A 70,711-nucleotide genomic window follows, 5' to 3' on the forward strand; every position below is an offset into this window, starting at 1 on the left:
AACAAACAAAAATATACCTTTTCCCCATGTACACGTTCACCCGTGTAACTCTTCCACCAGTTCGATAGATGACTAGACTCGCACGTTATTATTTTTAAGATTTAAAGTATTTGCGGGCAAGTAGCACAAGGAATCTATAGAACCCCACCTTCTAGCGATCATACATCCGGAACCAGCATGTACGCCTTTCCTTGAATGCACCGCCCATCAGCTCGTGTTGCAAGAACCGGCAACCATCTTGCAGGTTATATGCTACAATAATCTTAATTTGTTCAAAATACCAGGCCTCAATTTTTGGGCTGATTGAGTTTCCCTTAGTACTCCGCCACTATTGTCCAAACTAGAGGATATATGTTATTCTTGTTCTTAAAAACTACCTGTCCTTGCATAATAATTCCTATTCCTCCTGCGTTTTGACTAAGACTCACTGGAGATGTTATAACTTTTATTGGTAATAACGACGTAGTCACTTGGTAGTTGAGACCAGCTAGTTCACATCACCATTGGGAGTAGTTTATGTTGAGTATAGGACTTGTGGAGTAAAGAGCTAGAGCCAGTCTTTTAAATTACTTAAACTTGGTGGCTGGGAGTAATTAATGTTGAGATTGGACTTGTGGAATTGTCTCAGAATAAACGTGCCAATACATTGAGCTAGCTCAATATGCCTTACTCGGATGAAACAAATTTATCCCAGCCAGAAACCGTACACATAAAAAACCAATAGTTCTTGAAAATAAACTAAAGGCAGTGTTAAATAATAAGGTATATTATATATTATTATTAATATTTATTAATAATAATTATTAATAATAATACATAGCCTATACTTTATAGTTTCATTTCTATACTGAAAGGTTAAAATTTTCAGTTTAGAGATTATACTACTTGTTCAGTTTTATCGTCGCTAATTCTGTCAGCTAACAGTAAACCAATATCAAGACAAGCAGTGGATAGGTAAGGAAGAGTACGAGCGATAGTCAACGCAAGCGATTTCAAGCGGGTTACTCTCATCCCTTGGTCATTTGGAAATAAAAGCTACTATGTTCAATCAGCATCGATGTCACCAGGAAGTTATGACGAACGACTGAATTTTTAATTTTAATGTCAATGTTGGTTTAACACCTGTTCAACGGCCGGGGTAATGTTAAGACACACTGCCCTACATATTTAAAATATTAAAGCACTCATAAAAGTGGGCCGAGAATTAAATATCAAAAGAATTACGGTCAAGTCAGTCGTCCAAACAGACAGCCGAACCATCAGCAGTTGGCACCCTTACAGACCCTACCCCTTGACCTTGATTTTTATTGCCTTACATTGTGTCCGGGGCTTACGCAATTGATCGCCTAATTAAGTTGAAAGAAGAAGAGACTCAGAAAGGATACACACATTCCTAGCGAATGGTCTGTGGCTCGACAATGTGGGTAAGTAATTTGGGATGTTACAAAGTCTTTTCACTGTAAATTGTTAAGCTCCTGCTCTTTTCGTTGCTTTGCTGGGGTATGCCTACCCTGGATTTTTAAGAACTGACCACACCTGCTAAGGACTTGGTGGCACTGACCCCATTATGGCAACGTTTCGTAATCTCGTGTACGCTTGTTTTGCTGCAATGTTAATCTTTGACATAACAAGCTGAGTGATAAACAGTTATTTTTCTTACCGGTTGCGATATTTTTTTAATTGTTTTCACATAGCTGCAATACGAACGAAAAAGTTTGCGAAAAATCAATAAATCAACAATAACTTCATTGTTTTTATTTAAATCGAATACTTTTTTTATGTAATAGCTGCGTGGTTAGACACGGATTGGTTAGGGGGGTAGCTCATATTCAAAAAGCCTTTTGGCCCACAGAGGTGCCAGTCTATCTCCTTGCAGAGTCCACAAAGTAAGCCAGATTTCGTAGAGAGACCATTGATACACAGCCCAAGTCCTGAAAGTAGTAGGCACCGAAAAATTGGAATCTGTTCCTTTGAAGTGCTAGGGATATTTATAAGTCGTTCAGCACAAATTAAGAATTTTGTGGGTTGATCCCAAGACCGTATGCTTGCGTCCTGTTTAGTGAGAGACCTAGGTAGGATTCTATTAGTTCACTGATTGTGGAAAGACAAAGTCGTCGGAGTCTTGGCATGAGGTCGTTCAAAACAAGATTCCACAAGAGGGGAGAGTTGACTCCTCCTTGAGTGTGGCTTGATCCTAGGACAGGACCCGTCGAAGTCTTGGGGCTTCTTAATTGCCGGTCAGTTCCTCGCAGAATTTCTTCCAGGATTCGCGTTTCGCTCTTGAAGGTGTGACTGGGACTGTATTCTTTCAAGTCTTTTTAAAAGTTGGCCTTCTTAGTCCTGTAAAAGGTCCTTCTTGTGTCTGTCTAAGAGACACGCATTGGCGCTGGTCTTTGCGGTCTGCTGCTACGAGACAGGTCGTGAGAAAAGTTGTTCCAGTTTGTCTTGCTTGGTGATTGGCCAATCGATGTTAAATAGTAGCCTTTGAGCCTTAATTGGTAATTGCTGGAAAGTGAAAAGAATCTTGCTTATCTGCTGCAAATTTTGGGGGAAAAAATAACACTAGGCGGTTTCGATAATCAAAATCCAACTGGTCCATTATGCGCAGCAGCGCAGTTTTGTGAGGGCCTTCACTGACTCGCCGAATCCGATCTAAGCATAGATCGTAACAAATATAAGCATAGAAAATCTGTGCCTAAAAGCTTTTAAGCTTTCTTAGGGTGTTACTTATATTTGTGCCATTAGTCTAAACTTCATTGATTGATACGCCACAAATATGAAATGTCCTTACGGATTTGGTTTATCAGAACAGGTTTATATCTAAAACAATGAATGCACTTTCGCACCACCCGAATTGATTCTCTACGAGCGTTTATTAACCCGATTTCCTTCCGAAACCGATCATTGTTTCTCGTCTGCGTAAAATTTTTTAACTGGAAATAGGTGCACGCAGAAACCTGCCTCCTACCCGAATAAGCGAAAATCATCCTTCTGCCGAAACCTATCATTGTTTCTCGTTTGCGTGAAAATTTCTCAACTGCAAATAGGTGCACGCAGAAGTCTGCCTCCTACACAAATAAACGAAAATCCTCTACTAGCTTCAGAAATCTTTTGTTTGAAGGGCGTCATTATCTGCAAACTTGGATGTGGAACATGACTTTTTTTTTTTATTTTCTTGTACCCTTATTTGTATACCCTTGAAGAGGGTATTACAATATCAGTCAGAAGTTTGCAACGCAGTGAAGAAGACATTTTTGAGCCCGTAATATATATATATTTTTGATGAGCATCACTAGGAGATCTAGCCATGTCTGACTGTCCGTCCATTTCAACGCAAACTAGTCTCTTAGTTTTAAAACTATCTGCATGAAACTTTCTATTGCAGGTAGAACATAAGTCGGACGAGCCGGATCGGACTGACTATAGCATATAGCTCCCATAGGAACAATCGGAAAAATGTTATAAATAAAAAAATATTATAACTTTGAAGTTTTTTAAGTTTTTTTTTAGTTTTTTCGTCACATAGTAATGGTTAAATATTTCAGAACTACGGTTTAAATTTCATCGACTATATCATCAAGCTCCCACAGAAACAATAAAAATATTATACAATTTTTTTTTTAAATGTAACTTTTCTGTTTTGTAATTTTTTAAAAATTCTTTTTGACTTATTAATAATTTGACAGTTCAGAATTACGCTTTTTATAGCTGTCATAGGAACTATCGAATAATTGAGCTGCAAATCATCATAGCTTCAAAACTTTTAAGCCTATACGTAAGTAAATCATAATTTTATTGTTTTCAAGAATATTTAATTATATAAAGAAAGTTCGGTCTTCGAACCAAATGGACTGAGTAAGTTCACAATACGCAACGACTGCTGAATAAAATGGCGTAAGGACTTGTCGCCAGGATATATTTTCTGATAGCTCTTGAATTGGGGCTACTCCATTTAAAACAAACACTGCAAGTGACGAATGAAGAGACTTTATCCAATGTAGCTTTGTTTCTGAGTCTGTCCAGAAATAAACGCTCTCGATTTTACATTTTTAAGAATTTGTTTGAAGTAGGACCAAAGTTCTGCCAAAAGAGCTTGAGCCTTTATATGGTTTTCGTTTTTAGTGGAGCCACACTCGATTTCGCTGCAAGCAATGTACGATAGACCTGACCGTTTTCGAGCGCTCAAATGTACAGGCAGCATCCGTAATCTTGGATGCATGCATCCGAAAACTGTGAACTTTAACGGCTGAGAACCCACTAGCTCACGTACCTAGCCTGCTGATTAAGATTTTCACCTGTACCAGCAGCTGAAACATACAATGCCTTGGTAATTACGCAATTTTCTTTTAATTCCGATCTAAACCTATCAATTTCCGACTGCAATGTAATGAGTCTTGCAGTATATGAATTTAAAATTTCCTTTCGACACTGAATTTGAAGAGGACTAAGCGAGATTTTAGTTTGCTCGAAAGCATGTCTCATTCTTGAAATATCTTCACCAGCCCATCCTAGCTTCGAAAATAATTTTGTTTATTGCACCGAGGAGCAACTATGTATCTTCCATCTCCTATTCTGTTTCCGACGCGCTTTTATTGTTTTTTGTTTTTGTAGGTGCCATTTTAATTAAAAAATTATTTAATTTATTGCAAATTAGCCAATTCTTATTATACGTATTTATGTAGTTATGGGTTCGAACAATTTTTTTTCTAAGTTTAAAGCGTTTGGCGTTACAAGAAATGAGAGACGAGCACGAAGTTAAGAGAGTGCAAACGAAAGAGAAAGCACAGGCAATTGCAGTTGTTGCACAGGATCTTAGCGATTTGCCTAAAATCTAAGTTTAAACGGTTTTGAAATAATCAAAATGGAAAGCGAGAACTAACTTTTATTTTTTGACCGGCACTGACAACGCCGTTTTGAGTGATGATCTCTTTCGGGAGGTTCCTTTACTTAGATTTTCTTTTTTGTTTTATTAATTTTTTATTGGTTTTTCTTTAAAGTTTTGGGTCTGTTTTTCTTTAATTTTATATTGTAAAATACTGGGAACAAATATATTTAGTGTTAGTGGGCACGAAGTTAGTTTTGCTTCAAAATAAATGCCAAGGCATTTGTTGCAAAACTTATTCTTTCCGGCGATCAACTATTGATTAGACACGGTTACCTGGTCAGCAGATGAATCCAATTTGGCGTCGGGTTGGCGTTGAGTTCTATCGATGCTAACGCCAGTTATTTCGAAAAGAAAATAAAAAAAAAACTTAGTCTTGGCACCGAAATTCAGAAGCAGCAACCTTTGAAAAGATTTTTTTTTTTTTTAATCCGAAGATAATTTTTTTGAAGTCACTGTTCGGGCGCCATGAAGAAAATCGAAAAGAAATGAATTGTTATAATATTGAGATTGCCGAGAAGTGAAAAGACTCTGGCTTATCTGCTGCAAAATTTGGGAAAAAAATAAGACAAGACTGGCGGCTTCGATAATCAAAATCCAACTGCTCTATTATGTGCAGCTGCGGAGTTTTGTGAGATCCCTGGCTGACCCGCTGAATCCGATAGCATAGATCGTAAAATAGATTAACATAGGTAAATCTGGGCAGGTAAGTGGTAAAGATTAAAGCTCTCTGAAGCTGTTACTTATATTTGTATTTGAAATCTAAGCTTTGTTCATTTGTGTTCTGCGCGTGTAGTGATCCGAAAAGGCATACTCGCTGGATACTCTCTAATCAGTGATTTTGAGGGTGTTGCTGTTCAAGTGTGTTATGTCAATAACATCTTTGCGGTTCTTGTTGCGGAACATTGGGTGGTTTTCCCCTGTATTCCAAAACAAGATATGCGTCGAGTATTAATTCGAATTGTGACGAATTGTGTAGCACGAACGCTCGTGCTTGAGCTAACGCTAGAAGCGGTGAGAGTGCGATCTCTTCTCGCTTGTCCTGATGTCTTACGCATGCTTCTGTTTCAGCTTTTATTCTGCTTTCACCAGAATCATTCATGGCCGTCCGCTTGTCAGCTTCTACTCAAACAAGTTTTAAAGCTGTGTGCTTTCCCAAAAATGGTATTTTTATTGCAGGTAGTATATAAGTCGGGATGAGCCGGATAGGACGATTATCGCATATAGGAACAAGCGGGGAAAAAGTAAGAAAACATAGCTTTGTTGTCTTTTAGTTTTTTATTAGTTCTTTAAAATTTAGTAATGGATTATAATTATTATTGCAGAATTTTTAGGGTGATTCATTTATCACTATGGATGGCAGTACATATAGTGACGATGCGTACCAAGAGCGTGTGCATAGTAGACTACTATAAATAGTCACACAATTGAAAATCTGCTGTGATGGTCCGATCGTTACGAGTATTAGATCAATTGAAAGATATGGCTAAAAGAAAAGGAATTGCATACCAAGACTTTAATTGGTTCAGGAAAGTAGTATACTAAAGTAGTATACTAAATATTTTTTAAGTGGATCTATTGGGCTGGGTTTGGTAAAATACTCAATTTTTGAATCTTAGTTTAAAATTTGTTTTATTTTGAATTTTAATAATATGGAAACATTAAAAAAGTTTTTATTATATGTAGTCGAATTCCTTTTAATTTTTCGTCACAAAATTTGATGACAGTTATTTTGTATGTTGATTTTTTTTAACCTCGTTAAAAGGTGGTTTTGTTTGATATCATTGAGCTCCAATGGGAACAATCGGAATATATATTGTTATTCTCTATATTTTAATTTTTTTGTTTCTTTTGGTTAATAATGGTTTATTATTTTATTCAGTTTGAGCAGCTGCTCCAAATTATTTCGGAATAACCAAGAACAAAGAAGTTTGAGCATCGGCAGGAGCAGAGCGACGGCAGAATTTTTTTGCCTTCAGTTGTTTTGAACTCCGCTAGACGAAGTCCATGAGATTTGTGTTGTAGGGAAGGGAATTTCAGAATTACAGGGCTGTTACAGTACCCCAATACCATCACCCGTCTCCATATGACTTTGGTATTAAAATACCAAATCGCACAGTTCTGACCCCTGATCTAAGCTGAGCGCCACCTGAAATCAGGCGCTGTATCGTCATAAAGGCCAACCAACAATTTTAAAAATTGTATGCATAACTGTAAATTAAAAGTACTAATATTATATTTACATTTCAAACCATGAAATAATAAATTAATTTTCCTCATAAAAATGTATGTATGTATGTATCTTTTCTGTTGCGGGGCAAGAACATTTTGATATCGTCGCATCATGCCGAGTCCATTTAAACAACAAGTTCATGTCTATATTCGAATATATTCCAAAGCTGTTATAGGATCTGGGCTAATTTTCTAATACATTTCTGACTGTGTTTTCTTATGTTAGACATGTTTATGTAATTGGTGTCTTCCTGAGTCCGATTTTCTTTCTGATTTTGGAAGGGGAAGGGGTAAAAGCGTTTCTTACTTAAGCTACTTTATAAAAAAGCAGAGTGCTGTTTTTAGTCTATAATAAATTTTTTTCTAAAGATGCTAAAGGTTTTTAATAAAAACTTTAAAATTCTTTTGATGGGAATAAATTAATTTAAGCCGTTTACCGTTCATGCACTTTAAAGATCGGACTTTTGTTGCCACACCAAATAGAACTAAAACTTCTTGGTTTTTCTGGTATAGTTAAGTATAGTTGACATAATACGAAATAATGTTTTAAATTGTGTTGTCGTGCCGCCAATCTCACATATACTGCTTTATTTGTGATGGCTTCAGAAATATCGATAGAGTGCTAATTAGTTGGTGATGAGGCATGGCAACAAGTTTAAGTCCTAAGGAACCAGCAACATCCCACCCACCGTAAAACGACTATGGGGTTTTACCTAGCACCTCCAACACTGCTAGCTTTGATACAGGACGCTTAAGAATCCCAAAAGATGTCTCGACTTAGCCGGAATCGTTTTTATTGTTATTCCTCTTTTCCAACTTCCTAGTCAAGGTCGGCAGATATTCTTTAATCCATCGACTCCAAAAGTGATCCTTTAATTGTTGCACAATTCGTTATTGCTTACAATGACAGAAGTTGTTAACATCTCCTGGCTATTTACTGTATATTTAGCTTCAAAAAGCAAACTCCTTAGGTTTTTGACGTAAGGGGCTTTCTCCTTGAGACTAACGCTCAAAACTCGTTCCCAGCACCCACCTGAACTGAGATTTGAAGGACAATTATACTGCCAATCGATTGCTTTATTTGACATTTTCGATTTAATGTAATCCCAGTCATTAAATTTTTTAGGCGCATTATCTGCTCCAACGAAATTTGTTCCCATGTCCGATCGTATAGTTATAGGAACACCTCTTCTGTTATCAAAGTTAAGTAAACAAAAAATGCAAGCGTCTGTTGATAGTTCGGCAGCCAGTTCCAAATGCTTGGCTCTGATTGTCAGACACGTAAAGAGTGAAACCCATTTTTTTTCTTGCCGCCTACCGATGGTAACCGTAACTGGACAAAGTAGTCAGGTCCTACAAATGAGAAGGGCCGTTAAAATGGTGTCACTCGCTCTTTGGTCAATTGACCCATAAAAGGAGTGATTGGCTTGCGATACGATTCTTACAATCCTGACTCGTAGGTTTGCGATAATAATGGTCTCATCATTTTGATGATGGTAAGTCTCATGATACCATTTCACAATTAGTTCAGTGAAGCTATGTCGAGAAGGCAATATTATTGACTGTCGGTGAGTTACTGCAATTTTAATGGCGTAGTCCAATCTTCCCGCAACTACAAAGTCGCCATAGGCATTCAGTGTAAATGGAACTACCCCTAGCCACAGATCCTGAATTTTGTAACTCTTCAACTTCTTCTGCGAATACTTGATTTTGCACAACTTAACTTCAGCAAGGAATAACTCATCTGCGGATAATAAGTTTCTCTTTACCTTGAATCTGATTCTGACAATTTTTTTACGAATCTCAAAGACCATCTCATTATGCGCTTTAATCGAAGACAGTTTGAGAATCGGCTGATATCAAAAACTGTGTGTTATGAACGTTCATGCTAGTTTTACGCCTTTCAATGCTGTCATCTGATGAAAAAGTGAAGTCTATATTGGCCAAGAACCTTCTTCAGCAAGCAAAAACTCCTGACCGCCTATCCATTTGCTATCATCAACGTAATTTGGACATTTGCTGGTCTTTGTCTGCTTTGCTTAAATGCGTTAAAACCCAGCGCCAGTCACTTTCTGATGTCGTTTCCAAGTCGTGCATCTTTTCATTAACGTGTCCCTCATATATCAGTTCGGGGACCTTATCTTTTAAATGCATGATTGTATTATCCTTGTCGGAATCCATTTCGTCTTCTGATTATGGCTGACTCATTTCGCTCAAATCGAATCCAAACTTTTTCTTACTGCGCAGATTCATGTTTATACAATTATGAATTTCACAACTTTGCAAAATATTTCTCCAGTAATTTCTGCGCACTTTGACGACCAGCTATTACAAATTTAATAAAGATGTTGCCATGTGGCAATAGACAACAACACCAATTAAAACTACTTTGCTTATATAATAAGCTTGACAAAAAGAAAACAAAATTTATTAAACTGTGTTGTCGTGCCGCCAATCTTAATTATACTGCTTTTCTTGTGATGGGCGACGCGATTTCGTGATTCATTGCTTAAGAAATATCGATAGTGGAGATGAGGCATGGCAACAAATTTTAGTCCTAACGACCCAGCAACAGACCATAAAATTTAATGCATTTTTAAAAAGAAATTGTTTTGTCATTTTAAAGTTTTGACAACTAAACTTATTTGAGAGCTTTCTTCGTCATTTCGGATCGCAAAGAAAAAGCAGAAGAAGAAATTTTGTTGTATAAACCGAGAAGGAGGAAGGGGTAAAAAACATTTAGACTTTATAAAAAAATAGAGTGTTGTTTTCATCCATCATAACTTTGTTTCTAAAGGCACTAAAGTTTTGAAATAATAATCAAACAGAGCTTAACAATTTAATGTAGTTTAATGAGAAAAAAGAAATTTTAAGACGTTTAACAGTAGCAAACGTTGTAAATTGAATTGATTTGTTTAGTAACGCCTTAACAAAATAGAAAAAGTAACAGTAGAGCTAAAAGAAAAAAAAATTACATTTTGTAAAAAATTGTGAAGATTGATTACATTTTAAATTTGTTTTCGAATTGAGCCGTTTAGCTAGTTTAATTACTAACCTTACCGATTTAGGCTACGCTTGATTATTCAATTGTTAATTGGCAATTTTATATATATATATATATGAAAAGATTTTTTCAGAGCTATATCTCGAAATATCCTTGCATAGATTTCTGCTCATTCAAATACGCATAAATCATAACAAAAAAGTGAAGCGAAGTGGGTTGAACTTTTGAACGCCTAATAACTCCCAAACGCGAATTTAAGAGAAAAATGTGTAATATATCTAAAGGTGCGAAATCTCAAGAGCTATAAGGACGCAAGACAGTAAAAAGACCCTAAATCTAAAAGTTCACGGTACAAACATACAAGAGGACAAACGTCGTAATTTCAAAAATGCTCTAAGAATCTTCTTTGTTGAATATCTTTTGAACAGATTATCGGTTTAAGATAACCGAGGTGTCATTGGACGCGTAATTAAAGCCAGAAAAGAACATTGCTACACAGAATATGGCCCCAACAGCTTCAATATAAGGACAACATTTTTTCCCCACTTTCACCCCCATTTATGCGAAACCAAATGACTTTCTAAAACTGTTAGTATGCACAAAATCTTATGAAACCAAATGAAGCGTTATTTCTGTATCATTTATTAAGATTGGACCATTCTTTCCTGATTTCGAATATTGCGAATATAAATAGTACCGGTGCTCATGGTCACTACGTGGACTGCCGTCCACAGTGATATTCTTAGATATATACGCATATAAATCAAAACTTTCATGTTTTAAAGAATATTACACTTTTGCAATAACTCTATTTCTTGTTTGTTTTTATTTATACTGTTCTAAATTCTAAGTTTTTAATTATTAATTTCAGCCCTATATTAAACGGCTACTGGTTGGACTTTTTTTACATCACTCAGCCGATGTCAACGCATACATTTGGTTTTGTAATTTCAAAGCTTCAAATGTGGGACCAATTACAAATGCTAAACTCTTCAAAAACTTTTACCATAAATATTTGGAACAATAATTTGCCATCAGGTATTTTACTGGTAAGCTTTTATTTAAAAATACACCAAACCTCAAAAAAAAACTACACGTGTTCACAAAAAAATATTAAAACACAAAATATTGTATGTAAACACTAGATTACACAATAATGGTCCTAAGCAGCACATTGAAACCAATTTAGGTTAACTTTACGTTTAAAAGATAAAAGTTATAGCTTGCAAATCAGATTAACTAAATTAGATACGTGGTTTTGTGTGTTAAAAATGGATCTGCTGAATGCTTGTAAAGATTTTTTTATTTGTTTGTATTTTAACGTAAATGGACTACAACCAATAAAAAGAAGTGGCCCAACGAAACCAAGCTCGAGATTGTTACGCGCGGGCCCTTTTAGCATTGTGTCTTAAAGGTCTAAAAGGCTCATTAAAAGTTAAGCGGCCAATTCTATGGAGTCTTGCGACGGCCCGCATTCACAAAAACAATAAAAAAAACATTTAAAACAAATATAAAATAACCAAACCGAACATTCCAAAACAATGGGCTTTTATTTGGAAGTCCACTCCACGCTCGCACATGTCACATTACTCGGCGCCCATATAAGAGTCGGCTCTGCGACCTGGTGAGGATCACCGACGGCCGGAGTGGCTTACAAATACGCATCCAGCTCGGTCATGATCATTGAGCCCGGTCAGGTTTACGAACTCAGGCCCATACCAGTGAGTTCCACCCAGAAGTCACGTTTCCGGCTCCCGACCCGGAAACGGCAGGTCAAAATCAAGATTAAACTTTAGTTATATCCAATCGTAGAAAATATAAATATACTTAATAGAATTCTTTCTCTGTGTCACTATGTGGGAAAGGGAGGAACCGATCTATAGAAAAAATAAATTTCTGACTCGAATTCTGGACACGGCGACCTATACCGCCTCCCGAAACAGGGTCGTTACAGTGGCGCCCGAACAAATGAAAGACAATTGACAGTAACCTTGTATAATCACACCAAAGATTGTTTACCCTCTTCCTCAACACAGCACAAAATAAACATAATGGCGGACAAGTTAACTTGAGGCTCGATAAGCAAACCAATAATGCCCAACTGGAAGCATGTCTGATAAAATTCAAAATCAAGCCAATCATACTGTGCGAGGACATGCGGAGGCATATGTCGGAGTTCATAAAGAACGGCAACCACAGCGAAGGATCTATGAACGCCTTCATGAGCTGTCACAACTGAAAACCTTTAGCGGGACAACGGACACAGAGCAACACATCAAGAAGGAAAACCAAAAATGCATGCAAGTACCGAACACAACTGATTTTTACGAAGTACAACTAGTACCCAAACCCACACGGACCTTGGGGAATAAAGTGGCCACAATGGGAGTAATACGAAGTTGGGGAGAATAACTGGCGCCCCGGCGCCAGCATAACGGATGAACTAGCCGAGGCTTACGGGATAGAACTAAGTTGAGCAGCGGGATCAGAGCGGGCACCCAGGGCCCACACCACACCCGCAACGGCAAAAACATTCAATGGTCGATGCTTGCTCGCACAAGTCAATACAGGCAACACAGGTGGAGCCACACGGAGTTTCATCTGCAGAGAACTAGCCAAAAAACTAGCCAGACACGGGAAAAGAAAGCGAGTTACATAAGCCATTAGACTAGCAGACGGAACAAACCGGACAGTCATAGAGGCACAGGAAGTACCAATATACAATACAGCTTGGGAACCAAACAAGCACAACGATGCTGCTCGTCCTCGGCGAGGTGATCGGAGACCTGATACTGAGTAGATTTCTTAGAACAGTGTAACGCCATATTAGAATGCGGAGGCATCATAGCAATAATCAAAGAGAACAAGAGAAACCAATAGCAAAAGGCGATTAAACAGAGACAGAGATCCAAGAAACCCTTAAAAGGGAATTGGAGATGATGAGCCAAATCAAGGGAGTCAGTAACATTGCCAACCACAAAATCTTTATGAAGCATGACCGCCCAATCAAACAGAGGTATTACCCTCGAAACTCGGCAATGCAATTAATTATTGATAAACAAGTGGACGAAGTCATCGGATCAGAGATGGAACAATTCGCATTAGCATACCTGGTTGACATAGTGGTCATCGGACGAACGAAACGGGAAAACTTTGAGAAACAGCAAGAAGTGATGAGACGACTTCGCAAGGCAAAGCTAAACATCAACACAGAGAAATGCCACTTCTTCAACGAAGAGCTAAAATATCTTGGCCATACAAGCAAGTACACAGGTTCGTCCCTAACTTCACAGAACTGGCGCCACTATACCATCTGGTCAAGAAGGGTACGACGCAAAACAGACGAACAAGGCGACGGACGACTTGTACGGTGGCTTACTACGGATACGATACGTTGTGCTGAAGGGACTACAAAAATCAACGCCACTGACATTGAATGGACGTAGAGCTCGAAGTCTACCTGCTGGCAAGTTCCCCATAATTTACGTTAAGATTGGCGGCTTGCAGTGAAAGCGGCGCATGCACGACCGAACTGTTCGTCGGCAGACTTCTTGAGCATTAGCTAGCCATATTTTCTCGCGCAGACGACTTACGAGAGCTCGTGGGCCAACGTGACAATTCGTAAGGTACAGGTATGAATCATAAGATCTGACGAACTGCGAGCTTTTAGACAGCAACAACGGGAATTTCGCTTCGTACGGGATAGGAGCATTCAATAACCGACCCCCAAATCGTAGCAATGTCGAGGAACACCAATTAAATTTATTTTCCTGAAAACGCTTTCGAATATTCGTTGCTACCGGTTTATATCTTCGAATTTTTTTTATGTCGTCCCTGAATTTTCCGTGGCGAAATACTTTTTCAAAAGGCTAAGACACCTTTCTGTACCTTTGAATAAAACGGAAAGCCCACACGAACACTCTCAGAAGCTTCAGGTGAGACAAAAAGGACTCTATTTTCTGAAGCATATAATTTGGCTTTGGGCTGACTACGAGAGCTAGTGCCGACTTGAGTAGCTCCATCGACACTACATCAGCCGGCAGTTCGAAATGTCTATTTGCAGGCCAATTATTTTCTGAGTCGAGCAAGAACGAAGGCCCACCGATCCATATGGACGTTGTAAGCTCCTCTACGTCACATCCTCGGGACGCAATGTCTGCTGGGTGAACTTTCTTGGGAACGTGTCTTGCTTTCTCCGACCCGGTTCGAAACAAAAACCGACAACGACGAGGTATGGAGTCTGTCAGACTCGGAGTCTGTCCACAGGAAAACATTCTCAATGGGAAAATTTGGCAATGGCCTGACACGATTATAGAGACCTGTTAAAAGGTGAGCACTCAGCTCAAGGCGAAGCAAAGTCTTAAGGGGAGCTACTTCCGATTTGGCGGTCAATAAATACACTTTCAAACCTTCAGCAGTTTAAGTACGAACGTAGATGCACGCTTCATACGCTCGCATGGAAGCGTCAGCGAAACCATGTATTTGAATCGAGACTTGTGGGTCTGTGTGGACGAATCGCGATACCTTAATTTGCGGCAGCTGCAGAAGCGTCGCTTTAAACGTCTCCCACGATGTAAGCAACTGCATCGGTAGCGACTCGTCATAATCTAATTTTTGTGACTAAAGGACACAAGAGGCCAAGTGGGTCGAAAAGTCGAGCAGTCACCGACAAATTATTTCGCTTTATCGCGCGAAGATCCAGGAAAGAGGCATCCAAGCAAAATTGAAAGTAATCTTTAACCGGTAACCAAACCACGCCAAGGGTCTTAGTTAGGTCTGAGTGTACCATAAGAGGCATTACAGCGCTATTAGATGCGGATTACTCTGGGCAGCTTGAAAACCACATTGCCAATTCAAAACCTGCCTCTTGCAAGGCCTGAGAAACTTCATGGCGCACCCGGCGTCGTCAACATAAAAAACATTCTAAATATCCTTTGCAGCTTTTGAATGAATTGCTTGTGCCTTCCCTTCTATCCGCATTAAGCACCGAATCGCCAAAAAGGGTGCTGTGTAATTGTGTTTAACCTAAAGAATTTCAGGGACTCGGAAGGATCTCGTCTCCATAATATGTATGAGCTGAAAGTTTCGGTCAGCTTCTTCCACCATCACTTGGCGATACATCCTTTTGACGTCAGCTACAAGTGCAAACTTATGCATTCTAAACCGAAGAAGAGTCGAGTACAGCTCCTCTTGAATAGTTGGGCCTACCATCAAGATGTCATTCAACGCTACCTGCGTGGAAGTACGGCACGAAAACTACCTTTAACTTTGTGGCCGAAGAACGAATTAGTGCGGAAAATTCATAATTTTGCTAGTGGTGGAGGACATGTGGCCCATTGAAACATATTCCCCCATGAATTCAAGATACATCTTCTTCAGCGAAGGGTCATTTGACAATTTCCTTCCTAGCGATAAAAATCTACGTTTCGCAACTTCGTATGGTGAACTAAGAGTATTTGGGTCAGAATTTAACGCAAACAAACCGAAAATCTACCAGACGACAATCCTTAAGTATTTTTGTTCTCAAAGTGTTGTTGACAGAGTTGTTGCTCAGGAGTATGGACTTTAGCCTCGGGCGGCAAGTCCTCCACAGACCAAAATTTCTGCAGGGTTGTGTCAATTGACTCCAACGCTTCCTTCTGGCAGCTGAGATGTACAATTTTTTCAGCGTTCTTTTATTTTCAGAGGCACATCTCCCTGACACTATCCAGCCGAGAACTGCCTTTTGTAAGATAGGGAATTCAGGGCTCTGCTTTATCTGGCCAATAGATAAAAGTTCAAAGAAAGTATCAGCGCCGATAATCATATCTATATTTTGGGGCTTGAAGAAGAACTGAATATTTTCAGGCACCCTCATCCCGCTGGTGTTCACCGCTTGAACCGGATGATAACCAGAAATATTTTTCATAATTATAATATTTTTCATAATCCTCTGAGCGAGCTCATTGGTCACAAAATTTATTTGTTAACCAGAGTCGAGCAACGCTCGAGAAAAAAAGCGAGCGGACGCCTATATATCCACTCCGTCGTTTTTATCTATATAAAGCGATGTATCATTTAAAGAAATAATCTTTTTGTAAAAACAATCACGGTCCCTACTTGAGGCATTATCTTGATCAAAGTTCAAAATACAAAAACCATTTAAATTTGCGTATATACTCCGATTATATTGTTTTTGCCTGTGATTGCAACTTCACAACTCATCCAACATTTTCACCAAACTTGCACACAACAAATACAACGACACCTAGTTGAAGCGGCATGCCGAAAATAAATAAACAGCACGAAAAATACACTGCTACAAAATTTATGATGACTTCCAATGCACCGCCGATGAAGCTCACCCGGGACAGCGCTGGATCAGCTGGCGATCGAGTATTTGATATCCACTCACCACAACTGCTGGAGCTGCTCAAGGTTCGCTTCCAAGAACAGACCGACCAAATAGCGAGCCACGTCAGGGAGGCCGAGCAGCGCATCGTCAGCAGCCTCCTGGTGCTGAGCTCGGGTGAGGTTAAGAAGTTTTTTACCCAGGGCACTAATTTTGAGCGCGACGTGGTGGATCTTCACTCTCAGAGGGATCGGCTGAGCGAGCGGGTTAAGCGGCTGGACCGGGAGGTGGCAAATACATTGAATGGGTTCGAGTGCCTAGGGCTGCATAGTGCCAACATTGCCTACAAATACCTGTGATACACTTCATGACTAATTTTTGTTAATGACCGTTGACAAATTTTATTTTATGACCAGGTATCTCTACCAACTTTATGACTTTACCTTCGACTAGTCAATTATAGTGACTATAAGAACATCGAACTAACAGGACTTCAGCTTGAATTTGCTACTTGCGATTGGTCATCCATATACCAAACTCCGCATGTTGATTGTCAATTGCATGTTTTAAATAGTAATGTCCAGTACTTGTTTAACAAATATGTGCCGTTAAGAACTAAAGTGCTTAAACTGACGCAAATACCTTGCTTCTACAAAACTGCGGGCTTTAGAAACAATTACAATGAGGCTCGAACAATCGGGAATAATAAAATTGTTTCTGCTAAATGAAGATTTTATAAATAAAAGTTTGGAAAATGCTCCTCTGTAAAGCTCCGTTGGGCCGAAATAACCAAGTTGGGAATAGGAAATGCACACAGAAAACTGAACTAAACTCCGAATTTTTAGAAATTGACGAACCAAAAGCGTTGTGCAATACGTACCTGGATACTGTACGTATCTGTGATAATAGTTTTAGTTTCATGTGTGCCAATTCGTGTGATGTCCTTGCTAGTATAAGGTTAAATACAACGCTGAAGAGCTCGATAACATAAGCCCTAAATTTATAAAAATGTTACTTTTAATGCTGTTGTCCTAATAACATTTTGGAAGTAGGGGCTCTCAGTAGCAGGCCCCGGCACTTCGTGTGCATTTGGTTTTTTTGCTCTCTCGTTCTTATTCTCATTTTTTTGCTCGCGCACTCATAGCACGAGTTCAGTCGTTCAGTCGCAAAAAGGCGCATTTTGAAGAAGTTTGCCCTGCGCTTGAATTGGTCTTTGTGTGTATGCGTGATCATGCATTCTCGTAGACGGGAGCATGTGTCCGTTTGCGAGTGGATGGTGCCTGCATACCCTAACGACGATTGCTTTTAAGGGGAGCGGGCTTTTAGGACACTTTTTTAAATGTTGTGTTTAGTGATCTTTGGTTGATTTATTTTTTAATGATTCGCAGTGTAATTTTAATTGTCTTTAAACAATTCGTATAATCGTTTGTTCCATTTACTTCTACAAAAATATAAAAAGTATTCTAGAAGTTGAAACGAACTGTTTTTCTTGGTTTATCCAAGATGTAAGTGTTCGTCCCACAAAATTTATATAACCGTGACCGCCATATTGATCAGTGAGACCGCACGGAAAGATTGGGAATATACAAGGATATTTTATTCGCCGACTTGACCGGCCGGGGTTTTGCATTGACAATGTGGCTCCCTCCTAGGTCGAACGTCTCGCGGGGTTGTGATTGCTGCGAAGTTGTGTGCTGTTGCTGTTGTTGCTGTTGTTGCTGCCGGTTTCGCTCGCGACTCCTTCTGTTGCCTTTGGCTCGGCGGGATTACAGGGCTTAGGGATGCGTCACCGTTCCCAGACTTGGGTGAACAGGCACTGTGCTCTCAAGGCGTACGCCTTTCGCAGCCACAGCATCCTGTCCCTTGCTCTGTCCCGGCCGGTCGCACCGGCATCAATATCAGGGTCCGAAGTCCGGTGCCGTCCCGTAACTTCCTTCTGCCTACGGCCCTTCGCTGCTCTGTTGTATTGCTGTCCCTCTCGGACTCTCCCTATCCTTGTGTGGTGCTCAGGGCACCACTCTCTCTCGCCGCACTACCGTTACTACGGGCGAATTCGCAGCGTAACTGCTAATTGAGTTCCACAGCGAGGATTCTCCTTCCAGATTTTGACGACGCTACGGATTGTTGTTATTCTACGTTGCGTATCAACGGCATATGCCCGACGCTATAGTCCGCACCGCTGCCCGTGTTGTCCTTGCTTGTCTGTACCGAGTTCTTGTGTTTGTTGTCTAAGCTCACTGATGTGGAAGGTTCGTTCCTTTTGTGTTTCCTTGTGGCGGATTCTACAAATGACTGGTGAGACGAAGTCTATCACCGTATACGGTCCATCATATCTCGGCGCAAGCTTAGCCGCAAAGCCCTCGGCTGCCTTCGACAAATGGTGTCCTTCGCCCAGACCGCGTCCCCTATTGTTGGATTCCACTGCCTCCTTCGTAAATTGTAATGCCTGGCTTGGTCCTGAGCAGCCTTCTCCATGTTCCGGCGCACAATTTCGAAGATCTCCGTCAGGCGTTGACGTCTGCTTTCCTGTGCCGATGGTTTCCCTGTCGTACAGGGCGCTGTGCAGTCGCGGAAACACTGGGAGTACCCTGTTGATTCCGTTGATTAATCTCCGGCCACTTCTCTTCCCTATTCCTCTGGTTCTGTCCTGCAAACTAAGCTATCATGGTTCTAACGGTTCGGTTTGCTCTTTCTGTCGGATTTTCCTGCGGTGTATATGGCGATGTGAAATGTTGCTTAATGCCCATTTCGCTGAGGAATTTCTTAAATGCTAGGCTGGCAAACTGCACTCCATTGTCCGTTATTACCACCTTTGGGGTTCCGAACCTAGCGATGATTCTTTCTCGGAACGCCTTTTAAAGTGTTTCTGCCGTTGCTGTTCGTAGTGGCACCAATTCTGTCCACTTTGAAAATCTATCTATCAGCACTAGCAGCATCTGGTTACTATGCTTCGATCTTGGCAATGGTCCGACAAAGTCTGCGCATACTGTTATTCATGGTTCTTCGGGTATCTGCGTCAGCATTTTCCCAGCTGCTTGCAACTGGTTCGGCTTGTATTTGAGGCATGTCTCGCATTTCCGTACGTGTGCTCGGGCGTCCCTATGCATTCCTGGCCAGTAATATCGAGCCGCCAGCCTTGCAATTGTTTTCCGACTTCCAACGTGTCCAGCTGCTGGTGAGTCGTGATTCTCCTTCAGTAAGGTTTCCCTCAGCCCCCGTGGGACACAGAGCTTCCATGCTGCCACGTCTTCGCTACCTGCTCTGTGCGGGATATGTGGCTGTGTGTTGATTTTCACACATTATCCTGTGTGTCCTCCGGAGTTTCCTTAGCTAGCCTAAAGGCTTCTGGTAACGGCTGTCTCGACAGTGCATCAGCGACCATGTTCAGCTGCCCCTTCCTGTACGATATTTCAAAATCATACTGCTGCAGCTCCAGGGACCACCTCGCTTCCTGAGGGACTTTCGATGCTGTTCATCCATTTAAGCGCCAAATGGTCAGTTACCACTTTGAAGTGGTATCCTTCCAAATATGGTTTGAGCTTCCGATTCGCCCACACGATTGCCAGGCATTCTTTTTAGCTGGTTGATTAGTTCTTTTCCGCGCCATTCAGGGTCCGGCTAAAATACGAAATGACCTTCTCGCCGATTCTTGTTTCTTGCGTCAGGACTGCCCCTATACCATTATCGCTTGCCTCCGTCTGCAGCACAAAAGTTTTATCGAAATATCGGCATGCCAGCACAGGATCGGCCACTAGCCTTGCCTTCACCTCCTCGAATGCTTGCTGGTGATCTGTAGTCCATGTCCATTTGTTGCCTTTCCGCAATAGATCATTTAATGGTTTCACTATTCGAGCAAAGTCGGGCACGAATTGCCTTTACCAAGATGCTACGCCCAAGTATTCGCGCAGTGCCCGGATGGTTGTGCTTCCAGCTCTGCTATGGCTGCTACTGTTTCGGGATCAGTGCCGATTCCTTGATTTGTAACGAGGTGTCCCAGGTAAAGCAGTTCGCTTGTGAAGAAATGACATTTTATCCTGATGTTTGCCTGCTTTAAGTGTCGGAAAACTTCTCTCAGGTTTCTTCTGTGTTCTTCCAGTGTGCGTCCGATGACGATGATGTCGTCTTGGTATGCCAAAGCGTGTGGTGACATCTCCGGTTCAATGACCTAATCCAGTGCTGTCTGGAAAGTCGCCGAGGCGGAGTGTAAGCCAAATGGCATTACTTTCCATTGAAAAAGTCCCTTTCCTGGCATTGTGAACGCCGTGAATAGCCTGCTGTTTTCTTCTAATCTTTCAAATCTAGACTGCTTATGTATCTCGCCTCCCTCAACTGGTCCAATATGTAAATTATGCTTGGCATCGGATAAGCATCTTTGGAATTGATCTGTCTAAAGTCGACACAAAGCCTCCAGTGACCTGTCTTCTTTTTCACCATGACAATCGGGGAGCTGTACGGACTTCTCGAGTGTTCTATGCAACTGTTCCAGCAACTTTCCAGTCGACTTTCGGATTGATTTCCCCTTGAACCTTTGGATTTTTCGGGAAGTATCTCTGTTCGATTGGTTGTCGTCCTTCATGGTGATTCGGTGCTCGGCTATGTTAGATGTACCACTCATTGTTCGAAATTCTGCGAGCTCCTGCTCTAGCAACTTTTCAACACCGCATTCCTCAGAGGTGATCTGCACCACTGCCACGGAGAATTTTTCACCAACCACCCGTTGTGCCTTCTCCTTTCCGAAATCACCACTGTTTGTCCAGCCCACTTTATTTCGGCGCCGACTCCTGTGAAGAAATTCCATCCTAGCACCAGCGAGTCTACCACTCCTGGTAGGATCAGCAGGCTCATGGGCTTTTTGCTGAACTCGATCTCTACCTCGAGCTGTGTGTTTATCCCGCTGCACCTGCCATCTGCCAACCTAACTTGCCTTCTCGTCCTTGTAATCTTTCCATAAGCAGCCAGTATATCCGCCACCTCCTCGCTTATAAAGCTCGCTGTTGCTCCGGTGTCAATTGTGGCTTTGTGTGAGGTTCCGCCAATCGTTACTGCTGCGGATAACTGCTGCTCTTCTTCGATTAATTTGCCAGTTAGTTCGCCTCTCTACGGCTGGGATCGCTGGCCACTGGTTTCGGCATCCTTGTTCCCAATGTCCGTGATTGCCACACCGTCTGCAGGCTTCGTGTGGGCTCACGACGTGCGTCTGTGACCTGTGAGTGCTCGGTGCTGCTTTGGGTGGTCTCTGATTAGTAGTAGGTGGCCTCCATAACGTGCTCTGGTGGTTATATATGTTTGGAGTCCATTGGCTTGGTCCGTCGATGGTCGCTTGGTTTCCGCCTTCTTCTTCGCACGTTCTACACGTAACCTGTTGTGGTGCTGTTGCTTTGCTTTGCCAAAAAATTATTTTCTTGTATGAATGCTTCTCGCTCTTTCTCGAGTTTCTCATACTCATCCGCCAGGACCATTAGAGATTCTAGATCGTCTATCTTGTACGTTCTCAGAGAAATCCTTAGATCAGGCGTGCAGTTTTCTTTTATTAGCTCGAGAGTTTCCTTTTGAGAGTAGCCGAGTGGTCTCATCATGGTCTGGATGTCGATCAAATAGTGCTTGAACGACTCTCTGAAACCCTGTTTCCTTTGTTTGACCTGATCTGCGAGCTTTGAGAAGAATCCCCTTGGAAGGAAATAATTTTAAAACTGTCGCTGAACTCTCCCCATGTCCTCCAGTGTTTCTTGTTCGAAATAAACCACTTTAGGGTCTTGCCTTGCAGCAATTCTGGCAAGGCTCGGGGAATGAGGTTCAGGTTCAAACCGTATGTGTTTGCTGACCATTCTACTTGTTCCAAAAACTCCAGTGGCTTCTCCGTGCCGTCAAACTTGAAAGACCATTCCCTGACTTGTTTTGCGACTTTCGCATAGTCTGGTGCGCTACGCCTTTGCTGTTCTGGTCTTCTTTCTTGACTTGTGCCCCTGGATCTTTCTGCCTCCTGTTCGGCGTCTGGGACTTGCAGCTTGCCGCTTGAGCCTGGTTTGTCGTAGATTTCCTCCAGCTTAGCCCAAATTTCCGCCATTCCTGGGTCGTTTTGTGTTTTCGTGACATACTCTGAAAGGGCTTTTCGCATGTCGTCCGACCTGCCCTCCAGGATGATGCCAAGCTTGGCTGCCACCTTTGAGAAATACTCTTTCTTGAGGAGATAGATCCAATTTTTCCCCATTTCTGTTTGATGCTGAATTTTACTGTCAGGACAATCACGCTGGGCGCCAGATGTACAAACTGATTTCTTGGTTTATCCGCTCGCTACGAATGTCGTGCGGCTAGCTCAGAAGATGTAAGTGTTCGTCCCACCAAATTTATATAAACGTGACCCCCATATTGATCAGTGAAAACGCACAGAAAGATTGGGAATATACGAAGATCTTTTAATAGCCGACTTGACCGGCCGGGGTTTTGTTTTGACAATGAGGAAATATGCTGCGAAGTGGTGTCTCCCTCGCCGGTTTCGCTCGCTATGCCTTCTGTTGCCTTTGGCTCGGCGGGATTACAGGGCTTAGGGATGCGTCACCTTTCCCAGACTAAGGTGAACAGGCACCTTTCGCAGCCGCAGCCTCCTGTCCCTTGCTCTGTCCCGGCCGATCGCACCGGACGTCGGCTCAGGTTCTACCTGACGGTTCAGGCAGTCAGAACGCAGTCCCTGGGTCATACGCCAGGTTCTAAACGAACGCTTCCACCCTACCCTCTCTGCCGCAGACTTTAGAATCTGACGTATTTATATTCGTCGTCCTGGGTGTCCTCGTTGTCCTTGCTCTGCCTCCGGATGTCTCGACTGGCTCCGCTCCTTGTTGGCGTAGCGCTCACGATTCGTTAAGTTGACGTTCTGGGATTCTAGAGTTGAACTGCCGAGCTATCAACGCATACGCATTTGAAAACACTAGCTGAACAAACGCTCATCCTTCCGGGCTAGTCGCACCAGGACCTTGTACAGTTCCTGCAGGCAGGCAGCTAGTTCAAGTCCACGAGGAACCGTGGGCTGAGCGTCGAAGGACTCTATTTGTTCAACTCTGTCGTATACGCCGGGTGGGATGCCAAGCTTAAATCGCGACAGAAGTTAAGGCTCCTTGACTTAGACGTGTGATGCCTTAAGGACCTCAGCTACCTGTGTGTAGATTCGGAGACTTTAGCTTTAAGTCCCGAACGTCTCGACGTAGCGATCTTGTTTCCTTGATGACTCCGCACGGCTCTACTTGGTTCTTCACGTTGTTTCTTGATGACTTTTACTTGTTGACGGCTGCTCTCTTGTATTGCTCTCCCTCTCGGACTCTCCCTATCCTTGTCTGGTGCTCAAGGCACCACTCTCTCTCGCCGCACTACCGCTACTACGGGCGAATTCGCCGCGTAGCTGGTAACTGATAGGCGACTGCTTCCATACGCTTACTCTGCTTGCTTTCTAACTTAAGGGAAGTTAATCAACTCCTAACAAAGTTTTTTTTTGTGAAGATAAATGGAACAAATATAAAAATCTGAATTTTTTGCTTTAATAATTTTATAATTTTAATTGTACCAATATCAAGTATAAAGTAGCAAAAGACAAAATATTATTGATGCGCCGAAATGAAATAAACGCACACATGCTCCCGTGTACGAGAATGCATGATCACCCATACATACAAAGACCAATTTAAGCGCAGGGCAACCTTCTTTAAATTGCGCCTCTTTGCGACTGACCGACTGAACTCCTGCAATGAGTGCGCGAGCATAAAAATGAGAATAAGAATGAGAGAGCAATAAAACCGAATGCACACGAAGTGCTGGGGCCTGCTGCTGAGAGCCCAGGGGCCTCCCGCTTTAATTTTTTGTATCCAAATTCGTTGTATGAAATGACCAGTCTATATGTTGGATGGTTAGTGGTCCTACCTAACAGATAGAGTACAGTCTCTGGGATGAATAAATCCACTTTTAGGCAACTCACAAGGGGAGTACCTCAAGGATATATGTCATTGTTGTTTTCTATACATGTAAATGATTTACCTAATGTCTTGTCTGAATGTGAAGTACACCTATTTGCTGATGGATATAAAGGTGTGTGCCGGTACAAGTAACAAAATGTTATACAAAATTGAGAAGTGGGCTTACAACAACGGCTTGGGAATCTTCAAGTGTTCTCCCAAAATTATTTATAAATGATACAGCTATTGGTTACGAAGATCATGTTGTAAATCTTGGCATAACCTTTAGCAATACATTATCATGGAGCAAGCATATAGCTAAAGCAACTGGTCGCACATATGGTTTGTTGCGTAAGCTTTCATCTTCAAAATCATTTGTACCTGAACAAATAACATTAAAAATCTCTAACGTCTTTCTTGTTCTCACTCTCTTTTATGGCATAGAAATTTTTGGTCACTGTGACGTGCGTGATATGCGCACATTAATAGCTGACTTTGACGCAATTGTCCGTTATTTGTTTAATTTAAGACGTTAAGACCATGTTTCAAAATTAACATATTAAATTCTTGACCTTAACTTGACGACGCGAGAACCGATTTACCTTTATCGTTGACTGTTTCCTGCCACATCTTAAAGAAAAAATAAAAACCTACACAATGGAAATGTAAGTAGAAAAAAAAGAAGAAGACACAGGCACGCAGCATTGCCAGAGTGGAAAAACCCTTGCCAAATGATAAGATTAAAGAAAAGAAAAAAAGAGAGAGTCTATTCCAAATGGAATGAGAACCAAATAAAAATAATGAGTCTATTCCAAATGGAATAAGCCTAAGCTAAAAAAAAATAAAAGAGTCTATTTCAAATGGAATGAGATTAAGGAAAGGAAGTAAAAGCCTTAAGTATCTGTTCCTAATGGAATAAGAGCAAAAGAAAGAGAATACAGAAAAGCCCGATGTTGAAGGACTATTTTGGGATTTATGTTTTATTATCAGGTAAAATTTTGACGGAGCTGAAACCTTTTCTATGCCAGGCGATAGACAAGGAGATATGGGGTACGGAGTGGGAAATGTGGCTGCGCGCATTTACTATATATGTGGACACGGAGGAGATCACAAATGTGTATAAAAAGAGGAATAAACTTTTTCACTTGAGTGGACCTCAGCTTCAGGCGGTTATGTATAGCATTCCCGGCGCCTTAATACCATAAGACTACAAGGCTAAAAACGAAGTGTTTACTGAAATTAAATGAGTATTTGTCACCGCTGCGCAACTCCGCGTTCGAAAGGCACCTGTTTCGATCGATGACACCGGTGGAGGGAGAAGGTTTAACGGAGTTTTTACTTAGATTACGCCAACAAATCGCAAAGTGTTCATTTGGTGACACTTAGAGAGAAATCGAAGAGATCTGTTTAATCGATAAAGCTATTGATGTCTGGGCCCCATTAGACTTTAAGAAAAAATTGCTTGAAAGTGAACAAACTTTGGAGAAGGTCGTAAAAACATGTTGCATTGACGAGCTAGTAAACAAACAAACGCAGTCTATGGCAGCACCAACTACCTCAAGTAGCATTAACAAAATTATACAGCACGGTACGGGTATGGTGTGCGGAAGATATGGTAGAAGAGGGCATCGGGAAAACAGCGCGGAATGCCCCGCTAGGAACATGAGGTGCAGAAAATGCGATGGACTCGGGCATTTTTATAAGAAATGTCGTACGAGGGTACGAAAACCAATCTTCGGTATGGAATAAACCGGATCGAAAACGGCGACGTCAGGGAAATACTAGGATACAATCAATAAGTAATGAAACTCAAAATGAGTATAGCGATTCAAAGCCCACCAAGCTGTTTAGAGTAGCAAATGAGCAATCCGGCGAGGAAGAGATTCTGTGTAAAATAAGTGGTCATACGGTCGCCATGATTATTGACAGCGATGGAAGCGTTATCAATTGGCCGAATCCAGCAGAGGAATTAGAACATTTATTACGCACCGTGGCTTATTTCGATACAAACGTTTAATGTTTGGGGTGAACTTGGCGCCTGAAATATTCCAAAGGTTGATGGGAAAACTCGTATCTCCTTGTCCAAATGCCTTAAACTACATTGACGACATAATAGTCTTTGGGATCAATATGGAAGATCACGACGCAGCCCTAAAAATGGTAAGGACAATTTTTGAAAAATAATAATGTTTTCCTGAACGAAAAGAAAAGTACACTAAGAACCCAGAAATTAAAATTTTTAGGTTACATTTTGTCCGATCAAGGGATCGAAGTTGACCCAGAAAAAGTTAAGGTGATTACTGAGTTCAGAGCTCCCAAAAGTAAAGAGGAAATACGCAGTTTCCTTGGTCTAGCTACATACGTGGCTAAATTTGTGGTTGACTTGGCAGACAGTACTGAGCCAGTAAGGAAATTACTAAAGAGTGATGAACCATTTGTTTGGAGTAAAGAGCAGGATGAAGCATTTAAGTATTAAAAGAAAAAATTGCGGCAGTATCAAAACTCTCATACTTTAACCCTAAAGACAAAACGTGTTTAATTGCGGATGCTAGTCCGGTGGCTCTTGGTGCGGTACAGTTTGACAAATCTAACAGCCCACGAATAAAATCATTTGCCAGCAAGAGCCTTTTACCGGTAGAAAAGAGATATTCGCAAACCGAAAAGGATAGCCTAGCGTTAGTGTGGGGTGTAGAAAAATTTTATTTTTATTTGGTTGGTTTGAAATTTGACTTAATATGTCGACAAATCCGGTGGATGTCGACGCCGACTCCTCTCCTTCAACTTCGATATCTTAACAGCCAACACCAGAGACTTTAAGCTCACAGGAGTTCTAGAAATTCTATGCTTTAAGGGGACAGGAGGATTCAATGTCTAGTAAGCAGCATGCAACGAACTGATTTTCTTTGTTTATCCGCTCGCTACGAATGACGTGCGGCTAGCTCAGAAGATATCAGTGTTCGTCCCACCAAATTTATATAACGTGACCGCCCTAATGATCAGTGAAAAACGCACAGAAAGATTGGGCATATACAATGGTCTTTTATTCGTCGACTTGACCCTCGGCCTGGGTGGTGTATTGATAATGTAGAAATTTGTTCTGCCGTCGTCTCCTTCCCTAGTTGAACGTCTCGCTGGATCGTGCTGGCTGCAAAATGCTGTCTCCCTCGCTGGTTTCGCTCGCGATGTCTTCTGCTGCCTTTGGCTCGGCGGGATTACAGGGATTAGGGATGCGTCACCGTTCCAAGACTAGGGTAAATAGGCACTGTGCTCTCAAGGCGTACGCCTTTCGCAGCCGCAGCCTCCTGTCCCTTGCTCTGTCCCGGCCGGTCTCACCGGACGTCGGCTTAGTTTCTACTTAACGGTTCAGGCGTACGCCGGAAGCCGCCAGCGCAGTCCCTGCGTCAAACGCCAGGTTCTAGACGAACGCTTCCACCTTACCCTCTCTGCCGCAGGCTTAAGAATTCGAAGTATATGCTGCTCGCACGACGCTAGTTGTTCGTCGTCCTGGGATCCTCGTTGTCCTTGTTCTGCCTCCGGATATTTCGACCGGCTCCGCTCCTTGTTGGCGACTCAGTAAGTTGCCGTTCTGGGACTCTGGCGGTGGACCGCTAGACGTAGCGATCTTGTTTCCTTGATGACTCCGCACGGCATTACTTGCTCCTTCACTGTTACTTGTTAACTTGGTAGAAATCGAGTGACTTCTATTGCTGTCCCTCTCGGACTCTCCCTGTCCTAGTCTGGTGCTTAGTGCACTCTCTCTCGCCGCACTACTGGTGGTTACTGGTTACTGGTTACTGGTGGGCCACTGCTTACATGCGCTTACTCTGCTTGCTTTTTAACTTGTGGGGAGTTATTCAATCCTGACAATCATATACCAAACGAAAATCTGAGAAACCGTATAAAGAAAATGGAAGGGGTGTGGAGATCTGTACCAGCAGAGAGCGGCGCTAAGGAGAAGAGTAATGTTCTCTCCCTATCTCCACAGTAGGTTTGGCTAGTACTTTGCCAATCGGTTGGCAACGCCTTATTATTAGTTCCAGAGTCACCAGCCAGAACGGATGGCCAATAAAGGATATTATTATTAGTTGATATAAAGTGTTTCATTCAGTGGGAGATCGTGGTCTTTTGTCAATGTGACTAGCGCAATGATAATGGGCTCACGATTGCAGCGCTAGGTTATTAGCCTTGGGCGGCGAGTCCTCCTCAGACCTCAGTCAATTGACTCCAACGCTTCCTCCTGGCAGCAGAGATGTACCATTTTTTCAGCCTTGACTTTATTTTCAGAGGCACATTTTCCTGACACTATGCAGCCAAGAACTGTCTTTTGTAAGATGGGAAGTTCAGGCCCCTGATTTATTTGGCCAATAGATAAAAGTTCAAAGAACGTATCTGCACCGATAAGAATATCTCATTTTTGGGGCTTGAAGAAAAACGGATCTGCCAACTGATGATGATATTGCGGATCCGGACTTCACAATCGTGTGTATTTTTTTGTGGCTTGGACTTTAGTCCCACCAATCCCTCCCAAGCTCATGCACGCGTCCTTATTTGTGAACCAGTTTGAAAACCACTTTGCCAATTCAAAGCCTGCCTCTTGCAAGACCTGAGAAACTTCGTCTCGAAGGCTTTGCAGGTCCTCAACGCATCCGGCGCCAGTCAACAAATCGTCAACATAAAAATCATTCTGAATAACCTTTGCGGCTTTTGGATGAGTTTCTTGCGCCATCTCTCCAAGCCGCACACCGAATCGCCAGTAAGGGTGCTGGCGAAGTTCCATATGTAACGGTGTTTAACTTAAAGATTTTCAGGGACTCAGAAGGATCTCGTCTCCATACTATGAGCTGGAAGTTTCGATCAGCTTCGTTCACCATCACTTGGCGATACATCTTTTTGACGTCGACCGCAAGGGCAAACTTATGCAATCTAAACCGAAGCAGAGTCGAGTACAGCTCCTCTTGAATAGTTGGGCCTACCATCTAGATGTCATTCAACGCTACCTGCGTAGAAGTACGGCTCGATGCATCGAAAACTACTCTCAACTTAGTTGAAGTACTTTGTGGCCGTAAAACGCATTGGTGCGGATTGAAATAGTGCGGAGTATTCTGAGTTTTGTCATTGGTGGAGGACATGTGGCTCAGTGAAACATATTCCTCCATGAATTCAGTATACATCTTCTTCAGCGAAGGGTCCTTTGACAATTTCCTTTCTAGCGACAAAAATCTACGTTTCGCAACTTCGTATGACGAACCAAGAGTATTTGGGTCAGATTTAAACGGCAAACGAACCGAAAATCTACCGGACGACAATCTTTGAGTATTTTTTCTCAAAGTGTTGTTGACAGAGTTGTTGGTTTGGACGCTCACAACAGCAGTTGCAAGAATGACTCGATCCGATGTAGTCGCATGGAAAACATGCGAAGTGGATGGGGTCGCCTGCGTGAGAGTGGGCTGAGAAGGGGGTGGCAACCCGATATTTGCGTTTGGGGAATATATGTGTAGCAACGTGTGATGTTCTGTTCGATTTGCATTTTTTAGCGAAATCGAGTCTTTGCTGAACTGTTAGGGCTGCGAAGGAAACGCAGTTGTCAATCCGATGTTCAGCTGAGTTGCAATACACGCCTTGAACAGGGTCGTTCCTGCCAGCGACAAACGAAAAACTCCTATTTCCATTCTTCTAAGGGTTAGATGGGGTCTGCTAAACAGGTTGTGCTTGGAAGCCTCTTCTTCTACCAAATGTTGGTATCGCCCGTTGAGGGCCACCTCACATTCGCTCCAAAATAGAAGCGAAGTATAATCTAACTGTTCCTATAGTCATCCGATCCGGCTCGTTCCGACTTATGTACTACCTGCAATAGAAAGACAACTTTTGCTTTGCTTTAAAACTGAGAGACTAGTTTGCGTAGAAACGGGCGGACAGACGGACGGATCAACTTTCCTAGTACTGCTGATTAAGAATATATATATCCGTCCGTTTCTACGCAAACTTGTCCCTCAATTTTAATGCTATCTGCATGAAACTTTCCCAAAAGTTGTCTTTCTATTGCAGGTAGTATATAAGTCGAAACGAGCCGGATCGGAGGACTATAGCATATAGCTCCCATAGGAACAATCGGAAAAACAAATAAAAAATTATAACTTTGCCGTTTTTTATTATTTCTTCGACATATAGTAAAGAGGAAATATTTCAGAATTATGGTTTAAATTTTATCAAAATCGGACGACTATAACATAAAGCTCCCATGGGATTAATAAAAATATTTAAAAAACATAGAAAAAAATTAAATGTTTTATTTTGTAATTTTTTTAAAAATTCTTTTTGATTATTTAATTATTATTATTAAAATCGGAAAACGATATCATATAGCTGCCATAGGAACTCAAATAATTGAGCTGTAAATCATCATAGCTTCAAAGACTTTAAACATACACGCAAATAAATCATATTTTTAATGTCTTCAAGAATATGTAATTTTTGCAATAGCTGCAAGGGTATATGAACTTCGGCTTGTCGAAGTTTGCTTCCTTTCTTGTTTTTTAATAAACTCTGCGACAGTAATATGCCGCACGCACGCACTGCAGGGGAGCTAACGCTAAAAAACGAACAAACGTTTAAGCAGACCGAAAATGGCACTGCTCCAGCGATCGATAAAAAATACGACAAAAGATAACTCGAAATAGCGGCAGCGGTGTCAGTGTGCGTGTGAATGTGTACGCGGCTAGCGTACTCTACTACCAGGCATATGCTAACGGAGAATGATATACTGACCAATAACTAAGGGCAACGAATATATAAGCCTGATGCTGAAAGGCACGGGAAAATTATTTTATTTTCGTATTTATAGGCCATAGCGATTCAAATATAATTCGAAATATATATGTTTATTGCAGAATTTTGATTATTAGAGCATACAAATTTTTATTTTTTGGTTAGAATGCTCACTATTTACCGATTTTTACACGAATGCAAAAATGGGCTAATACAAAATTAAAAAGCCACAAATTAACTTTCTACTATTAGCACTCTAGACAATTACAACTTCCTTTTCTAAGTCCATATTCAGGCAGCAGGCAAATTAAACAGCTAAAGTTGCAGCGGCGACAAAGAAATGGCTTAGGCAACAACCAACAAAAACTGCGGACAATTTTTAGCGACGAAATTTATATCGGAAAATTAAATTTTTTAATTTTTTAGCCGAGCCGACACGAATAATTTTCTTGTGTATGTTTGTTTAGTTATTGTTTTAATTTTTCACCAAAAAAAAATTTAGAAAAAATTTGAGAACTCTACTGCGATCACGTCGGGGTCACCATGAAAATTTAACACTATTTTGTATTAAGAAACAAAACGCGAAACTTGGGTGACTGCAGTAGGATTCGGCGGATTTAATTGCGATAATAACTTGTATAAAATTATCGAAATTAGCGACGACGAAAGGGAGTGGTTTCGATGGAGTTCAAATGATCACTAAATTTAATGTTCCAACAATTTCTTTTAGAAATTTTATTGGCTCCCGCTCTTCTCCTACAACTAATAACTGCATTTTAATTCAAATACTAGCCCAAAGTGCGCAAACACGTAGCATGTATGCAAACACGTGGCAAGACAAGCTCCAAGGCAACCCGAAACCCAACAAACGATGACCAGGACAACCCAGGACATGTGGAAGGAACCGAAACAACACTGAACAATCGCAACTAAACAATAGCCCAAACATTGGCCCACGATCCACACAACAAATACCAGGGACTGGTACAAGGCGTCACCTACTCACCGACAAACAACGACCCCAGGTTAGGTTAGAGCAGCTGTCAAATTATTGACACACTTAGACCTAGAAGGTCCGTTGTGATATCGCGTGGATCTGTGTCCCCTTTCCTGTATTATCGTCTTCTGCTCTTAACGCAGCTGACCTAGCATAGCTCCCATCCGGGTGCTTTCATGCATTATATTATTCGCTTTAGGTTTATACTCGCAAGTTCAGATAGACTGCTCATGAGGGGATTCCCAAAGTGGTACAGTCTAGATTTGCATAGGGCCGGGCAGGAACAGAACAGGTGTTTCCTCCTCCTCCTCGTCCCTGCAGCTTCTGCAGAAATCATTTTGGGGCTCGCCCAGTCGCATGTGTGCCGACCAACCAATGGCCTGTAAGCACTCGTATTAGCATTCCGCACTCGGTACGCTTTAGCTGTAGAAGTTGAGAAGTTCTCTTCGCATTAATATTTTGCCATATCTGGCAAGGGATGCGACAATGTCTTACGTGTGTCCATGCTAGGCTCGCAAGTTCTTTATATTTGTTTTTAATGTTTAGCTTGCAGGTGGCCATCGGCATACCAAGGCTCTCCTTGTCCGGAAGGAGAGGAACAGTAGAGCCATGCCTGGCCAACTCATCTTCAATACAAAACGCCTGCAATGTTTCGGTGACCCGGACCCATATTAGGTATTCTATGATCTGCAAAGCCATCTCATGTAGAGATTTGCGGCAGTTTGATATGGTTTGAGAGTATTGGTCGAGATTTTCGACCTGACAGCCGCTTGACTATCACTGTAGATGTTTACCCATTTCTTTTGACAGTTTGCATCGTTTAGGAGCAACAAAGCTTAATTTATAGCATATACTTCCGCTTGGAAGATACTGCAGTGATCCGGAAGTCGGAAGGATTTCCTGATGTTAAGTACATTCGGAGAACATTCCTCCTCCGACTTGATTATTTAATTTAGAGCCGTCAGTGTAGAAGTTGACTGCCTCTTTTAGGCCCGGTTGACCTAGCTCCCAGTCTTCTCTGGTTGGTAGTAATGGTGCAAAAGGGGTGTGGCTGTATTCAATTGGTTCGCATAGATCCGTTTTAGGTGGGATCGTTGTGTCTTGCTGGAGTATCCTGGCATGACCATATGCTTGGGGTTTTCATTGCCCTAAGTCCCTCATTCAAACCGCAGCTATCTTGGCCCGCTCTATGCCGGCTAGGTCCAGGCTGGGAAGGTTCAGAAAAGCATTTAGCGCCTGGTTGGGAATGGTGCGAAGGGCTCCGCTTTTGCATAAGGATGCCATTCGTTGAACCTTGTTAAGGTCTGCTGTGATTGTCTGTTTCATTAGCAAAGGCCACCAAATTGACACTCCGTAGAGGAGAATAGGCTTGACTATCACTGTGTGTTACCAGTTGTCGACTTTTGGGGACACGACCCATTTCGTTCCGATGGCTTTTTTGCAGGAATAGAAAGCAATTGTTGCCTTTCTCGTTCTCTCTTGGCTGTTCAGTCTCCATGTTAGACGCTTATCTAGTACTAAGTATATAGCGTTATCATTGAAAGAAAGAGAGAGCAGTTATTTAATGTTGGTGGGTTTAGTTGAGGAACCTTGTATCTGTTTGTGAACAGAACCAGCCCCGTTTTTAAGGGGTTTACTCCTAGACCTCTTTCTGTTGTCCAGTCAGATAGCATTTTAAGTTTGGCGGTCATTAGATCGCATAGTGTCTGAGGGAATTTCCCTGAGAAAATAATGGTTACGTCGTCCGCATATGCCACAACCTTACATCCACCCCCTTCCATGCTACACAGCAGCTTATTCACTGCGATGTTCCATAATAGAGGGGAGAGTGCACCACCCTGAGGGGTTCCCCTGTTCACGAACCTTGTTTGTGTTAAGGTTCCAAGGGTGAAGGTTACCATTCTGCTCATCAGCAATTTATGGCTTAGCTCCACGACTTGAATCTCAACACCCAGGACAGTGAGGGGTTCGGTAATGGCTGCAGGGAGAACATTGTTGAAAGCGCCCTCTATGTCCTTGTGGTTGAGTGACTTTTCGATTTGGCTGACTACTGCGTGCAGAGCTGATTCGGTGGACTTGCCCTTTGCGTAAGCATGTTGAGCTGCTGATAATTGTTTTGAGTCCATGACTGACCTGATATGCAGTCCAATCAGTCGTTCAAAACTCTTGAGTAAAAAGGATGTCAGACTTATAGGCCTGAAATCTTTCGTCTTCGTGTGCGCGGCTTTGTCCGCTTTGGGTATAAAGACTACCTTTGTTTCTCTCCATGTTGATGGCAATGTTCCTATCTTAAGATTAATGCGGAAAATTTTCTTTAGCCAGTTGACGGCAATTTGACCAGCATTTTGGATGTGCGCAGGGGAGAGATGATCAGGTCCTGCTGATTTGAAGGGTTTGAAACTGCTTGTGGCCCATCTTATGTTACGTTCAGACAGGAGCGTTTCCGGGTCGATGCTTGAACCAGACTGATTTTCTGGAAGTCGTTCAACCGGGAGACTACCCGGAAAGTGGGAGTCTAGAAGTAGGCCTAGGGTCTCCTCACTAGAGTCTGACCATGAGCCATCTGGTTTTTTAAGGTATCCCAAGGAAGGGGTTGTTTTGGAGAGGATCTTCCCAAGCCGAGCTGCACCGGTTGTTTCCTCTATGTTTGAGCAGAAGGTCTGCCAAGCTGATCGTTTTCCTTTTCTTATGGCCTTCTTGCAGGAGGCTAGTTCCAACTGTTATTTTTGCCATTTTAGATCTTTATTCCCCGCTTTCGCCCTGTTAAAAAGGGTTCTGCACCTGGAGGCTTTTTGGATCCTCTCGGTTTGCATTAAGGGTAGGTTGATTCGAAGGCCATATTGCAGGCTTCTGTGAAGGTCCCTACTAAGTTATCTAGACTAGGTAGATCACTATTGTCATTTGGGAGAATACCTATCAAGACTTCTCTAGAAGCGCGCCAGTTTATTCGTTCAAGGTTGAGGAATTCAGCTAGAGTGGGAGGGTCTAATGATAATGTAGTTTCTATGAATCTGTGGTCTGAAAAGGAGTGCTCGCTTGAGACTTCCCAATTTTTGACTTTTTTAAGCAGACTGCCTGACACCAAGGTAAGGTCAATGACCGTTTGGCTATTTTTTGTGATGAAAGTGGGGGTGTTACCCCTGTTGCATAGGAAGAGGTTCGAGCCAAGGATGACATTAAAAAGAGACTCACCCCTGTTATTGCTTGATTGGCTTCCCCACTGAGTGTGGTGAGCATTTGCGTTGCAGACGATTACAAGGCCGATGCTGAGCGCCTCGCTCTCTTCGACCAGTTGTCGGACTATCTCGTCTGGGTGGTCCTCCTTTTTAAGGGCATTTACGTTATGAAGCAGAAATATGCTAAGGAGCCTTTTGGCTCAAATGCAGGTTCGAACTTTAGCTCCTTTAGAATCAAGTAACAACTTGAGTTCCTTGGTGCCTAGTCCAGAGACCTTGCCTCCAACGACCAAAGGTTCCTGTACCAGCACTAGGTCTGCCCCACCGTCAGCCAGGCGGAGCAGCAGAGCAGCAGACGCTGCCTTACTGTGGTGGACGTTCACCTGCAGTAGTTTTAAAGACATCTGCAACATTTCCCTCCACCACTGTGAAGTCGGATTCCTCATCGTTACTCTGCTCAACGATGCGTCGGTAAAATAGCCGTCCTCCGGCTCTTCGTCCCCGGGAGCCTCAAGTTCTTCCGGAAAGACCTGCACGGCTGGGTTGCAGACCGGGTCCTCCATCGCGCTCGAGTACCCCTTGTCGACTTTCACTCTGATCGCGCTGAAACCGAAACCGAAACCGTGAGCAGCCTCTATTGGGGAAACTGATTCCTTGTTCAGCACGACGATGGTCTGATTAACCGGCCCATCATGATGCTCCACCTTTACGACCTCCCAGTCGTGCGTGGGAAGGTTTGGGTTGCACCTCTGCAACATGAAGAGGATGTCTTCCGGCGTCTTTATGGAGAACGGCAGCCAGATCGCTCGAGGCTACTGGGGACGTCACGCCAATCCACCGCGACGATTTTCGCCCTTTTGTACACCTCGCCGAGCTGCGCTGTCGCCTTCTTATATAGGTCAGCCGACCGCTGACTATCACAGGCCACCACCTTGACGCTGCCTTGAAACCATCCCGCGTCCTTGCAGCATGACGTTGGCTGGGGGATGTCTCGGAGCAGTGCCATGCACAAGATGACCAGCTTCTCCTCGACCGCCTTCTTTGGTTTTTTGGTGATCCGGCCTCCAGGATTCCCCTCGTGCACCAGCGCAATTAAAATCCTGTCCCGCGTGATGTTTAGTTGGACCTTCGATCTCTTTGCCGCAGGTCCAGGCAATTCAAGAGATCGTTGCCTTTTCGGCTGTGCGTTCTCTGCATTAGGCCTCTCTTGGCCATAATTTGGGAGCACCTTTCTCGCCCACTCCACCTTCTTCAACCATTCGGCTTGTGTGATCAGAGTGTCTGTGCGGCAGTCCGCTTCTCCGCATGTGTAAAATTGCTTTGCTCGGTCGGTGGAGCGACAGTCCTAGCCGCAACTTCTGCAGTTTTTGGCGCCGATGCGCACTTTGCAGAGGTGCTGGCCGCCGACCGTCTTCCACCTTTCATCCCCATCAGAGATCCGGGCAGAGATCCGCTTTCCGATTTACTCCTTAGTCCGGCCCGGAGGCTCGTTAGGCCCTCCCCTTTGGCTCCGACAAGCCCGGGAGGGTGCCTTGTGCCATATTAGTCGCCACCTACGACAAGCAATGACGAGCTGCTGCAGTATTCTTCGCCGCTAACCATACGGCGACTTTCAACCCCAGACTGTATGGGTACCCCCGATGAGACAATCGGACCTCTGCAAGGAGCCAGGAAGCCGAGCGACGGGAAGGGTAACGTCGTGGGACATAGCAACCCGAGTGCGAATCGGGCGGGATAGCCACATCAACGTAACAACCACTGAGTGTGACGGCCTACCCCACAACAACAATATAAAAACATAAAAACAGATATAAAAAATCCAAATTGAACATTCCAAAACAATGGTATATTATTTGGAAGCCCAACGCCCGCACAACTATTTAAAACGCAAGCCCAAAGCAAACGACAATTGCCCACACTTTTAAGTGGAGATATCGAAAGTCGATAGACATGACCCGATAACAAGCTATCGAGGCGGGATTAGCCCCATCGCTCGCACTGGTCACACTACACGGCGCCTTTAAAAGCGAAAACACAGCCCCAGACCAGTCACCTGCTTTCCGACGAGCTTCGTTGAAACATCAACAAGGAGGAATATCCGGGTAAGTGTTTTGGTAGATCGTCTTGGTAGTGGTGGTGGATGCGTAAGAGTGCGATTTTAAGTCGGCTCTGCTACCTGGTGAGGATCATCGACGACCGGTGTGGCTTACTAATACGCATCCAGCTAGGTCATGATCATTGAGCCCGGCCCGGTTTACGAATTCAGGCCCATCTCAGTGATGAGCGATACGGAATAAACGGCAGGTCGAAACTAACGATGGTCGACACCCCCACATCCCACAAGAAAACCAAGTAGATCGTTCCTCCCAACGACCAAGAACGCTGCGTACCCGACGTACTCAAACGACGAGACACGACGAAGCAGTACGCAAACGGCCGAAACAACGAAGCAAGCAGTACATAACTCGGTCATTCTATAGCACCATCAAAACTAAGCAAGCAGTGAGCAACTGGTTATCCCGCGGCACCGACGCAACAATTAGTAGGAAGCTCCGCACTTCCGCAGGGCCGACGACCCAGAGGCACCCAACCATAGAAATTACCAATAATACTTCAGATCACTGTCAAAAGGTAGAGATATAAAAGATTTAGTGATGTTCATAGATTATGTTGTTAGATCCTGGGAGATATAGGAGCACGGTTCCAAAAATAAATTAAGCATTTAAGGAAACTTTTACACTAACAAATTGTATTTCACTTGGTTAATCATTCCCTTCCTGCGGGAAACGCGATCAGTTCTATAAGTGTTAAAGGTGCTTGGAAAAACTTCGAATTTGGAAATCTTCGGTTTCAGCCAAATTTCTGTGAAGACTAAAACAAGTTCAGGCAGAGAACAGCCTAGGTAACAGGCGAACAGCCTAGGTAACTTCATATGAAGTCCCCTTACATTTTGATAGGCTAGAAATAAAGAAGTGCTCAGTTTTTTGGAACAGACTCTAAAATCGGAGGCCGATTATTATTTCTTTGCTCTTACGAACAAATTTTTTTATTATTAGTTCATCATCAGGACAAACACTTTTATTATTTAAAACATTAAAAGCTTCTAGAGGAACACAGATTTTGCGAGTGTATGGAAATTTAAATTATTCAACTGTAATGTTTGGAGATGGGTATTTTTCTTGAAAAAATTCTATAGCATAGCCTATGTGGAATAACTGAAAGTTTCTTTTTACCACCACCAACACCTTTATGAACATTTTTACTCCGACTTTCTGATGAAGGGAGTATTCCATTGCACTCAGTAAGATTAGTAACAGCTGGCTGTAAAGCTTTTGATCCACCGGGATGCCCTAAAACTTCTCCAGTGACAAGGACTGATGACCTAGGTTTCGGTAAAGATCTATTGCAAATATTTTAAATTATAATTGGGACAGAAATCTGGAAATGAATTTAACAAAACGTCCAATCCAATGGACTCGGTTTTTTTTTTTTTTTTGTTTAGGTGACTCTTGTTGAAAATGTTAATCATCCGAAGCAATGCATGCTCGTAACTCTACAATAAGACTCGAATTGTAACAGGGATGTTACATGCTATGTCAGTCGCTAATAAAATGTCAAGTTAATCACATAATTTTCGTGTGCTTATATTTTCCTGCACGGTGACGGTCATCCCCTTCAATAGGTTATGGGCCCAGGTTACCCAATGTGCACATGAAATAAAATGTAGTTTGAGTGGTGGCTCGATTTTGGATTTACTGCGAAGCTCGAAACGAAAAATGAGTGTGATTTAGCAAATTGAGAAGCTGGACGAGAAGAATTAATACTCGTGGTGCGTACAGATGCGGAGTGTATTGGTGCACAAACAAGAACCTGCACCAGAAGGCGTGAACTGGATAGGCATGGATCAAAATGCCTTGGCTACGCTTATTTAAAGTGTAAAGTCCTCACAATTGGAATATGTAAAGCATTGTTCCCATGCCGCTGAGGCCTGATCAAGACTAAGAGAAGTGCATCAGCCAAGCGGTCCCGTCCGCAAGATATCGCTTTACAAGAAGCTCTAAATCTTAAGATGGCAGATGGACAGACAATGACCGGCTACATAAGTGTGTTTGTCGAAATCTTAGATCAACTTGCAAGTGTGAATATCGATCTAAATGAAGAGCTGAGAGCAATCATTTTACTTTCCGGTCTCCCAAAAGACTATGAAAGTTTTGTTGTTTCGCGTGACGATTTACCGGCGTTTGAAAATCTATGCATAAAGTTAAAGGAAGAAGGAGAAAGAAGAGACGTGAGATCGGAACGATCTAGCGTTGGTCGCTAGGCAACGACCGTGAAAAGGCAAACCAACGGTGAAGTGATACAAAAGTGGCGAACGCGATCACATACAGAGAAACTGTTCATGTAATCGACCAGCAGTGAAGAGTAATAGGCGAACAAAATCTATGCACTGTTTTCTCTTAGGCGCACTAAACAGCGGTTCTCTTGAACCACTTGGTGTCTCGACAGTTGCGCTACTAGCTACATGTGCTGTAAGAGAAGCATTTTTACGAAGTTTGAATGATTGGAATCGCTGATGATGGCCTGTTAGGAGCGGAAGGAAAGGGCGTAATGAACTTGCAAATTGGAGAGTGTGAACTAAAGTTGGGAAATGTACTGTATGTGGCAAGATTAAAAAGAAATTTTATGTCCGTGAGCCAAGCAGCAAAAAATGGTTGCGTTTGGTAAAAGCTGTGCCAAAGTTGTGCAGAGGAGCAGTTACTCTCATTTAAATGTCAACAAAGTCGGCAGCTTGTAATTGTTTTCCGAATCGCAAAATAAATGATATACTGCAAATGTACCTGACGAATTTTTATGGCACAAAAGGTTCGGACACTTAAATTACTCAATCCTTATGGAAATGAGCATAACCAAGTTTGTAATGGATTGGAGATGGCTGATTTTTCGCACAGACCGCCATGTAAGATGTGCATGGTGAGCAAGATACACGAGACTCTTTTTTCATCCCAAACGGAAAACAGATTATTGAAAACTGGAATAAAAACTAACGAAAGGCAAAGGATTGATAGGATATATTTTGATTTATTATTTTATTCTTTTCAAACACAACACACAACCACTTCCGAGCAACACCGCGGAAAAAGAGAGGGAGGATATTGAAATGAGACCAGACTATTACAAAGTCAAAAATACCGTTTAGAGATACCAGATCTACCTCTGGGGAGTACAAAAATGATCCAGCATTCGCTGCAAGGATTCGGGAAAACCCAGTAAAACCCGATCATATGATTACTTAACATAATTTACATAATTGAGAATTTGAGTAGTCTTTTTAAATTAAGTTCCAATAGATCAATCAGTCTTCTTGTCTTCTTGCAGTCCAATCTTGCTACACAGTTCATTGAATCTTGCGGCTGGCCACGGCTTGGTAAAGATGTCTGCAAGCTGGTTTTCTGTGGAAATATATTCTATACAAATATTGTTATTTTCAACTTGCTCTCTAGAAAAATGATACTTAATATCAATATGTTTGGATCTTTTATGGCAGGAGGGACTATTAGTTATACTAATACATCCCTGAATATCTTCATATATTTTTATAGGTCCCTCAAATTTGATATGAACACTTTCTTATAAAGACTTCAACCACAAGGCTTCTCCTACAGCTTCGAACAAGGCCATGTATTCAGCTTCAGTCGACGAAGCAGCTACTGAGTTTTGCCTTTTCGTATTCCAACTGATTTACAATCACTCATTTTGAACTTATTCAAAATTTTTTTAATGTAAGGAGCTTGACTTAAAAATATTTTTTTCCATCTTTGATTTCTATTCTTATTCCAATAAAATGTCGAATTTCTTCCAAGTCCGTCATTCTGAACTTGTTCATTAAATATGATTTGAAACATTTCATCTTTTTTTTATCTGCTGTGCAAATAACTAAATCATCTACATAAAGAAGTAAATAGATGTTCTTTCTTACGTCACCGATCGAAAGATCTATCGATCTATCGGTGAATTTACGAAACCACACTCGTTTAGTGCTTGCTCAAATACCTCAAACCAACATCTTGCTGCTTGTTTGAGACCATAAATTGCTTTATTCAATTTACATACACTATTTGCACTACACAATACATCTTGAGGCACTTTCAAATAGATTTCTTCTTAAAATTTTTCATTTAGAAAACATCCATGTGATGTATTTTTAAATTATATGGAATTTTTTTTTTTTTTTTGGTTTACATATGCATTTTATTTATTGAATCTTCTCTGAATTAAGACCAACAATAAGTATATAAAATCTTAAATTAAAACTATAACTGGCAGTCAAGATGACTGACGCGAGATGTAAGGGCTCTAATAACTATGGTGAGCTGGACAGTCAGTTCGTTGTAATCGGGTCCGGTTGGAAACCCTGGCTAGGCCCCTGGCGAGCTGGTTTGAATGAGAAGTTAGTTTGGTGTGGTAGGACGCTTTTTGTTTTGATATTTCATCTTTTACGGGTAGAATGCCAAGATCTCTGTGGATGTTGTCGTTCTGAACATACGAAGGTGCCCCAGTGATAGTTCTCAGGATTTTTGATTGTGTTCGCTGGATAATATCGTTGTTACTCCTGCTCGCGTTTCCCCACAATTGGAAGCCGTAAGTCCAGACTAGGTTAGCGTTGGATTGTAAGGAAGGACCTTGAAGTATAGGCAGAGGGCGGAGCGAGCGTTTATGAGCCAATGAAGGCTATTGGATTTTAGTTTTAGGTGGACGCCAAGGCACGTTACATCGTCAGCTTGTGGAAGTGGCGTGTTATTCAGAGTTAGCGGGGGACACGTTTGTCTGTTAAGAGTAAACGTTATGTGTTTACACTTCTGCGCATTTATTTTTATACGCCAGTCTGATAACCACCTCTCCACTACTACAAGATTATCAGCTAGTTGTGTTGTTGCCTAAATTGGGCATTTGGACCGACTTAAGATTGCGGTATAGGCTGCGAATGTAGAAGTAGTTAGCCGCTCGTTCGTGGGAATATCTGCTATGTAAAGGATAAATAGAGTTGGACCAAGGGCGCTACCTTGAGGAACTCCAGCCTCTATCGTGTAATCGTCGGATATTGTAGTGTTGCATCTCACGGCGAAGGCTCTGTTGTAAAGGTACGATTCAAGTATCCTGTGAGTGTTTTCCGGTAGTAACGTTCTGATTTTATGCATAAGTCCATCGAGCCAGACTCGGTCGAAAGCCTGCGCAACGTCAAGGAATACCGCACTGCAGAATTTCCGAGACTCGAATGCAGTTCGTATTTCTGTTGTTAATCTGTTAACTTGCTCTATTGTTCCATGGCTTTCTCGAAAGCCAAATTGATGCGCCGGAATAATGTTGTGCTCTTTTAGATATGGGATTATGCGTGTCAAAAGGCATTTTTCGAGCAGTTTTGACAGACACGAGAGTAAACTTATCGGTCTATATGAGGCTGGTATTGTGTGATCTTTTCCTGGCTTTGGGATCATTATGATTACCGACTTTTTTCATTTTTTGGAAAGTAGCCTAGTCGTGTTATCCCGTTAAATAGTTTACAAATTACCTCAACTGCACAGTTTGGGAGTTCAATAAGCATCTTAGGAGTTATTAGATCACCGCCTGGGGCCTTTTTTGTTTTTAATTGCTCTCTGATGACTTTTGCAACTTCGTTTGTTTGAAACAGAATTGGCGCCGTCTCAGTTCCACCTCGAATTGACGGCGACGGTAGTGTGAATGAATTATTTGCACGGTTTGGCTGAAAAACGTTTCGAAAGTGTAAAGCAAATGTACAGGCTCTGTCTTTGTCGCTACTGGCCCAGCTGCCTGAAGAGTCTCTTACGGGATTTACTGTTTCGGCCGGCGCACTTAGATTTGGGTGGGCCCTCCACAGGGGATGCTTGGTGCTGGTGGGTGAAAGTTTCTCAATGTACTGCCCTGGTAAGTCAAGCACGCCTCAAACGTCTTTTCTCCAAAACAAGCTGTTCGATTTCAAGGTTAGTTTTGTGCTAGTGTGTGTGCCCATCCCTCCCTTGCGGTGTAGAGACTTTGGCTGCTGCGACGAGTACAGACTCCAGTGCGTCGGCATAGCAGTCGATGTCCTCCTTGATGTTGAGCTGTGGAGTTAGTTCGATGTGGGAACTTACGTACTTTTTGAACTTCAGCCAGTTGGTTCAATGCGACGTCAGCCTGCAAGGGTGCTCGATTAATTCCGGGCTTTGAAGAAAAGTTATTAGCACTGGTGAGTGGTCCGATGATAGATCCAAAAGCGATTTTGCAGATATTAGATTGCGAGGAATATTTTTTGTCACAGCAAAATCAATTAAATCAGGTAGTTTCCTAGGATCTATAGGCCAGTATGTAGGACTGTCTGGTGAAACGTAGTCCAGTTTGTTGCATGTTTTGATGAGTGCAATATATAGTTGCCTTCCTTTGGGGGTCACAAGGCGGGATCCCCAGTGTGTGCGCTTGGCGTTGTAATCACCTGCTGCTATGAATCGCTCTCCAAGTGAATTGTAGAAGTCCATGAATTTGTCTTCGGAGACTGTAAAGCGGGGTGGACAGTAGACAGCGGCAATGGCAAGGTTGCAGTTGCCCAATTGTAATTTTATCGATGTAGCTTGCAGATAATTTTTTGCAAACCGTTGGTGAAAGTGGTGTTTGATCTGGTCTCTTATTAGGATGCCGGTTCCGCCATGCTTTACCGCTTTACGCTTTACCATCTGGATGATCGGTGCCGTAGAACGTGTATCCCCGTATTTGAATGTTATATTTCCTGGTGAGATGCGTTTCTGCCAGAAATTGAGTTATTTCAGGTATATGCCGTGAAACACCGTTGGCGTTCTACAGAGTTATTCGAAGGCTGGGCATAATTTATTTGAGCTGCTGACCTGCAAGCATTTGTAACAAGATATTTTGGTTTTGCATTAGAGTTTGCATGGTGGTTTTCATGAAGGACATAAATTCCATTATATTTAGTTGCAAAGTTATCATCATAGTTTCCATGTTACATTGTGGCTGTCCCATGGCCTGCTGTATGTTATCAGTTTTCGGCTCTATGTGAGCTGTGCCTAATCTTAGAGCACTGGCGAGGAAATGCCCTTGGTGGTAATTGAGAGCCCAAATGATGACCTTGCTGCATTTGCGAAGAAAACTTTCGGTGTCCTTTTTGATTTCATGTAGATGTTCTGGCGTGCCGTTGTCGCTAGTTGCATACGACTTTTCATCTCCTTGTAGACTGGACAGCGTCTTTAGTTTGCTGTGTGGTTTCCTTGGCAGTTTACACCCTTTTTAGTGAGAGAGTTGGCAGGACAGGCTTCGGAGCCGTGGCAGTTTCCACAAGCTACACAAACTGATCTGAGGGTGCAGTAAGCCCTGATGTGTCCGTATTCCTGGCAATTTGTGCATTGTACTGGCCCGTTCCATTTGTGCGGCTCTTCTACTGTGATCCTACGGTGCAGAAGGTACTGCAACTTGTAGATTGGGTGCACTGCGTTTTTTCAAAGTTCTGCTGTCTGGCTCCAGCTAGACCTTGAAATTGGTTGCGGCTTCTTGTCTTTGTTTATAATATTTATAACATGTTTTGCGCAAAAACCGTTTTCTTGTTAAGCCTCTATAGTTTCGGAGGGGGTCACATCGGGTTCTATTTCCTGAAGCACAACTTGTAAGCCTTTGCAACTTTTCAGCTGGTACGTGTAGTAATTCTTTTTGACATCGTTTAAGTACTTCGACACTGCTCGGAAATCATCTTCTGTTTTGGTTTGAAGTTTGGTTTCGCTTATATTCCCTTTCATAAGCGGAATAACATGAAAGATATCTTTTCCGACAAGCTCAACTATTTTGTTGACTAGGAGATCTTCTCCCGAACAAAGATAGGTGATGGCTTAAGTTTCTTTGGGGCTATTTCTTCAGACTCTGTATCAGGCTCCGCCGGAATGGAAAATCTATTTTCATTTAATGGACCGAGATTTTCAGGGCCTTTGTTGGTACGGTTTATTTTGGGCATATTGCCGTCAGATTTTTGTGGGGGTGTTAGCTGGCGCTTGGAAATATTAGCATTCCATGCCTGTCTGCATGGCCGAACCCGCTTGCGAAATTGTCATTTCACCTACCGTTTGTTTTTGCCGTTTGACCCGATTTTTGCACATAGTTGTGTTGTTGCTTTACCCGCTGCAGGAGAAGAGAGCGGAGTCGTTATGGCATTGTTGACGACAGAGACCGTTGTGGTTGACGTAGTAGTTACTGTTGTTGTTGCACTAGGTGGCAGAAGCTCGGTTGGAGTTTTGCATTGCTCACTCAATGGCGTTTGAGCGTTGAAAAGTAGGGCGGGAGAGCGAGTTCTTTGGTTTTCGGCGGTCAGTAAACTTGCACTTTCTTGCACTTTCGGTTCTAGAGTATTACTCGTGAAAGAGAAATAAGCATTGTTACGGGCCAAAGAGAGACGACGTTTGTCTTGCTCTCTCTGAATTTTTTCACGGGCTTCGTGTTGTTGTTTTTGGCGTGAGTGCGCTGATCCACGTTCTTACTCATTTGTTTATTGATAGTGCGTAACGAATAATTAATTGAAACTTTAGTTTACGATAAGCGAATTAGCATCGCGAATCGCAAAACCTCGCGTTTATAAATTTTTTCGAACGTTTTCGATTGAGTGAGTAATGGTTTTTCAGGAGCGTTAAGAATACACGTCTACACGCGACGGGAGCTCAATTTTCTATTGAATTGAAGTACATAATAAGAAGCGAAAACTAGCTATTCTAGCCACAGGAGCAAATGTTTCTTCATAATCTACAAGATACTTCTGCGTGAATCCACGCGCCACTAATATAGCTTTGTGTCTTATTGGATTTCCAAATGCATCGGACTTTAAAGTAAAAACCCATTTGCTATCAACAATATTTATATTTTCAGGCCGCTTAACAATTGACCAGGTATTATTAAATTCATGGGCATCCAATTCGGTTGCGTTAATTGCGGTGTATATGAGACAGTCAAATGGTAACTTATCCCTTTCTGTACACAATATTCACGCATATCGCTGGACAAATATTCCCTAACATTGTCTATAGATAGATTAACGACTTTAAGGTTTAGATGCGCCTCACTTTTTGCTACGAAGTCCTTAAGCATTGCAAAAACATCTGATTTGTATTTCATTAAATACGTTAAACAATAATAGGGGTATATTTATGTATTCTTTATGTTTATGTTTTTCAAAACGCAACCTGGCTTGTTTACCATTTAAGCATGCCTCACATATCTCATCAACTGGATAAACATTATCTAAAAGATTATTGTCACTAAAAAAAATTATTTTTCTTAAATTCTAGCAATTTTTCTTTACTTATGTGACCTAATCTCTCATGCCATAAACGATATTCATTAGTTTTCACATTTAATGTTTAGGCCTTAAATTCAAGAATTGGTGTTTTGAACGTACCTGAATTCTCAGCAACAACAAACACATTCTTGCGTATCTTTACGCCTTTACTACCAAAGATAACAGTCATTGCGAATTAAAGTATTATTATTTTTAAATGTATTAGTATTTTTAAACGATTTATTTATATAATTATTTTTATTATACACAGTTGTATCATAACTTTCCTAAACGATTTATTTATATAATTATTTTATTATACACAGTTGTATCATAACTTTCCTACTTGTATCTTTGCTATCGTTGTTAATTTTTATCTCGTGATCGAGCAATCTGTTCTTTACAAAAGCAAGATTTTTCTCAGCTAGTGTCTCAATAGCAGTTATTACTGCATTGTAAGACGATGGCAAGCTCAAAAGAAGTGCGATACCATGTCCATTTCTTCGATTTTGGCTCCTGAAGCCAACTAATCACTCATTAGTTCATCGAAAAAATTTAAATGACATACTCACTTGTCCAAATTCCTGAGAATTTGTCGCGCCGTGCTGTCGCTTGTCGCAAAGTTGAGAAAATAGTCACTAAGATATTCTATCAAAGTGCTCTTTTCACAACGCTATTCCTTTTTCCAGGAATCGTCGATGTTATCTGGAATATTCTCATCAATAACTTTTAAGACATCTAATTCTGCGAAAAGGGCTCTTATTCTGAATTTCCACACCGAGTACTTTTCGCCGTCGAAAGGCTTAAGGTTGCGTTTTGCTTTTTCCATACTACTTTTCGCAAACGCACATACAGCTATATGTATGTATGTATGTGTGTAAGTAACACAGAATTCTACAATTTCACAAGAATTTCACAATAAACCAAAATATCATATATATCATATATACCTGAGCCCATAACCTATTGAAAACTTGAATAAAAAATAACGAAAGGCAAAGGATTGATAGGATATATTTTGATTTATTATTTTATTCTTTTCAAACACAACACACAACCACTTCCGAGCAACACCGCAGAAAGAGAAAGAGAGGATATTGAAATGAGACCAGACTATTACAAAGTCAAAAATACCGTTTAGAGATACCAGATCTTATAACTTAAAAGATACTAAGTGTTATTTTTGAATATGGGATATTCAACACAGATCAGAGGAGTTGTAGCAGCTATTGTTAATTCTGACGTGTGCGGGCCTTTTGGAACAAGTTCGCTTGGTGGGTCTAAATATTTCCTTACATTCGTTGACGACAAGTCGAGGCGTGTGTTCATATATTTCTTGAAGCGCAAAGATGAAGTATTTAACAAATTCGTGTAGTTTAATAATATGGCCGAGCGACAAACAGGAAAAAAATAATGTGCACCCGGAGTGACAACGGCCGCGAGTAAGTGAATCGGGCGTTTGATGGCTTTTAAAGTTCAAATGGGATAGTACGGCAGCTTACAAACCCCTACACTCCGCAGCAAAACGGAGTTGCCGAGCGCTTAAATCGGACGTTGGTGGAAATGTCCCAATGCTTACTAGTGCCGTCTGGACTATGCGAGGCATTGTGGGCAGAGGCAGTATACATAGCGGTATACTTACGGAATCGGTACATGGAAGCGTGGCGTCGGGTATTCGAGGACAGTTAAGGCGTACAGGCTATATGAACTTTACGCACACCAGATGGATGTATGCACGGCGTACCTAAACAGCGACCTGGATGCTACAGAGTACATGCAACCCGAAGGTTATGAAAATGTGTTCTTGCTGAAAAAGGCTATATACGGCTTAAAGCAGTATGGAAGGCAACGGAACATCAAACTGGATGGCGTTTTGAATAGCATTGGTTTCCACCCATTGGAAAATAAGCCGTGCTTGTATAAGCGAGTTGGCGAAGGTAATATTGCGTTAATCTTGTTTTACGTTGATGATCTCATTATAGCGTGCAAAAGCAAGTCAGACTTAGTTAATATGAAGACATCGATTTCGACGGCTTTCGAATGTATTGACACAGGCGAAATACGACTGTTTCTCGGCATGGAGGTGGAACGCGAGGGTGAACTGGGAGAGAACACTATTGTGCAGACGCAATTCATTCGGGATTGGTTTCGTCGACATGATACAGCACGGTGTACATTCCTTTGGACATAGGATACCAAATTGCGTGTAATGAAAAGTGTGCTAAAGTAGACGAAACGGCGTATCAGTCAGCAGTTGGTGAGCTGATGTAGTTCGCACTCACGGCCAGACCCGATTATTTTGCATTCCGTTGCAAAACTAGCTCAGCAAAAAAAGGATCCACACGGCGAACACTTAGCGGGTGTCAAGCATGTCATGCGGTACCTAGCGGCTACGATGAACTTCAAGTTGCATTATAAACAAACAGGACAAGCGTTCGTTGGCTATTTCGACGCCGATTGGGGCGGTGACAGGATTGATCGAAAATCGCTTACAAGATACGTTTTCTTCCAAGCCGTCGATCCAATCTCGTGGAAATCGGAGAAACAGCACAGCGTGCCTCTCAGCATCACCGAAGCTGAGTTTATGGCTTTGTCGACGGCGTGTAAAGAGGCAGTTACTATGAGACAGCTTATTGTCGATCTTGGTTGTGGCGACCCGAATATTCCAAAGTCGCGCATGGAGATAACTTAAGCGCTCAGCAGCCAGCAAAGAATCCAGTGCATCATGCAAGGACGAAGCAAGTAGATATAAAATACCACTTTGTACGTCAGATATCAAGTGAAGGTCAGATTGTTTTGAAAAATGCTTGTACTGAGGCTATGATATCAGATGTATTGACTAAGAATTTGGCAAAGAAGAAACACCATGAATTTGGTAAATTGTTGAACTTGTATTAGCAATATTATGACGTGATTGCATTGAGGATGAGTGTTGAAAATGTTAATAATCCGAAGCAATGCGTGCTCGTAACTCTACAATAAGACTCGTATTGTAACAGGTACAAAACTTCAGATGCGAGTCAGTCGCTAATGAACTCTCAAGCTAATCAAATCACTATCGTGTGCTTACATTTTCCTGCACGGTGACAGTCATCCCCTCCAATAACTCACTTAGCAGTTTTTCACTACTAAATTGTTCACTTACCGCGTGAGTTGTTTTAATACTCCAAAATATTAATTATTGCAAAAAACAAATAATAAATAAATACCTCTGACAAATTTAACACTGGGATCAGAAACGCGTCTTAATGCATAATAAGGGGGAGAAAGCGAGAGAAAAACCTTTCTATCGACTGACTTGACTGGCTTGTAAAACACTCTCAACTTTGTACGTTCACAGTTAAAATAGAGCGGAGAGGAGAGAATAAAATGTTACAGAGAGTTAATCGCGCAATGTTATAAAAACAAAAATTAGGAGCACTGGCAAAGCATGCAAAAGAGAATGAAATTATATTATTATTATTATGAGTACAGATTTATAACAAATCAGTTAGGCTAAGCTTGGTCAAAAAAACACCAGTACTTTCATAAATTAATAAAAACTTGCAAAATCGCAGAGCACAAGATAAACACAACCGATCACAAGAGACACTAAATCGAGTTATATATATCAGTCTCTGATCGGCTTTCGTTGCGAGCAGACGTGTTTTTCATTTCGTTATGACCCCATTTACGTGCTCTGAGTGCAATGTTGCCGTTACGCATGCGCAACCTCGCGGTTTTAAGGCGGTTCGATGTTCACCACTTTGTCATTGCACTTTCCACACTTCTTGTGTTAATTTGCCTGAAGAGGCAATAAATTTGCTAGCCATTATGCCGAATCTGTTATGGCAATGTGATAGCTGCGTAGTGAGCAATGATTCGTACTCAAATACAAAGTTTTAAATCGCTTTTCCCGAATCTGTGGAGGCCCCGCCTAATGTTAACACCAACAAGCGGAAGAAGGAAAAAGTTGCCAATAATCCTCCTACCAATCCCGTTGTGTCAGACCATAACCCTCTCACAGAGGGCTTTATGGTTGTCTCCAAAAAAAATTAAAAAAATCGTAACAACAAGAAGCATATTATTGGTTCAGCGCTCGCTTGTGATCAACTTGCAGTATTGCCCAGCAAAAGATTTTACCATATTGGCAAATTCGCTGTAAACACAAAGCCAGAGGCGCTGTGCAAGTTTGTTTCTGACAAGTTAAAAGTAAATTCAGCTGTTTTCGCATCAACAACAATACGGCGCTCTATTCGGAGTTTCGCTCTCTTATCATTATGCAGCTTCATACACTCAGTCGCTCTTGACGGCTGTTTTTTCTGATGTAGCGCGCTCCTCATATTGGCGCTCTATCCATATCCTGTTGCATCACTGCCTCGCTTTACTCATGCATGGTTGAGCGATTGCGTTGAATTATCACTCTCTTCGCACCTATATTTGTAACAACAACGAAATCGGTTGACTTTGCCCTTTTCTTTATGCAGCTCCTTACTTGAAAAGGGTCCGCTTCTATACAGCGCTCTCTTCCGAGTTGCGCTCCCTTCACCTCCCGCTGCATCGGCGCTTCGGCTGACGTTTGGATTGCATACCGGTGTTTTTGGAGTACCGCTCATTTCCTCATGGTTTCCAAAGGGGTATTGTAAAATCTTACTTTTTTACGGACGCTTGCTCTCTCCACAAGTTTCTCTTCTGTTGCCTCCCTTTGATGATGAGCTTTCTGCATTGCGCTCCTTAGGGCACTCACCGACTCTGGAAGTATCGGCAAGTAGGTCTTCTACGATTGCGCGAATGGATTGCAACCTTCGTAATGATAATCTCCCACTACCAATGTATCCGGACTGGAATATTGCGTACGGCTCGGAATGGCTTTTTTGGACTGGCGAGGCAAAGGCTGCATGTGGATTTTACGATACCATTTCATGACTTCCGTTATGAAGCTATGGCAACAGTTTCAGAGAATTCATCACACAAAAGAATTGGAACTAATTGCCTTAAAATTTATTTTCAAAACATATCTGCAAAGAGAACTAAAACTCAATCCTTCTTCATGAGCACTTCCAACAGTGGTTATGACATAATAATATTGGTTGAAACCTGGCTCAACCCCAACTTCTGGACCAGTTGGCTGTTGAGGCATCTGGATTGTCTGGGAAGACTGTAATAGTTGCTTCTTGTATTCCCTCTGGAAGTGACTTTACGCTTTATCAGGCGACTATGAATAACATTGCCTGCCTACATGTCAGCATAGATGACTCTGTTGGTCTCGTTGTGACAGGAGATTTTAATTTGGGATCTGTTGTATGGTCAAGTGATCCGCAATCCCATGCTATGGTGCCTGGTAATGTACACCAGCCACATGAAATTATTGTCATCGATGATTGTTATAATATGGGCCTAACACAGATAAATTATATTTTTAATGATTTGCATAGGCTACTAGATTTAATATTCATCAATTCTATTGTTCATTCCTCGGTAAGCCTTGCTGAATTTAGTATTTTTAGTTGTGTTGTTCATCATAAGCTCTTATGCTTTAATATTGAATTTTATAATTTCTTACCAGTTGTTAACTTTATTCCTATGTATAATTTGATTATGCCAGCTTGGTTGCCGTAAGTGATTGCCTCACGTCTATGGATTGGGTTTCCTTACTATCAAATGCTTGCATTGCGACCAACTACAATAAGTTGCTTGTCGCTTTATAAAATATTCTTGACAGCACTTGTTCAACCAAGGTACGGGGTTCCTATAGGCTTCCTTGGTATACAAAATGTCTCCAGAACTATAAAAATCTAAGAAGTACGTTCTACAAACGGTTCATTAGATGGGGTAATCTATTGGATCGTGATAGATATAGACAACATAAGCGGGAATTTGAGTTTCTTAATAAATTTATATAAAATCAATACATTTCCGACATTGAAAATAGCTTAAAGTCAAATCCAAATGTGTTCTGGCGTTTTATTAATTCAAAGAAATCTTATTCTTCTATACCGTCAACTGTGTCATATAACAATACATCCGCTAATTCTGGGACAAATATTGCAAACTTAATTGCTTCCTTTTTTCGGCCAATTTATCATCTTTATGCGGATGACCTTAAAATATACATGCCAGTGAATTCCTTAAAAGACAGTTATTTGCTACAATCGGACTTGAACAAAATCAGTTTATGGTGTATTCAGAACAATTTACCTCTCAACCTAAATAAATGTTAGGTTGTTCGCTACAGTAAATGTATCGTAAATATTCTTTCTACATATGTTATTACAAGCCATTCACTCTCTGCACTTACTGAGATTATGGATCTTGGGGTCCTCTTCGACAGTTTTTGTTTATTAACCATATAAACCATGTTCTGCCGAAGGCATATGCAATCTTCGGATTTGTCAAAAGAAACACTGTACTTTTTATGGACCCATACTCACGACTGACAGTGTTCTCAGCATTTGTGCGTTCAAGAGTGGAATATGCTTCCTTTATTTGGAACCCGTCAGGTGTTGTTGATATCAATAAAATTGAGAGGCTGCAGAAAAAGTACCTAAAATTTTCACTTCAGCTGTTAAACTTTTCGAAACCTTTGCCACTTACTCTAGCCAATGTTGCCTACTGCATACCTGCAGTCTAGTAGATCGGCGTTCGATAGCGAGCTTGCTCTTAATCAACGATGTTATAATTGTTAATATAGATAGTCCATTCATATTAAGCTCAATTAAATTCAATATCCCTGCCAGGAGTCTTCGTACCGTCACCCCATTTTTTGAAAGTGCTGCGAGGACTGACTATGCGCGAAATGAGCCAATCCTAAGAACTTTAAGACTTTTTAACTCTTTGCCACTAAGTATTCGATTGGTTTGGGGATCCAAGAAGGATGTGCTTAGGCAATTACTTAGGGAATATTTTTTAATTAATATTTAGTTTTAAAGTTAAGTTAGCTGATAGCCAGATAAGGATTTATCCATTGGCGAACAAATAAATAAATAAATATAAAGCTTTTAATTTCACAAAAATCTGTAAGGAGAAAAAAACCTACGAAAACATTCTTATAAATCGGGAAGATTATATATTGCATCCTTTTCGATCTCTTGTATTCCATTAATATCATACACAATAAATTATTATTATTAAGTACTTGTTTAATTTTAAGTTTAGTTCTTGTCACTGAAGAAAAAACATAACTTTTTTGCTTTTAACATCTAATAATGGCAAGTTTGCAAACCTGCAAAAGCGTACTTGCTGGGACAGTATTAGTGCGAATGAAACCAAACAGCGGTTTAAGACATTCACACTAAATTAAAGCTGGCTTTGAAAAAACACTATAATGCACAAACTTAAGCCGTACAAAATTATGGCACCAACGGACTCTGGAAGCAAACGGTTGGGGTAACGACTTAATTAAATATAAGTCCGCCTCGAAACTATAAATACATATTTAGGTCGTGGTTAAATCGAGCTCAGGGAGTCCTTGTGTGGAGTCTGCGATAAAGGTGGCTGGGCAAAGAGCTCGAACCTAGTTCTACCTGCTAGGCGATACACCTTGCCAACACAATGGGGAGCCTGCGATAACGGTGGCTGGGCGAAGAGGCAGAAGCTCGTTCTACCTGCTAGGCGAAACAACTTGCCGGCCCCGACAGTGAGGTTCGCATAACATCCAGAGTCTTGGAGGAGCCGTCCGAGTCAGATACCAGCAAGCAGTCGATAGGATTTTCCATATTTAATTGCGCAGATTGTATACGGCGAATACACTTGATCACTCCACTGCCAATTTGAGACTACCCCAGCTTCTTAGCATACCGAAAATGCTCTTCAGAAAATGCTGCAACGAACATACTTGTATCTCTGTCTCTCGCAGTGGCTCAAGCATACACGCACAACAATCGTAGTACTCATCTCTCTCTGGCGAATAACGGAACAAAGCGTACTAACAAACAACCGTTAGAGTGCAGAGACGAGAATTGTTATTTGGTACACGCATTTGATTTAATCCATTTACACTGACTACTATAATTTAAGATCCGACACGGCCATTCTGACAATTACACGTCCTCGTGTACTGTAAAATTAATATTTCAAATATGACTTATAAATCCGTGATTATAGCTTGTGTTTTCTTAAACTCATCAATTTCAATACCATTTATTTTTTAATAAATCATCTTTCGCTTAACATTTTTCTCTTATTTCATAATCTTTCATTATTTCAAATTTCAATTCTTATTCTCATTGCATAATCAAATTCATTTTGACATTTAATTCATTCCATTTGCTTCTCAGCAATTCAAAATTCGACTCTAGTTATCGTCAGATAAGAGCATAATCCCGTCAAGAGCGCCACACGCCATGTCCCAACTTTCGTCTTTCACTTGTGCTTGACCAATGACGCAGGTAGCTTAAATCTCAAAACCATATCTTTAACTCATACATTTCAATCAAATATTGTCATATATCAACCATTCATAAACTTTGCACCCGCCAGGTTATTTCCATTAGAATTCTCAAACACATCCGCCATTCACAAACATTTTCTTATCGAAGTCTATTGCAACTTCATTGCAACCATTCAATACTCTATATGGACATTTTGTTTTCACATAACATATCCTCTCACACGGATATATAATAACCATTTCAACAAGTCTCAGGCGGGCACTCCAATTTACTCGGAACATAACCATCTGGCGTCTTTCTCAAATCTTAATGACAATATTTATAAGTTCTCTTATTATGCAATAACTTCAAGATATATTTATCTCCTTCTAGAACTTCACTAACCAAAAATGGTGCTTTAAACTTTACATCCAATTTAGTTTGATGCCGTTCTTCATTTTTCCTCAAAACAAAATCTCCAATTTTATGTCGTTCAACTGCTGCTTTATTTTTATCGAATCTTATTTTGTCGTAACATAGGCTTGATTGTTCATATTTTCAATTGCCCTATCTCTAGCATTAACTGTATCTACCTCCGTCTCTGTATCTTATGGTGGAATCAAACTCAAAGGACGAGCCTCCTTGCCGACAAGAAACTCTAGGGAACTTGCCTTGGGTGTAGTACTAACTGTGCAATTCAAGGCAAGTTGTACCTCAACTAACGCATCTTGTCAAGATCGGTGACCTGATTCAACCGCTGACAGTAGATTCTTAAGGGTACTCATCACACGTTCACTATAAGATAAGCTTAATCTTCAGTGATGTACAAAACTCTGAAAATTTCCTACTACTAAAACATCTACTCTGATAAGCTATTATACGCTGCGGTATTCCGAACAAAGAAATAGATGATTTGATTACAACTGTCAGAATCTAATCTTAAAGTACAACTGTCAGAATCTAATCTTAAAGTATTATAAAAATAAACAAATTTTGTTAAGACATCAATTTGTATTCCTTAAGATCATTATTCCCACTTAATTTTCCAGTAATATCGATATGCACCGTGTGCCATGGCACATTCACTTTTGGAATTGGATGTGACTCGGCTTGTATCTTCCCAGATGAACCCTTATAAGTTTTACACGTTATGCAGCTATCGACAAACATATTTATTCATCTTGGCAAACCAATAATATTGCTAAGTTTTGTCAAGAGTCTTTTTCCATCCCAAATGCATGATGGACTCGTGTACTTGATTTATTAGTGACCATCCAAAAGCATGGGGCACTACTGGCAAACAACGGGTTCTTCCACTTATCTGAACTTTACGAAACAAGACACCTTTTCTCAACTCATATCTGTCTCAACTCATATCTCATCATCTGTCAACTCTTTAGAGTTAAGTTTGGTAATGATATCAGTAATTTCAGAATCCTGGCGCTGTTTAGCAGCAAGCCAGTCACTTGAGATTTCTGCCAAGTTTACACGCTTTTCAGTTTAGTCCCTGACTTTTCAACATTGGTGGTTTCCTGAATGTGATTTCTCGATAAAAAATCCACATGCGCCATGCGCTTTCCTACTCTATATTGAATTTTGCGACTGCAAATACGCCCACCAACGATGCACTCTTGGTGTCAGATCAATCTTTGTCCGCGATGATTTAAGAGCATTACAATCAGTATACACTAAAAAGGTACGAGCAACTAAATAATGACGGAACTGTTTAACGGATTCTACCACTGCCAAGGTTTCTAATTCGTATGAATGGTATCTAGACTCTGCAGGGGAAGTAGTTTTACTAATGAGGACTACCATTGATTCGATGCATTAACATTGGTAGTATGCACACATGTTGAACACCCACTGTACTAAGAGTACTTAAAGGGTACACACTGTAACACTTTGTTGCAGTGTTTACACAATCAAACATGTCCCGGTCGTAAACCCAAGTGTCCGAAATATGAACCGATCGCTATGCCTTGGACTACACACCGAAAGTGCTAGCGTCGGCATAATTGCAACACGAAAGGACCTTATGTGCATATACCTCGCGCTCCCGATAAGAGAGCATAGCCCATATACTTAAGCATATACATAGCCGTCTCTCTGCCGCCGTCTGTGGGCAGCGCAGCAACGAGACTTAGCCTTACTTAGAATTAAAAGAATAATGTTAGAATCAAAAACATTTAAACGTCGGAGCGGCACCATTGCTGCTTCGCCAAATAAAGAAATAAATTTAAAAATACAAAAAACTTGATGTGTTGAAAGTCTGATCAGAAGGTGATACTTCATGGCGACCGTGACATGGTCCTAAAGGACCTGAGGAGCAGTGAATCATAGGAGAAAAAAAAGTGGCGACCGAAAAACATAAACAAAAAAAAAGTGGACACTTCATGGATACTTCTGACCATTACCAAAAAAAAAATGGCGGACCATTATCGAAAAAGTGACAAACAGGAAGTCCGTCAACATCCGACAAGTGTGAGAGGCAATCCGCCCTTTACACCAACGCGGGAAATTGGCAAATAGGATGCAAAAATATAAATTCTAAGTGAGTAGAGTAATTAGGCAAACGCGGAGGCCAGAAAAACAAAATAAATAAAAGAATAGCTCACATTAAGTGGCTATTATACACAAATACGCCGCCCACATGGGCATAAGCAGAAAAACTAACTGCTGAGCTTGATTTTTTAAAAGAATGCCTCCAGCTACGCAAACCATACAGCAACTCACTCAGATAATATTAAAGTTATAAATGGAAAAAAATTTTATTACCCCACCATCTCCAAGCCTTTGCCGAAGAAACCTGACGTCTGCCCGAACGACTGCCCTGGACCACTGGACACAACTACACATGCATGAAGAAGACCTGTGCGAGGACCGGCACCGGCCCCGCCTGAGCTCATAGGCTCGGGACAACTGTAGCAGAGAATTCAACAAGCGCGAGAGGCACACCGCCCCTTCCGCCTTCGAAGGAGCGTCAGCGAAGCCAAGCCGGCGACGACCAGCTGTCGCGGGGAACACGGAAAAAAAAAAAAAACATTTTAATACCATTTGCACTGCGTTGCATAATTCTCTTAACTGCACTGCGATGCATATTTTTTTATAAATATAACATAATTTTGTAAAACTGAGCGGAACCCTTTCTGCCCAGTTAAAAGTATGGCCCGTAAAGCCATACGAAAAATTAGATAGAACATGTAAAAACAAAATTACAAATCTCTAAAATTTTCTTAAAAACAAAATTAATACAAAAAAAAAGTTCAATTTAAAGCAAAAATTGCTATTAAAAAAAAAAAAACAATTTAATCATATTTTTTCCATGAGCCAATATACATGGCACATTGATTATAAATTGAGAAACACATCAAATATAATTGGAATAAATTATAAAACACCAAAAATGGGTTAAGTAGACACCAAAGTGGTAGACTCAACAGCAAACGTTGTAAATAAGAACGAATCTGAAAAAATTGACACAGAAATTATCACAATAATGCTAATAACAATAAGTGCCTTCTCAAAAGATTCCAAAGTCAAGCAAACGACTTGGACAAAATTAAAAACTTGCCCATCATATTTACGATCATTATTGGCATTAATGAAATTAAAAAAAAAATGTATTAACATATTCAATAAAATTACAATAATTCCCAATATCATTCTTATTTTTTTTAATAACCCCAAATGAACACTCTAGATCTATTACAAAGGTCTATAGGAATGACCCAAATTTTCAAATTGGTCTCAACGACCCCGAGGAGCATATTAGAGCTCGAATACAGTTACATTGATTTGTTCAGGTTAGATTTTTCTCCAATGATTCATTGCTCCAGAACACAAAAAGGAATTGTATTATTGTTTATGGGGAAAACAACCAAAATGCCACCCTTTAGTTTAAAAATATAAATTAAACGCACGATAGGTTCAATTGAAATTATTTCTTGATTTTATTAGCTGTGCTCGGAGTTGCAGCGATTTTGTATAACTAACTTGCCGAAAGCTTGACTTAAAATTTGTGTACATGTTTTCGCTGTAGCTCAGCTGAATAGATAACGCGAAAGATGTAGCGAGATAAGAAAGGCGAAGAACAGTAAACATGCAAAGCCCTGCGTGTGCACCGCACATCTATGAGCATTTGACTAGGTGCTGGCGCTCTGCTTTAAACATACTCCCCCCGTTGGAAGAGGCACGGTTCCAACCAAATGGGATTCGATGGGCAGAGCGGCTAGTTTGGTGACGACCCTTTTGGTAAGACCTGTAGCTGTCCGGACCACAGCTACTCTGACGACGCCGTCCTTTCCGGGTATGACTTCATGGATACACCCAAGCTGCCATTTCATCGGTGGAAGGTTGTCCTTAAGCAATACAACACGACCGATTTGGATGTCGGATGTTTGATCCGCCATTTGCTTCGTTCTTGCAACAGGGAAAAATACTCTCTGCTCCATCTTTTCCAGAAGTTCTGCTGCATTTGTGTTATTCTTTGCCAACTGCTTAACCGGCCTTCGCGAAGATGAGTAACGTCAGGCTCAGGAAACCTTGTGTAGCTGGAACCTTTGAGAAAATGCGCAGGCGTTAGCACCTCAAAATTTTCAGCGTTTTTTGAAATTGGACAGAATGGCAGAAATTTTATATGGAATAGTTCTTAATTCATCAAGGGCTAAGATGGCTGCACCGAAAACTCGGTAGACGTAAAATTTTGCCGATTTTACAGCCGCCTCCCGTAGACCACCGAAATGTGGGGCACGCGGGGGTATGAACTTCCAATCAATCCCATTCGCTAAGCAGGAAGAAGTTATCGAAGCCGTGTGCAGTTTGCTCAAAAATAACCCCTTCAGTTCCGCTAGCTCTCGATAAGCGCCAACAAAGTTTGTCGCATTATCACTCCAAATAGTACGTGGACTGCCTCTGAGGCTATTGAATCTTCTCAAAGCTGCAATGAATGAATCCGTTGTGAGATCCTGGACGACTTCCAAGTGCGCAGCCTTCGTCGAAAAGCAGACAAAGACGGCGATGTAGCACTTGTGGGGTGCTTTGTTCCTGGGCCTCTGACTTGTGATAGAACGGTCCACAATAGTCCACTCCTGTGGTTTGAAAAGCTGGGTTAGGCTGAACTCGATCTGCTGGCAGGCTACCCATCACGTGTTCCCAAGCCACCGGCTTCATCCGAAAGCATCTGACGCGTTTGTTGATGACGCTTTCCACGAACTTTCGGCCTCCAAGTGGCCAATACCTTTGCCGTAAAGCAGCGAGCAACGCCTGTGGCCCTGCGTGGAAGTATTTCTCATGATAATAGACGATAATCGCTCTGGTACCGGATGATCCTTGGGTAACAATATCGGATGCTTAGCTTCGTAGTCCAAGCTCGCATTTTGAAGCCTTCCACCAACACGAAGTAAACCCTCAGAGCTAAGTATTGGCCTCAGAGAAATCAACTTGCTCTTCGAAGGACAAGGCTTGCCTTGGCTAAGAACCTCATACTCCACCGCCATGTGAACCTGTTGAATGCTCCTTAGAAGCAGAACGGTTCCGAATCTGATCTCGTCAACGGTAAGATAGATGGTTGAAGGTAATGATTTGGCTCTGCAATTTGAAATGAATCGATAAATGTACGCGAAAACACGCTGCAACTTGTCGAATGAGTTAAGAAACTTGCACTTGATAAATATGTCAGTGCCAATGGTTCCAATTAGCGCCGTGGAAAGCCGTTCCGGAAGGTTCCTTACTGCATCTAATAGGGAGGGCCAGTTCGACGCTCCTTTCAGTAGAAATGGAGGTCCATTTGCCCAATGGGAGTGCTCCAGCAATTGTTTGGGGGTACATCCGCGCGATACCACATCCGCCGAATTCAAGTCTGTTGGAACATGATGCCAAGCCATTCCTTTCGTCATTTCCTGGATTTTCGCGATTCTATTAGACACAGATACGTTGAACTCCCTCGGAGGCTGCCGAATCCAAGCCAACACAATAGACGAGTCCGACCAGCAGTGAAAGCTGCAATCAAAACATATAGTTTCCTTAACGTTTACGATAAGCTCAGCCAATAAACACGCTGCCGAAAGTTCTAATCTTGGTATTGTTAAAGCTTTTAAGGGAGCTACTCTACAGTTACATTGATTTATTCAGGTTAGATTTTTCACCAATGATTCATTGCTCCAGAACACAAAAAGGAATTGTATTATTGTTTATGGGGAAAACAACCAAAATGCCACCTTTTAGTTTAGAAATATAAATTAAACCCACGATAGGTTCAATTGAAATTATTTCTTGATTTTATTAGCTGTGCTCGGAGTTGCAGCGATTTTGTATAACTGACTTGCCGAAAGCTTGACTTAAAATTTAACGCGACAAATGTAGCGAGATAAGAAAGGCGAAGAACAGTAAACATGCAAACTGTATAACAGCCCTGCGTGTGCACCGCACATCTATGAGCATTTGACTAGGTGCTGGCGCTCTGCTTTAAACATACTCCCCCCGTTGGAAGAGGCACGGTTCCAACCAAATGGGATTCGATGGGCAGAGCGGCTAGTTTGGTGACGACCCTTTTGGTAAGACCTGTAGCTGTCCGGACCACAGCTATGCTGTCATTTCATTGGTGGAAGGTTGTCCTCCTGAAGCAATACAACACGACCGATTTGGATGTTGGATGTTTTGATCCGCCATTTGCTTCGTTCTTGCAACAGGGACAAATACTCTCTGCTTCATCTTTTCCAGAAGTTCTGCTGCATTTGTGTTATTCTTTGCCAACTGCTTAACCGGCCTTCGCGAAGATGAGTAACGTCAGGCTCAGGAAACCTTGTGTAGCTGGAACCTTTGAGGAAATGCGCTGGCGTTAGCACCTCAAAATTTTCAGCTTTTTTTTTAAATTGGACAGAATGGCAGAAATTTCATATGGAATAGTTCTTAATTCATCAAGGGCTAATATGGCTGCACCGAAAACTCGGTAGACGTAAAATTTTGCCGATTTTACAGCCGCCTCCCGTAGACCACCGAAATGTGGGGCACGCGGGGGTATGAACTTCCAATCAGTCCTATTCGCTAAGCAGGAAGAAGTTATCGAAGCCGTGTGCAGTTCGCTCAAAAATAACCCCTTCAGTTCCGCTAGCTCTCGATAAGCGCCAACATAGTTTGTCGCATTATCACTCCAAATAGTACGTGGACTGCCTCTGAGACTGATGAATCTTCTCAAAGCTGCAATGAAAGAATCCGTTGTGAGATCCTGGACGACTTCCAAGTGCGCAGCCTTCGTCGAAAAGCAGACAAAGACGGCGATGTAGCACTTGTGGGGTGCTTTGTTCCGGGCCTCTGACTTGTGATAGAACGGTCCACAATAGTCCACTCCTGTGGTGTGAACAGCTCGGTTAGGCTGAACTCGATCTGCTGGCAGGCTACCCATCACGTGTTCCCAAGCCACCGGCTTCATCCGAAAGCATCTGACGCATTTGTTGATGACGCTATCCACGAACTTTCGGCCTCCAAGTGGCCAATACCTTTGCCGTAAAGCAGCGAGCAACGCCTGTGGCCCTGCGTGGAAGTATTTCTCATGATAATAGACGATAATCGCTCTGGTACCGGAAGATCCTTGGGTAACAATATCGGATGCTTAACTTCGTAGTCCTAGCTCGCATTTTGAAGCCTTCCACCAACACGAAGTAAACCCTCAGAGCTAAGTATTGGCCTCAGAGAAATCAACTTGCTCTTCGGAGGACAAGGCTTGCCTTGGCTAAGAACCTCATACTCCACCGCCATGTGAACCTGTTGAATGCTCCTTAGAAGCAGAACGGTTCCGTAGCTGATCTCGTCAACGGTAAGATAGATGGTTGAAGGTAATGATTTGGCTCTGCAATTTGAAATGAATCGATAAATGTACGCGAAAACACGCTGCAACTTGTCGAATGAGTTAAGAAACTTGCAGTTGATAGATATGTCAGTGCCAACGGTTCCAATTAGCGCCGTGGAACGCCGTTCCGCAAGGTTCTTTACTGCATCTAATAGGGAGGGCCAGTTCGACGCTCCCTTCAGTAGAAATGGAGGTCCATTTGCCCAAAGGGAGTGCTCCAGCAATTCTTTGGGGGTACATCCGCGCGATACCACATCCTCCGAATTCAAGTCTGTTGGAACATGATGCCAAGCCATTTCTTTCGTCATTTCCTGGATTTTCGCGATTCTATTAGACACAGATACGTTGAACTCCCTCGGAGGCTGCCGAATCCAAGCCAACACAATAGACGAGTCCGACCAGCAGTGAAAGCTGCAATCAAAACATATAGTTTCCTTAACGTTTACGATAAGCTCAGCCAATAAACACGCTGCTGAAAGTTCTAATCTTGGTATTGTTAAAGCTTTTAAGGGAGCTACTCTACAGTTACATTGATTTATTCAGGTTAGATTTTTCACCAATGATTCATTGCTCCAGAACACAAAAAGGAATTGTATTATTGTTTATGGGGAAAACAACCAAAATGCCACCCTTTAGTTTAGAAATATAAATTAAACGCACGATAGGTTCAATTGAAATTATTTCTTGATTTTATTAGCTGTGCTCGAGTTGCAGCGATTTTGTATAACTGACTTGCCGAAAGCTTGACTTAAAATTTGTGTACATGTTTTCGCTGTAGCTCAGCTGAATAGATAACGCGAAAAATGTAGCGAGATAAGAAAGGCGAAGAACAGTAAACATGCAAAGCTGTATAACAGCCCTGCGTGTGCACCGCACATCTATGAGCATTTGACTAGGTGCTGGCGCTCTGCTTTAAACATACTCCCCCCGTTGGAAGATGCACGGTTCCAACCAAATGCGATTCGATGGGCAGAGCGGCTAGTTTGGTGACGACCCTTTTTGTAAGACCTGTAGCTGTCCGGACCACAGCTACTCTGACGACGCCGTCCTTTTCGGGTATGACTTCATGGATACACCCAACAACAGGGACAAATACTCTCTGCTCCATCTTTTCCAGAAGTTCTGCTGCATTTGTGTAATTCTTTGCCAACTGCTTAACCGGCCTTCGCGAAGATGAGTAACGTCAGGCTCAGGAAACCTTGTGTAGCTGGAACCTTTGAGGAAATGCGCTGGCGTTAGCACCTCAAAATTTTCAGCGTTTTCTGAAATTGGACAGAATGGCAGAAATTTCATATGGAATAGTTCTTAAATCATCAAGGGCTAAGATGGCTGCATCGAAAACTCGGTAGACGTAAAATTTTGCCGATTTTACAGCCGCCTCCCCATCAATCCCATTCGCTAAGCAGAAAGAAGTTATCGAAGCCATGTGCGGTTCGCTCAAAAATAACCCCTTCAGTTCCGCTAGCTCTTGTTTAGCGCCAACAAAGTTTGTCGCATTATCACTCCAAATAGTACGTGGACTGCCTCTGAGGCTATTGAATCTTCTCAAAGCTGTAATGAAAGAATCCGTTGTGAGATCCTGGACGACTTCCAAGTGCGCAGCCTTCGTCGAAAAGCAGACAAAGACGGCGATGTAGCACTTGTGGGGTGCTTTGTTCCTGGGCCTCTGACTTGTGATAGAACGGTCCACAATAGTCCACTCCTGTGGTTTGAAAAGCTGGGTTAGGCTGAACTCGATCTGCTGGCAGGCTACCCATCACGTGTTCCCAAGCCACCGGCTTCATCCGAAAGCATCTGACGCGTTTGTTGATGACGCTTTCCACGAACTTTCGGCCTCCAAGTGGCCAATACCTTTGCCGTAAAGCAGCGAGCAACGCCTGTGGCCCTGCGTGGAAGTATTTCTCATGATAATAGACGATAATCGCTCTGGTACCGGATGATCCTTGGGTAACAATATCGGATGCTTAGCTTCGTAGTCCAAGCTCGCATTTTGAAGCCTTCCACCAACACGAAGTAAACCCTCAGAGCTAAGTATTGGCCTCAGAGAAATCAACTTGCTCTTCGGAGGACAAGGCTTGCCTTGGCTAAGAACCTCATACTCCACCGCCATGTGAACCTGTTGAATGCTCCTTAGAAGCAGAACGGTTCCGAATCTGATCTCGTCAACGGTAAGATAGATGGTTGAAGGTAATGATTTGGCTCTGCAATTTGAAATGAATCGATAAATGTACGCGAAAACACGCTGCAACTTGTCGAATGAGTTAAGAAACTTACAGTTGATAGATATGTCAGTGCCAACGGTTCCAATTAGCGCCGTGGAACGCCGTTCCGGAAGGTTCTTTACTGCATCTAATAGGGAGGGCCAGTTCGACGCTCCTTTCAGTAGAAATGGAGGTCCATTTGCCCAAAGGGAGTGCTCCAGCAATTCTTTGGGGGTACATCCGCGCGATACCACATCCGCCGAATTCAAGTCTGTTGGAACATGATGCCAAGCCATTCCTTTTGTCATTTCCTGGATTTTCGCGATTCTATTAGACACAGATAGATTGAACTCAATCGGAGGCTGCCGAATCCAAGCCAACAGAATAGACGAGTCCGACCAGTAGTGAAAGCTGCAATCAAAACCTATGGTTTCCTTTACGTTTACGATAAGCTCAGCCAATAAACACGCTGCTGAAAGTTCTAATCTTGGTATTGTTAAAGCTTTTAAGAAAGCTACTCTAGACTTGGCGCAGAGTAGATGTGCTTCAGCGTTACCATTGGCCTCCGACCGCAAATATAAGCACGCGCCATAAGCTTCTGTGCTAGCATCACAGAATCCGTGCATCTCGACGGAAGCCTGCGATTGCATTACGAATCGTGGAAATTTAAGGTTCTGGACGATGCTACTAAACCAAGCGGATCATAAAATTTCGCAATTGTTGACAACACAATTCGTTTTGTTGCTCGTTGAGTTGATAAAATTTGTGCAAAGTAAAAGAGAAGATTATCCGAAGATGGATCCCAGACCAACCCCAAAGTTTTGGCGATACCTGATCCGTCGTGGAATTTAATCAATTGCTCATTATCGCGGTCAGACTCTCCTTCGAGAGCGCTTGCTTCATTCGAATACCATTTTCGAATCGGAAAGTGGCCGCGCTCCAGTAGCTCCTTTAACTTAATCGCCACCAGAGATTAAATCGTCCACATAAAAATCTCTTTGAACGATTTTTGCTCCAACTGGAAATGATTCCTCTTCATCATAAGAGAGCTGATGCATGGCTCTTATAGCCAAGAAGGCAGCTGACTTGGTTCCATATGTTACCGTGTTTAGTTTATAAGCACTCAATTTGTCTGTGGAGTTCTCTCGCCAAATGATACATTGCAAAAAGTCATCAGGGTACAAAACACGTACATCTTGCAGATGTCTTCACAAAGAGCTACTTTAAAAAATCTAAACCGAAGCAAAATATTAAAGATTTTTTGCTGAATTGTTGGAAACAAGTCGTTTAGAGCTATCCTAGATGTAGTTTTTGCAAAACCATCAAAGACGACACGAAGTTTAGTGGTAGTGCTTTCAAGCTTCTGAACAGAATGGTGAGGCAAGAAAAATTGTGGCACCGCTGGATCCCTTAATGCGAGAGACATATGGGCTAAGTTGAGGTATTCCTGTAAAAATGCCGAATAATGCGCTTTCAAATTGGGATTTTTATTTAGTTTTGATTCCAAACTTTTGAAACGACGACGAGCCAGACAGTAGGAGTCACATAAAGATTCGAATTCTTAAGTGGATAAAAGGCGAACCGAATATTGACCATTCTCCAGCCTAATGCAATTTTCTTTGAAATGCTGCTCGCTTCGTAAGACCTCGGCCAGCATCGATGGTTTTTCTGACCTAATGTCCTCAATATCCCAAAACCGCTTTACTACGGCAGAAAGTGTGTCATCATCTGAATGAACAGCAGGATCCTTGACAATGGCAGCCAAGACAGATTTGCGATTTAGCATACTTGACATCCCTCCAGAAACTATCCAACCAAGCTTGGTGTTTTGAAGCGTGGGCAAGGTGCTATCCAAATTAATTTTCCATTTAGCGATTATTTCAAAGAACAGACCAGCGCTAATTAAAAGATTAATTCGTTGTGACTGGTTGAAATGAGGGTCAGCTAGCGAAATGTTTTGTGGCATCCTCCATTCTGTAGTATTTATATTGAAATTTGGCTGGTAATCAGTGATACTATGGGTTACAACAGCTGCGAATGACGCACGATAGCTTGCATCCCGTGATTGCGCCAGAATATCGACTGCCCTATCAGAGTTCATGGAAGATTCCCCTATCCCAGAAATTAGTGTGTGCTATTGTCTAAGTTTCAAATTAAGTTGGCTAGCTGGGCGCGTAGTAATAAATATTGCTCGGCAAGGCATAAATGCACCAACTCTATTTTGTACGTATATTATAGCAGTTGGAAGCAGCACGTAATTCATTGGCATTGTATTTAAGGTTTGTGGTGGAGAGTGCGTTAAATGGTGATTAGGTTGTGATAATGGAGATGAGCATGACACTAGTGATGATGAAGTCGATGGTAATGGCTGAGAGCTTATAGATGGGTCGGATGATGGAGATGAAACTGAGGTCGATGGTATGGATGACTCTGTGATAATGTGCAGTAATGAATGGTGCTTCATGCGACAATGTTTACAATGAGTTGACTTACATTGCTGCAAGCTATGGCCTTTGCGTAAACAGTTGAGGCAAAGGTGCATTTTCTTTGATTCCCTATATCGAAGATTGGGACTCAAGCTTAAAAATCGGGAGCATTTTGGCATATAATGATCTTTAGCATCGCAAATTAGGCAAATTGGATGGTTTGAGTTAGTAGCAGACGTAATCAGTACACTTGGGTTATATCTATGCATGCTTTTTCCCACCTGATGGTGTGGAGTTTAAATTACCACAGCTTGGTCCAAGTTTTCCATCATCCGGCACCTCTTCTCCAAAAACGAATCCATAGCATCCCAGGTAGATAGCTCAGAGATTGACAAATCATCTTCCCATTTTTCACGGGTCCTTTGATCCAGCTTGTGTGTCACGATATGAATGAGAAATCCATCCAGAATTTGTTCTGTAGTGGCCAGGGTACGGATTGCTCGAAGATGCGAGTTCATCCAATCGCTGAGCTCCCGAAAACCCTTAGCTGATCCCTTCTCGACACCTTTTAAACCAAATATTGCCTGAACGTGTGCCTGAAAGTGTAAAACTTTATTATCAAATCGATTAATAAGTAAACTTAAAGCCTTTTTATAATTTTCATTTGAGGGCTCGAGCGATCTTATGGTTTCCAAAGCCACGCCGCCTAAAGAGGACCTCAAATATTGTAATTTTTCAATGTCACTTAGCTCGTCATCATTTCCAATGAACGTGGTAAAAGTTGCAATAAAGTCCGGCCATTCTGAGTACGATCCTTGAAAACGAGCAATCTCTAGATTTGGCAATCGAGGCTTCCTAAATCTGAAAGAAAGATCCGCATTGTTTATAATATCAAGGGATGTAGAATTGGCCGTATTTTTACTAATCTCCGAAAAGTCCAGTTTTTCCAGCGAAGTCTGTGCAGAATCGAATTCCAAGTTCATAGAGTTCACCCATTCCAGCCGCGCGAGGACACTAGCTCCAGCAGTTAAGTAATCTTTCATTGCGTTGAACTGACGCAAAACGGAACGCACTTTGGCTCGGTAAAACTCGATGTCACTGGGAGCATCATTTTGAGGCTGAATCGCGTCTCCTGGGTTAACCATTTTTTAATTGTCTGACCGGATTCAGAGGGTAGGAAACACCCTATGCCTATTGCGGCGCAAATGTTAATGCACCGAGCGTCGCCAACAACGTAACGGAAACTTTGACTTTGTCAAAGCAACAGCGCACTGACTTGGCAAAGTAATGTATGTATATACATATACACGGCTATTTACACATATATGTATGCAATATAAGCATTTAACAACAATTAACTGCGTTTCCTTTTATGTTTAATGTTTGCAGCACAACACAGTTTTGCTTCTTTCACAGCGCGAAAATGCTCAAAAAAACAAACGGCCGGCCGGCAGCGCGCACATAATGTGTTCGTGTGTTTGTGACTGAGATGCTTATTGCTTAAACGATATTAAACAATGTTCAAAACCGACATGCAGACTCCGATTAAACGAATATCACGTCGGGGTTACCAAAATGTTTATGGGGAAAACAACCAAAATGCCACCCTTTAGTTTAGAAATATAAATTAAACGCACGATAGGTTCAATTGAAATTATTTCGTGATTTTATTAGCTGTGCTCGGAGTTGCAGCGATTTTGTATAACTGACTTGCCGAGATTGACTTCAAATTTGTGTACATGTTTTCGCTGTAGCTCAGCTGAATAGATAACGCGACAAATGAAGCGAGATAAGAAAAACGAAGAACAAAGCTGCAAAACATCCCTGCGTTTGCAGCGCACACCTATGAGCATTTGACTAGTTGCTGGCGGTCTGCTCTAAATAATTATCATTAGTTCCAGGAGTTTTCGTAAAATCAATTATAAAAGATAATGAATATTTAGGACGAACACTAGATTTCGTCGTTTACAAAAAGCCTTAGTATGGAATGGGAGGAATTAATTACCAATATCCATAAAATAAAAGAAGTATTTATTAAATCCTATAAAAGTTTAAGCCAAAAAAGGCCAATACAACAAGATACAATAAGAAAACATGCAAAAATACTTGTCGACTTATTTAATGAGGCAAGAATACTAGTGCATGAAAGTAGAAAAATAATAAGTAACACGAACTGGTCAAAGATATCAAAATGATTGATCAAGTTACGTTCGAACTTTTTAACAGTCAGAGAGAGGTATAAATTGGATTTAACTATACCAACAATTTTAAATACCCCTCTTACAATAGATCCAAGTGAAAAACTTGAATCAAATAACCCTGAACCAACTGAGTCAGACACACAAGAAAACTCAGACTCTGAGGTAGAGGAAGAAATTAAGTTAGAAATCTACACGATCTAACAATCCCTGCGGTATTAACAATACCAAAATCACAGGAAGAGGATACTGAAAATTCAGACCTGGAAATAATAGAATCCAAGCCAACCATAATGGCAGACGAAACCATTGCCCAGCGGTCATACATAAAAGATATATCAAGCGCCATACCCGAATTCAATGGTCAAAAATTGAATCTACAAAGTTTCATAACAGCAGTCAAATTGGTTGACTTAACATAAGGACCATTTGAACACCTGGCTATCGAAGTAATTAAGTCGAAAATAGTAGGCTGAACCTTATACAAGGTGCAAAATGAAACCACTTTTACGGCAATAATTGCGAAGCTGGAAGCCAATGTCGTCGTTGAAACATCCGATGTACTAACGGCTAAAACTACGTAGAAAGGAAAAACTGCTGAAAAATAGGCAATTTACGAAAGCTACTTGAAGCTTCGTATATCGATGAAGGGTTATCAGCCGAACATGCTGATAAGTTCAGCACAAAAGAAGCCATCACATCAAAGGTTAAAAACTGTGAGCATGGCAGATTAAAAACCTGGGAACCTTTACCACAATAATAATAATAATAATAATAATAATAATAATAATAATAATAATAATAATAATAATAATAATAATAATAATAATAATAATAATAATAATAATAATAATAATAATAATAATAATAATAATAATAATAATAATAATAATATAATAATAATAATAATATTAATAATAATAATAATAATAATAATATAATAATAATATAATAATAATAATAATAATAATAATATAATAATAATAATAATAATAATAATGTCCGAACTGTACAAGCTACAACGGAAAACTCGTAAACTCCCTTTTAAGAC

General features: G+C 41.6%; 1 pseudogene; it reads right to left on the bottom strand.

Annotated features, from left to right (window-relative positions):
- Positions 1-32,296: 32,296 nt before the first annotated feature.
- Positions 32,297-59,401, bottom strand: LOC128265392 (uncharacterized; annotated as a pseudogene).
- Positions 59,402-70,711: the final 11,310 nt, after the last annotated feature.

Source organism: Drosophila gunungcola, unplaced genomic scaffold, assembly GCF_025200985.1.
Source record: "Drosophila gunungcola strain Sukarami unplaced genomic scaffold, Dgunungcola_SK_2 000118F, whole genome shotgun sequence".
NCBI classification, from domain to species: domain Eukaryota; kingdom Metazoa; phylum Arthropoda; class Insecta; order Diptera; family Drosophilidae; genus Drosophila; species Drosophila gunungcola.